The sequence below is a fragment of the Dipteris shenzhenensis genome, chromosome 30 (assembly GCF_047967505.1).
Source record: "Dipteris shenzhenensis isolate YYH24624 ecotype China chromosome 30, Dip_SZ_1.0, whole genome shotgun sequence".
Taxonomy (NCBI): Eukaryota; Viridiplantae; Streptophyta; class Polypodiopsida; order Gleicheniales; family Dipteridaceae; genus Dipteris; species Dipteris shenzhenensis.
Window position 1 is genome coordinate 3,216,109 of NC_141625.1, and position 60,948 is coordinate 3,277,056.

Here is a 60,948-nt window from a genome sequence, read left to right on the forward strand (position 1 = left end):
TCTGACTCCCATGGCACTATCACCTCTTGCTATTTGATTTGGCGCATTAGGGTCTCTTTGTGTGGCTGCATCTCCATCATATAGAGACCCACGTCAACCTTATCATGAAAGTGAATCAATCGAGAGAGTGGCCCAAAACTGTGTTCCTCCTAAAAGAGACAGTGGTACTATCCTCGGGGATCATAGTAAACCTGTCAAGTACGTAGGAAGTGATTCTTTGTCTCCACCTCCGCCAGTGTGCATAACCTACAAATCCGTAGCTTCTAGGTGTGCCTGTGGCTCTCCTTGTTTCATCCCTCAAACAATGCAATGAGACCCGCATCTATCCAATGGAAATCCTCAATGCATGTGAAACTCATCTATCCTCCAAATGCTGGGGTTTGATAGTCACTCCATCCTCTACTCTCAAGAAGTGGTCGTGGTAGAGCTGGATCTTCGTGGGGAACTCCTCGTCTCCCGCCCACGAGTTCATGGCATATAGAGCCAGAGTAGATCCAACTATATGATATGGTTGATCTCATCACACAAGATCAGGGCGATCCGAGCTGTATTGAAAGGGGGGATGACGGTCCATCAGAATACCCTGACTGGCAAACCATCCGGATACGCATGTGTACCAGGACTTGCTAACCCCTCTTTCGGCTAGTCATCTGGATGACTCTAGTGCCAACCTCAGTAGTCTCCACCTGGGCTTGGTTTGGATCTTGAGCTGAGAGTCCTGCCTTTTACATGGTGGATCATGAAATACAATGCCAAAGGTTGGACGATTCTGGTGGTATGGGATGCCAAAGCTATGGGCATAGCCTTGTGGGAGCCCACGTGCTTGGGAGATGGTGTAGTTCGAATGGTGCCAGCTATGTAGTTGATGGTTTTTGTAAGTTGCTGAAGAGTTTCGAGGTTTGAAACAGTGATCTTGGGAACTGTTCGCAGTAGTTTTTTGTGCAAGAAACCCCAAAGGGTTGTTGAACATGCAAAGAGGCGGGGGGGTAGGGGGAAGGGGGGGTTATAATTGATTATGAATTGAATAAGAGCAGGGTTGTAGTGCTGGTTGCTAAGAAAGGAGGTAGAAACCTCCTGTGACACATTTGCAGGCCTTTGGAAGATTGCTTGCTTGTGTCTTGTAAAAACAGGTCGCAATCTTGTAAATTGTTGAAGTGGCCTCCATTTAAGCTGATCGAAGCAGGCGATGAGCTGTAAGAACAGTTGATCGCACGTGAATCTACTGTGAAAACTCGCCCTAATCATGGACAGACCAAGGCTGAGGAGGGTTGCTACAACCTTGCAATAGTTGCTGTGTCTGTTCTGTAGGAAGGAGAGGCAGAAGCTGGCTATTAGGTTTGATTGATTGCGGACAGCCTGGTGATGTGAGGCAGCCTGCTGTAGGGATCTTTTAGGAAATAGCTTTGAGAGGCAAAGGGCTGGGCTAGCAGTAATGAAACCTACACCCCTCCCTTGTTGTCAATCAATGCACCAGGCCTTTCCATTGTTATAGTATTTCCCCTACAAGAAATTTCAAACCTAATGAAACATGCAACGGTTAATAATCCTGTGAATTGCAGCAAGACCACCTTTAAAGAGTGAGTCTGTCTGTAATATGCATCATAGAGAGGGGAGAGAAAGATAAGGGTGAAGAGATAAGCGAGTTGACAACCGGTAGAAAAAAAAATTCTCTGTAAAAATCTGTCCGCTACAGAAAGTTCTTCTCTCAGAAGAAGTCCATCGGCTCACACGGAATCTGAGCCATTCGATCGGGCCAGATGCATAGAAGGAATGTGAGCCATTCGATTGGGCTACATGCACACGGAGGAGACGAGAACAAATTCAGAAACTATAAGAACGTTTGAGGAAGATTAGCTTTCCCAATTGAAGAAGCTGTGAAAACACCAAACCCTCATATGTACCTAGAGGTGAAGGTGGCAATAACAATGCCAATCATAATGCTTAGTCGTCCAAGGATGGATCCAAGTAGAATGAGCAAGGGAGATGCCATCCTTGTGGAAAGACGCCTTGTATGTGTTGGGCTCGTGTAGTGTGTCGTATGTGTTAAGCTCGTGTAGTGTCTACAGCTTGAAAGAAGCCTAGTGCGTATGAGACAAAAGCTAGATGATATGACCATTAAATGCTCATTTATGGCTTGGTTTTGGAGGTTGCTGTAGAGTGCTCCAAGATTTCTAAGATAGGGATATTTGTTGTAAAACCACAAGGATCTCATTACTCATTGTGTTATTTGGAGATGAACACTTGATGGAGATAGACCATACTAGCATGGTCGTTGGCAAGATCCAAGATATCCTTGACTTATGAGGGGGATAGCTGGGTGAACTTGATGGACGTATTAGTATTTCTCTATGATACTGGCATGTTCATGATTGTGAGTTGTGGTGCTATGGATGGCTGGCACTACAAAAATGGTAATTATGGTTGGCTTGTGTGGAGCTAGACATAGACATAGAGACATGGGAGTTGTGAGCTCAGGGGATCAAAGATAGTATGCCTTTGAATGGTTCCAAATATATCTTTTGAAGAATCTAATGGAGCCTTTGCATTAACACATGAGTATTGAGGGTCAGTGAGAGGGGATGGTGAGACTCAGATGTCCCCTACTTATTGGAATATGAGGACAACACCGCACCTATGAGCCCCAAATGAGAATGACAGTGGTTTTGCATCCTTAGGTTTATTGGTTGGAATTTAGAGGGATGGAATAAATCTACCATGTGGGTAGCAAGTTAGATGTCACACGGGCAGCACATATCTATTCTTCTTAACTTGTTTTAGAGTAGCTACATGGGCCTTCTTAACTTGTTTTAGTGTAGCTACATGGGTCACCTAATAAGCAAAATAGGAATGACACATTAAGCCTAGCTATAGGGCTAGCCATGAGGCTTTCACATGGTCCAATGGCTAAATAAGGCCAACAACAAATGGCACTATGAGTAGCCCTTACACAGTGTAGGGGAGTTCTGGCTAGCATATTAATATCGATCAATAGGTTGATGAACTAGTTGGTAATAGGCCTAGTTCAAGTTAAGGAAAGGGGCCATGCATTCTTGGTTTGGTGAGCCTATAAAATGGTAGGGAAGCCAATCCTAAGGACATGTTTAGCCCTATACAAGGGCCCCCCTTCGGTGTGGCATTTTAGCAAGTTAGTCTATACACATTTTTGGGCTCTCCAAGGGCACATGTTAGGGGTATACCTGCAAGATATGGCCATTTGTATGGCTACATATGGGTAGCAAGATAGGATGCCACATGGGCAACATGTAGAGGCTTGTGAAGGAATCTTACCATTAGAGGATGCAGCATAATTTGTGAACAGTGTGAGAGTAGAACTACAGATAGAAAGAGAAGATATTTTGGAAGAAATTATAGGGAAAGATTTGCATGCATTGCTAAGAAAGCCTCCACTAGAAAGACAAAATACAAAGGGCCAACATGCCCTATATAGAGAAAGACCCTTGCTGGCATTAGTACATGGGAATCCATTTTAGACACTTATTTCTTGATACTTTGCTAGCCTCAAAATATTTTTTGCACTGCAACTAGAAAACTGTCGCTAGGGTTTGTGGGCACAAATTTTGTCCTAATAGATGTTAGTATATGCATCAGTATAGGCATCGCATTTGCATCAAGCACTTTTTCTATTACCAATGTAGATAGCAATATCTATACTGACACTAGCACTCAAATACCGACATGTATATTGACATTGGCATTCCCTGATGAAAATATTGAAACTAGTTTGCAATATTACTAAAATCAATTCGACCTCCAAGTTTGATCATTTTAAAGATAAAAAATCCAAGAACTCTTGATGGCAAAATAATCAATTACTAGCATTTACATCAAACATTGCATTTTCAGCCAAGTCCATCATGCCAAATAAGTATATCTCTAGTTGTATTACCAACTCACCTATATCATCAAGGTCTATACTACCCAAGACTTATCCTCTAATTCACCCTCTTCAATATTATTAGTGGTACTTGATCCCCATATTCTTCCCCAATGTCATAATCTCCACTTGTCTATTGAAGCTGTACTTATATATTAATATATAATTCTGGCGAAAGTTTATCGAGCTAATTTTTCTAGTTTCATAATATCGACAGGATATATTACAATTTTACATATTTTCTTTTGAAATTTGAAGGAAAAGTTGTAAATCCTCGTGAAACGTTAAATTTATTCTCGTAAAAGTTTCGAATCGGGGTGAATATTTCAAACCTTTATTTTTATTAGGGCATACAAACTTTTGACTCCAATATAAAAGTTTTGTTTCTTAACAAAACTAAGAGGAAAAAATCATCCATGGTTCCATCAGCATCAATTGGATTCATTGGCATTTTTGTATCACATCCCTATCTTTGAAAGTCGGTTTACTTCAAGGAGCAACCGGAACCACTTACCACCTTCTTTGATAAGAAAGGTTCAGATGAAGGACCACTTGGGTTCATTGTGAAAATGGCATTACTTATACTAATTTATGATGCAGAAATTGTCTATGCTTCTAAGCACTATGGGCAGCTCAGTTATGCTTTTACCCATGGTTTGGGTATTTCAGTGAGTTAGTTACAATTATTTGAAAATAAAGGCATTAGCTTAATTCATTAGTGTGTACCTATTCACACTATTCAAAATATAAGTATGACTTTCATTGGGTCAGGAGTTTGGTGGAGTCTGTGGCAAAAAAACCAATACCATCTTTCCTCATTGTAGAATCGGGACCGTCACAGATAATTCTAAGCCATTTTACATCAAGAATAAAAAGATTTATCTAAATTCAACTTCTAAGATATTTGTATGGTCCCACAAGAATCCACTACAAGGACAAGAGACTAGTATCAGATGTGCTTGCTAAGCTATCTTGTATATGAAGTTAGCCATGAATCTACAATCAAATGTGGCTCTCTTAGGATTCAATGCATTCCACACAAAAATTTATTCCGTATGACCATAATGCACTATACTTTTTACAATGATGATGCATTTTATAGAAATTCTGACTATGATTGACTTAAGCAACTCCAAAAGTAAGAAGCTTACATGCCAATCACATCCTTATGTAATCTCTTGATCTCACTTGGTTACATGCTCTTCATCATCTTCCACTTGATGAAGGGCTTGTTGTAGCCAAGCACGTGACATATCTTTGGGAAGAAGAGCAAGGTCTTATGGATATGGTTGCATCGGCTTGTGCCTTGGTCTAAATCTCGTCCTAATACACTTTTTGATTTGGCCTTTTCGTATCTCTAAATTCACTTTTTCATGTCGTGTCTATTGAGGATACACAAGTTATTTATTTTCTCCCCCATGTCTTCACCCATTTTTCTTTGAATCTCTTTTTATTAAGAAATTTCAACAATGGTATGATTATCATCCTTGTTTTACCAATGGAGTGGCATATCAAAGATCCATGGGGATGCAAGAAACTCAGTGATATATACCAATGATTTTTGCACAAGAAAGCCCTCTGCCTCCCGATGGTCTTTCTTTTTTCCTTAAAAATCCCTTCAAATTTTTCATAAAGTTCGAGGAAAAGCATCTAATGACTATGAATGTGTTTGGTGACCTCCTCTACTATGTGTACAAGTAAGTGCACCTAAGCTGTCATAATTCTTGGGGAAAAGTGCTTCTCAAGCAAGCACACAGCTTTGATGGAGTCCACCCAAGCCTCCTCAATGCTTGATAAAGTGGTATATTTTTTAGGGATCCATATTTCACATGCCCATATAATATTAAATATTTGTTACTCATTCAAAATTAAATTAAATATAAGATGATGTGATAGTAAACGTACCTCACAATGCAACTAATCTCATTTAGAGTGTTGTGCCTCCAGTGGATAACTGCAAATTCAACAACAAGCATGGTACCAACTTGTTTGAAGACCTACATGCATAAAAAGGTCCTTAGGCATGCATAGATCACACCATAAAGCATGTGCACTTAATTCCCATGTCAGATCTAAAAGCATGTACCTAAGCACTCCCCATATTATCCTAGAAATTCATGCATGGTCCACTTCAAAATTTCCCTAATCAAAATGTCATTTGGTATCCTTAAAGCTCTATAAATATCAAAGACATGTATGCCTCTCCATAGGGTCTAGAGATCCTCTATAAATGGTGCCATGTACATGTCCATATTCTTTCCCTTGCACTTCTTTGGCACAAAAAGGGCAAGCATGAGTGTCCCTTGTTTATTGTTAGCCATGGTGGGATGTTGTAATTCAACAAAACTATGTGCCATGTTAACCAGGACATTCAGTGTAATCCAAAAGGTTTCATTCCATCCATCGCAAGCCCAAGATGTAAGTTATGTGGCTCCACTGCAAATTTAAGCCACATGCTATCTATGCACTTCCAAGAAGAACAATCTGGAGAAATCCTCAAAGTATCATCAGTGAAGCAATGTGCAGCATGTCATGTCATCAACTCAACTATGGACTTGCACCTAAACTTATGTTGTATTATTGTGATAATCAAAAAGTGTCTCAAGGCCCTTATTGGGATCTTTTGACCTTGCAAACCCTGCCTATAACGATGTGTCATACACTCTAGACAATTAACAAAACCCTCAAGCTCATTATGAAATAATATAGTCATTAGAACAAGTGTAGATAGTGTTATAATCCATCCCAACACTTGTCTAGGCGAGTGGACCCACACGAGCGGCCACAGTTTAGGTGAGCGGACCCAAGCAAGTGGGTACTATTTAGGCGAGCGGTCACACTCTACATGAACGCTAGCAGCGAAAGGCCTCTACCCAACATGGGGCCGTTACTCTCCATGAAACAAGCTATAGAATCTCCACCTCTTGCCATGTATGTGTGCTCCTTTCTCTCCTAGGTGGACTTGAATGAGCTATGGAGTTTGTGAACCCAATGCCACACAATCAACAAGCTTTTGGAACGTGTCTTTCGGATAGGACATAGTTGCGTAACTATGTTGCCTCCACCCAAGTGATGATCCTTGCCTCCAAATGTACTCTTGATCCACCAAACTACATGAAGTCCAGCAAGAAGGGAGCATAGAGGAAGGAAACTACCTTTAGGCGGAGAGGTCCCCGGTGGTGAGCTCTTTCTTAAAAGAGCTGCGTCCTTGGCTTTTGCTCTCTTAGTGTTGGTCGAGGTGTGAGCCCATGGTTGAACCCCCTCCCCTTTTTTTTGTACTCCCTTGGTCCCCTTTCTTTTTGGCGGCCTGACCAGCCCCACAAAAAAAAAAAGCAAAAAAAAAAAAGCCCAAAAAAAAGAAAGTGCTCTGGGGGATGAGCCATTTTCACTGGGCGCAAATGGCCTTGTCTTCAGCACCCGATCTCTGCCACCGTTGCGCAAAAAACCCATGAAATTTTCCACTCGGAGATGATCCCTCGGTCGATCATCACTATCAGCAACATCTGCTACTCCTCCTGCTATTGTTGCTTGCCATCGCTGTATGCCCCTCCTTCGGGAGGACTCCACGACATGATTCAACGCTCCCCACTCCATAAATCCTGGCGTAGCATGCAAGCTCTTTGTCTGCTCACTGATGTTGTGTGCAAATGCCGTGATCCATCCTCTCAGAAATGAGCTCCGTCATATGCTGTGCCTGGAGAATCCTGAGCATGGAGTGACATGGAATCGATGGGGTGTTTTCAATTCGTGAGCTTGAATTTTTGCACCCACAGGGTTACAGCTGGTGGTGTTGTGCATCCAGAAGGGGAGTGTTGCTCGTTGCGTCACCTGTTGATGATGGAGAGCTTGGTGATGACTCTTATGAGCTGTCGAATTTCTCGAGCGATTGCCACTTCCAACCACGGAATCGTCCCGAGGGGGGTGCATTAAGGTAGAGAAGGAGACAGATATATGCAAGAGGTGTGACACCACATGCTCGTTTGTTGCCAAAATTCCACAGTCGAGATGATTGCATCTACCAATGAGATTTCAAGGCCTTCTCAATTCATGCTTAGTAGTGGGAGGCGAGCTGGGCAGAGGTGATGGAGGGGAGGGGCTTGAGCTTGCGAGCTTCAAGCTCTGTGTGTCAAGAAGAAGATGGTGATGAAGATGAAGATGAAGAAGATGGTCACTATGGAGTTTTCATCAATTGTGTAGTTTTCATCAATTGTGTATAAATGATAACATTGAACCCTATACTTAGAGATCTAATACAAAAAAAGAACTCAGACTACTCTGTTCCACTTGCCTAGGCCCGCTCGCCTAAATTTCTTATTCCCACATGATGCTCTTAGAATCTAAAATCATGTGTACATGTGATGTGCATCTAAAAATTGCATCCATCATGTGTCCATTCTTATCTCAAATATGAGGGAGACTATCCTCATCTTGGACATTAGGAAAGCCATTCTCAAGCTCGACCAAATAGGGTCTATGCCTCTTCAGCACTCCCTAAAGCTTGCCTAAATTTCCTTGGTTGCATAAAAAAGTCCAACCATGGGAGGTGTAGGTGCTCTCTCATCCTCCTAAAATGCTTTCATGCAAATAATGTCAGTGTGCAATATTCATGCAATCATGAACTTAAGCATCATCAACTCACCAATGATGTAGCATGATGAACATCAAGAATTCAAAAATAATCTCACAAAAACTCACCATACTTCCACGTGTGGCACATGACAAGATAATGTTTATGTTGAATTTGTTACTTATAGTGGGTACAAGGATAAGGCAACCTCTAACTAAGCCACACTGAGATTCTTGGAATCAAGCCCTAATCAAGCCTTCATCTAATGATATTCCACTCATCCTATCCATCTGCATGCATCCAAAATCATGCCAAAGATCCAAATCACGACCCAAAAAACTTTAGTGCTCTATTTTCATTGGTATAGGCATTGATATAGCCATTGACACCCACATATAGACACTATATGTTTTTCATGTATTGACACCGTATACTGGATGCCTATACTGATGGCTATACCGATGCTCTGGGACTCAAAAAAAAACCCAAAATTCTTTTCCACCTCATTCCATTTCTCTTCATTTTGGTACTCTTTTTTCTTGTCTTTCCTATAACCTTATTGTGCCCTCCTTCCACCTTTCTCTAGTTATACCAAGCTCTCTCTCCACCAAGTTCCCTCTCCACCAAGCTTCCTCCCCACCAAAGCTTCCACTTCAAGTTTCCTAAAGGTAAGTGATTCTTTCATCCTTTTTTTGTTTTCTAAATGTTTTATTTCATTTTTTGTCTCTTTTCTAATCTCCTAAATATGTTTCCTGCAAGTTTTCGGCATGCATGAAGGAAGAAACAAGATTTTCTTGGAAACATGATGCCCCTCTTGTAAGAAGAAGAATACGTCTTTCTTTCTTGTTTCTCCTTTGCCTTGATTTTGTCCCCTTTGTTTTTTTCTGGTTTCTTTCCCTTCTTTTGCAGTGCTTTTCTCTCCTTCCATGGTTCTTATGAAAAATGGTGTGGCTTTTATTTTGTAGGCATCCATAGGCAACCCTAATCCACCCAGTGCTTGGCAGTCCCCCGAGCTCTAGCTAAGAAACCTCTTTGTTTATTTCATGTAGTCTTATATTGTCCATTTGCAACACCTTTAGCCTTAGCAAATGATATGGGCATAGAATTTTTGTTTTCCCTCTTGTCCTTCTCCATCCCTCTTCCATTTCCCTCTTCTCTTTCCCTCTTTTCTACATACATTCCTCTTTACCTTCCTTCTCTTTTTGTTTCTACATCCATCCCCATTTTCTTCTCTTTCATACATTCCACCCCTCTTTCCCTCTTCTTTTTTCTACACCCATGTCCTCTTTCTACATTCCCTATTCTCTTTTCGACATCCATCCTTCTTTTCCTATCTTCTATTTTCTACATTCCCTCTTCTCTTTCTACATTCCATCTCTCTTTCCCTCTTCCCTTTTATACATTCCTTTTATGTTTTCTACATTCCATCTTGTCTTTTCTACATCCCTCTTCTCTTTCTGGCTTTCAATCCTCTTTTATTCTTCTTTTCACAATCCACCCCTCTTCTTTTTCTAGATTCCATCCCATGTTCTTCTCCTTATTCTTTTTTTGCATTCCATCCTCTTCTCTTATCTTCTCTTTTCTACATTCCCTCTTCTTTTCTTCTTCTCTTTCCCACATCCATCCTCTTCTATTTTCTTCTCTTTCCTACATCCATCCTCTTTTCTCCTCTTTCCCACATTCTCTTCTCTTTCCACATTCCCTCTTCTCTTTCCTACATCCATACCTCTTTTCTCCTCTTTCCCACATTCTCTTCTCTTTCCCTAGTCTCTACACCCATCCCTCTTCTCTCACTTGCACTATGTAGAAGGATGTAGGTCCGACATATTTTCATCCATTCACCATGAGTGCTAGTGTTCACTAGGTCCATACACATGGTTAAGTGCTAACCACCATGGTTAGGCATAGAGGCATAGATTTAGGCACATATTTCAAAAAAAATTTGATTCCAAGCTCCAAGCCATCAACAAGGACCAAGCTCATTGTAAACTTGCCCATCATCTATGTATGATCAGATATATGTTGACCACTACCAAGTACCTCAGCCTAGTACTCTTGCTTTAGAGAATAGACCTAGTCCCTTGCTTAATCCCCAACCTCTACTACCTATGCCTCCTTCTCCCAAACCTATTAATACTACTCCTGGAGCTTAGTCTCTAAAACTCACATTTGTTCCTCTTGATAATCCTCTAGAGAATTCTTCTAACACTGAGCCTCAACAACTTTCACCTCTTCATCCCCCCAAGCTAATTGATGTTTCTACTACACCCAAGACTTAGTTGCTTGCACAAGTGCCTCCCTCCATGTATTCTGTTGTTATCCATCTCCTTCCTTTTTCTTTCAGAACCAGTAGACTTTCTTCAGGTTTCCTTTGTTTCCACAATGCTAGCACTCCAAAATCCATTTGGATTTGGATCTATTTCTTCTTTACTTATCGCAATATATTTCCTCTCTCCCTTTGTCTTTTCCCCTATTCTGAAGAGTCAAAGTATTACCTGATGTTTCAACTATGCTTTTCTGTCACATTTCCCCTGTATTTCCTCACTAAGGAGAACAACAAAACATAATCAAACTTTAAATTATTTAATCTAAAACCAGAGTGATAATAGCCACATGACCAAGCCTTCCCAACTTTTGGACAATGAGCACAAAATTAGAAGATCTCAAACCTCATAATCAAAGTTTACACTTGCAAGCCTTAATTAGCTTGTATGCATACTGAGTTGATTCAAATGATTAGCTAGAAACCAAAATTTTGATATCTTCAAATGAAATAAATGCTTCATATGAAATACCTTGTTGGAAGCTAATGGATTTTCATACAATGTATCGTACATGCTCATCAAGTCCTTTGATATCTTTTGATCAAGAACATTGAAAGCCACTGATGCTGCCAAATGCAGTCATATTTGCCTCTTTATCAAGGACCTCATAGTCTTTAGTTGACATGTTCACAGGCTTCTTTGTTATCATGCCTAATGGAAAGAAAAAGGTCCTTTTGGTATAGATTATCTTCAATCTGCATCTTCCAATTCTGGTGGTTCTTGCCATTGAACTTCTCAATTTTGAACTTGCCTTCTTCTGTCATTTCTTCCACTCAAACTAGGAACCTTGTTCCAAATGATATAAATGGGAATTGCTCAAAGAAACACTCAGATACCAATTTTTAGGAGCAACATGATAATGGAGCAACAATGCAAGAAGCAGAATGCATAAAATACACAATTCAAAAATTGCACAGCATGGAAGAGAAAGAGAGACACCGATATACATAATTCACCCAGTGTGGCCCTATGTCCATAGAGAAATAGCTAGTCCTGGAATTTTATTTCCAAGCCAACGAGAAGATACAAGATACAATCAGTGTATCCACTACCCTCATGTTATGTGAATCACACACTTATTCTATAAATTTCTACCACACAATATATTTTTGCCTTCAGGGGAAATGCCCCCAACCCCTCGCCAAGGGGTGGCTAAATAGCTGTCTCTTGCTCCCCTTGGAAACCCTCAACGATAGTAGTAAGTGGGGCATTTTCCCCCCTACACCTCCCTTCATAGAGTAGGTATGAACACGCATGGGTCCAAAGCACGACAAAAAACTTCTGAAAAAAGATCAAGATCCACATACAATGGTATCATAGATGAAGTGGCTAAAAATCAAGGTAATGTTGTTGTATTCTAATCCATACCATCCACAATAAGGCAAATTTACTTTTCTAGATGCAAAATATCTTGCTCTTTCCAAACTGCATATTTTTATCTTACTCTTTCCAAAGTGCATATTTTTGCCTTGCATGAACAAATCCATGATGATACTGTTGCTTCTTTCTCTTAACCATGCACACTCTCAATTGCTCTTTTTTCTTGGGCAAAAAAGAGTGATTATATTCATATCAAAAGACATTGTACATCATAAAAGTTATCCTAGACAGGATATCCCTGGGTTCCATATTAACTTTAGGCTCAAACAAAATTTAAGAGCACAACAATAGTAGCTCAATATTAGCAACATGTTAAAAACCAAAACAATAATTTAGGTCCTCCTATATAGACATGAAGGGACTTGAAATGAAAAACTCTGTGCATCATCATCAAGCCTCTTACCAACACATTTTAAAGAGCTTTGATGGCCCTCCTTTTCTCTTTCTAGGGGCTGTTGCCCCCGTTTTAACCACTGCTATCCATGAGAGAGAGAGAGAGAGAGAGAGAGAGAGAGAAGGGGAGGGGGGAGGGGGGAGAAGGAGGGAGGGAGAGAGCAAGCGAGGGAGAGAGAGAGAGAGAGAGAGAGAGAGAGAGAGAGAGAGAGAGAGAAGGGGGGGGAGAGGGAGAGGGAGAGAGAGAGAGGGAGAAGAGGGGGGGAGAGGCGAGAGAGAGGAGGGGGGAGAGGAATGAGAAAACATGTGTGCCTCAAGATCTATGAGCGCTCTAAGGTGGATGGAACCTATGTGGAAACATAATGAAGAGAGTGCTCATGACATGTACCTCAAGTCAATTAGGTTCCAAGATAAGGTGGATGGAACCTATGTGGAAACATAATGAAGAGAGTGCTCTCATGACATGTACCTCAAGTCAATTAGGTTCCAAGATAGATTAGCTTGAACTCATAAATAGAATCTTGAGTGTATGTGCATTTCTTCTACTCCTATTGATTGTTGCATGTAGACTTCCTCGTCTCTAGGCAACCATTGAGAAAAGCATTCTTGACATCGATCTGGTACACATTCTATCTACTGAGTGTCGCCAATGATATCAAGAACCGTATGGAATCCATCTTTGCTACTGGAGCATAAGTTTCATCATGATCTAAACTGTACTCCTTTTGCAACTAGTGCTGCTTTGTATCTTTCAATGCTTCCATCTGGATTGTACTTCACTTTGTACACCCATTTGTTTGCTATGGCCTTCTTTCCTGATGGAAGGTCACATAATTCCCTAGTATTATTCTTCTACAAAGCTTCCATTTCTACATTCATACCTGTTTGCCATTCTGGCTTGTCAACTGCATCTTCGAAGTACAATGGCTCTTTTGTAGCCATGATGGTAGTCATAAGAGCATAGTTGGTGGTTTCAAACCTCAATTGCTTTGCCTTTCTAAGCATATGTCAATCTAGCATGTGCATTTCTTTCCCTAGTAAACCATCTATGTTGTTGTGGCTCTTCTTGGGGTGCTTCTAGAAATTCTTGTTCTTCTTCATTAACCTTTTTTATAGATGACTGAGCAATCGGTGTGTCCATCTCCTGTGTATTTGAGGTTTTCCATTCTAATTCCTCATCAAAGATTACATATCTGGAGATAATGACCTTGTGGATGATGGGATCATACAACTTTGTGGCTCTTTTGCACTAGACTATTTATCCACTTGATTTCCATCTAATGAAAATCTAGATAAAAAGTTGGTTGTGGCAGTTTGTTGCTTTAAAACTATACCAATAGAGGTGGTGTTTGAACCGATTGACATGTCCATACCTCTTGTGCCATTTTGCAAAAGGGGCATCTCTTGTGGTAGAGCTAACATGGCATGCAAATCTGTCACGTGATCTTTCTACTTTGTGTATAAATGTTCGGTGCTCGGGGCATCGGGGGCACGATGAGGGACAGGACGATGCGGGTGCTCGGGGGCGCTGGGTGGCAAGACTCAATGGCTTCTGAAGGCAAGTATTTTGACAAAAGAGAATGATTTGATGGGACTAAGCATTGCAACCATAGTATGCTAAGAGACTCAAAGATGGGATGTGTGTTGCTGCAAAACACACATAGACAAGCTTTGAACAACCTAATATGTGGTCATGCTGGAGTTTTCCTTCATGGAGATAGATGCCCATGTCTCCTAGGTGAATTTCACTTATTTGAATATCTATGTTCTGTATGGGAGCCAATGATTTGTCTAAAGGGAGATTCTAAGTGACACCACTTTGGCTTTGTTTGTGGCAAATGCCCACAGTGTAATGTGAAGGAGAAGATTTTTTTCTACCAATTGAATTCATGGAAGATAATCCTATATTATTAAATGGAGGAGATTTGAAATAGTTGTTGTGGAAGGATCAAAAAATAAGAGATAGGTATTGTAGTACAAGACCACTCCACCATAAGAGCTTATCAGCCACATAGTACAATCCCATGCCAAAATATGCACTTCACAATTTCACAACACAATGGCAAGACAAGCAATGTAGGACATGCCTTGCCAATTCTAGCAAGGAATAATTATCTATATGATTGGTTTTGCTAAAAAATTACTCTTTTCAAGAACAAGACAAAGTACAAAGTGCACATTGGTACAACAAGCAACTGACAATTTTGGTGCATATCACTTGTAACCACTTGATGAATTCGATGAGTGATACTAGTCTACTAGTAGGCTCCAAGGTGTTTAAGAAAGTGCAATGCACATACAATTTCTACATTTGGAATGATAGAGAGCATGACACCTATCCATTATGCCTTTTTATTACAACACATCGGTACACTAACCACTGTAAGCATTATGCCTCCTAGAAGATAAGAGCCAGATGATGAAGGGGATGGTGGGTGGTCAAGCTTGGACTTATTGTGATGCAATGATCGTGCAAGTTGGGATAGTAGGTCGAAACACAAGTGTAGCCACAATAGTTCTAGTGACAACTACAACAAGTTCAATGAAGGGAACCCCGCACTTTGTTAGGAGCAATGCAATAGTGGAGCAATAATGCGAGAAGAGGAATGCATAAAATATACAATACGAAAAGTGCATGGAATGGAAGAGAAAGAGAGACATCGATATACATGGTTGACCCAGTGTGGGCTACATCCATGGAGAAATAGCTAGTCCTATGATTTTGTTATCAACAAAAGCAAGAAGATGCGAGATACAAGTAGTACATCCATTGCTCTCCTGCTATGTGAGCCACACCCATATCTTACAATTTTGACCACATAACTCATGCACCACGTTTCATGTATATTGGGCTTCGGGGGAGCTACCCCCAATCCCCCTCCACCAAGGGGGGCCTAACGCATCCTTTGGAACCCTCGAGTGACAGTCCCAAGGGGGCGTTGGCTCCCCTACACCCTTGATGGAATAGGTGTAAACACACCTGGGTCTAAAAATAGCCAAAAAACAATGTCTAAAAAAAAAGATCAGGCTCCACATACAACAATCTCCCACTTGGAGACTGATAAAAGTAACTCCACTGTGATGCCAAAAATTGATATATTTTATTTGGCATTGGTATTGTTTTTCTCTATGTTTGATAAGAGTTTGAGTATCAAGTGATAGCCTAAAGGCTCTCACTTATTTCTATTTTCTAATGGGATTGAGAGGATGAGTGGAATGGATCATTGTAAATACCATGTGTATGAATGATAAATACCTTGGTATGGGGCGAGAATTATTTGTGTATGGGATATTATGGGGTTTTTAGAAAATAGAAAGAGTGAGTCATATAAAGAGGTGGGTCTCATGTCCATGTGTTCCAATAATATAAGAGAGATCACATGCCAAGTGTGTGGAAGGCATGTCAAGAGTGTGGAAGAGTGTGGAGTCAGGAAGGATCCTTCTAGAATTCCTATGTGGAATAAGGAGGATGTGGACATATGGAAAAGAGAGGGTCCCTATGGGCTCCATGTGTGGAGACTCTTGATTTCTCAATATTTTAAGAGTCTTGAGCATCTTTTGATGGGACACATGCAAGAGTAGACAAAAAGGACATGGATGGTGACATACGGGCTTATGTGATTGATGGGGAAAGGAATCTACAGGCAACAATTGTAAATGGGTGAAGGAGGGTGACAAAATCTCTATAAAAGGAGCCCTCCTCTTCCTTGTTCAATATCTCTTCCACCATTGAGCCTCATGCTACTCTAGCTCTAGTCTCCTCAAACCTCTACTCTCTCTCTCTCTCTCTCTCTCTCTCTCTCTCTCTTGTAGATATCCTCTTATGTAGACTCTTGAGTCCATATCTCTCTAGTTTATTCTCTTTCTATGAGTAGTCTTGGAGCTCCCGCTCCCTCTTGTATGTATGAAACCTCTTTTTCTCCCGTTTCCCAAGCCACGAAAAGGACATTCTTTCCTCTCTCCTAGGCGACCTCTATGGGCTTTGGATTATTGATAAATTCTAAGCATGGAGGGGGTATTGTCCCAACTCGGCACCAGTAGGAGTGTGTGGTTTTCATGACTGTTTGACCCCCTGTCAGTGTTTTGCTCATAACTTTTTGCTCGGTGGTCTGATTTTGATGAAAGTTATATCAACTTGAAGTTCTCTTTAAGGTGCATTTCATTGTGTGATTATATCATGTTTCTAATACAAACCCAAAAAGTTATGAGTCTCTATGTTTATGATAGTTTTTACCCCTGTCTTGTAAACTGCCCATATCTTTTTGACCGCTTCTCTGTTTCTTATAAAACTTATATTAGAGCAAATCCAATTTCAAGGAGCATCTCTAAAAGTATTTGAATCTTTGATATCATGTCTTTGATGGAAGTTATAGGCCTCTGTGTCTGATGATAGTTTGCAGAGTGTTTTGAGCTAATTGTAAAGGTATCTATGAAGGAGGTGCAATGTTTCCTCGGAACCTACCCATCCGACCAAATTAGTCCCTTCAAACTCCATGATATATATTAGCTCGTGTAATGTTGAGCTGTAAGATCTTCTTTTAACCACGTATTGCTCTTCTCTTTGGCACAGACCGAATTGCTGAGATTATGGCCTCCACTGATCCTTTCCTTCTCCCTATGCTTGAGTACAACATCACTTGGGATGTTACCATCTTCATTCTCATCTAAGGGAGGAAATTATGGTGTGGTCTCTTAGCGTAAAAGCTTCTTTTTAATGTTCCTTTGTCAGTGATGAAGGTCTCTCTCACTAAGATTGGAAGTAGTAGGAAGTGAAGAGGTGCATGAAGTTTTATTACCCCCAACTTCATGTCACATCTTTTGGTGGAGACACTGGGTACGTTTGGTATTGGATTCATCCCACCTTACTAAATGGTCTCAGGTGTAATGGATTACATGTTGTGCCTAGTATAGGCATGTGCTGTCTGATGTGATGAAGAGGATGCCTGGAAGAACTCTGTTAGAAGAGATTGCAAACCGTTTAAGAGAACTAGAAGATGATAAAGGTGATGCTCAAGCTATTTGCACGATCATCATGATCATATCATTTTATGTTTGCACTCCTGAACATGTTAGTGAATCGGCAACACCGTCAAACATAATGATAGATTGGGGATTGATTCATGCACTGGCAGCTTGGTGTGAAGAAGAGTTGAGTTTGTGGGTGGTTTTTGAGTATAACAGTGGCATGGTGATTCTCAATGCTTTCAACTTCTTTTGGTATGCAAATGATGAAGAATACAATATCTTGAAGCTATTATGTGCACTTCCAATTGTGAGAAGGGTGATTCTTGAATGCATGTATACACAATATTTTCACGGTGCTGGTTGGTCACTTATTTTTGAAGATTTGGTTGAGGATCACATTGTGGAGGGTTTTCAACAAGTGGTTATGCATAATAAGTTGGTCTTGTACACTAAGGCTCTATGGGAGCTTGTTTGGATGTTACTTGGGATATTGTTTGGATATTAGTGTTTCCTTTTGTGTTTCATCATGGTGAAGATTACATTGTTTCGAGGGACCCAAGAGGGAGATCCAAAGTCTCATCTTTGGAATTTTGTTTGAGGATGCCGGATTTCTGGATGGTCCATGGGCAGAGCTTTTGCCTGATTTTCTTGAAGGTGTAGCCTTGAGTTGGCATGAGGCCTTGCCGGACTCTACTAAGGAGGACTGGGACCAAGTTGTGGCTGCAATGAAGCAGAGATTTGGGATAGTGGAATCGCCAAATGCTTTGATGTTGCAATTGGACCGGTTCTTTCAAGGAGAGGGTGAGATGGTCTTTGTGTTGACAATTTGATATGAAACTTAATGGACAAAGTATAAAAGGGCAGCTTTGCAAGTTGTGGCATCTACATCATCGGCCCCTCAAAGTCTTTTAGGGGTGGAGCACTTAAAGATGAGCAAATTTGTGATGGCTTTGGAGCCTTGTCTTCGCTCAAAAGTAATGAGTAAAGATCCAATAGCATACATGGAGGCAGTTCGCACTTATTTACAGATTGAATCCTCTTTTGTGTCTTCAACAACTTCAACTCCTAGGGTGGAGGTAATGGGCACTCCTCAGGTACCAAAGTCCTTTGAGTTACTTTCTGCAACAAAAAAAAAGTCCTTTAACGATCATAATATCTCCCAATTGATGGGAGAGTTTGCTGATTTGAAATTGCATTTGGTTAATGCACGACAACCTAGAGCACCAAAGAGTGAGGATAGGCCTTGAGATAAGAGTGGGGTCACTTGTTATGAAATGAAAAATGTCACTCACCCTGAGTGTCCTATTTTATTTTATTTTATTTTTTAAAGAAAGGAACCTTCTGTTAATGCTTGAAAGATTTCATACAAGACAGCAGCCCCAAAGGTGCTGAGTATGGAAAAAAACCAGAAAAGGCTGAAAGAAAACCGGCCTATTCTAGAGAAACCCAGCTCACTGCCTAGGGGATCTCTGGAATTGGGGCTAACAACCAGGTGGGGGGACTATACAGCCAGTGAATCCCTCGTGGAGTGAAGATGTAGAAAACACCTGCACGACAAGCCTTACAAAAAAAAGCACACCTCTTGATAGTTGCCTTGGAGCCTGGAGTCCCACACTCCCAGGTGGATTGTAGAGTGTAAATGATATCCTGCCATATGGCAACTAGGGTAGCTGCAGGTGGAACCAGGTGCTCACCCATCACAAGACTACAACAGTAGCAAGCCACCCAAATGTTCCAAGCCGTGATGCTAGCTACCACCTCCTAAACACTGTCCTCCTTATGAGAAGGACGAGCTAGACTGTTAGGGGCGATTGCCTCGTGGAGTGCAATCCTCTGGATGCTCTGACCCTATATCCAGTAGGCTTGGGAGATCTCATCAATCTGAAACATGTGTCCTCCCTCTGTCAACCAAGCCACCATCCCCCAAGCATAGTCTCTATGAAGACTTTGCATACATGTAATGATCCTGAGGGCTCCCATCTAGATCCTCGCTGCGCTATGACAGCTCCACAAGTAATGCGGGATAGTCTCCAAGACACCATTGGAGCAACAATGGCACTACCCCTCCACTCTCATTTACTCCCCGATGGGCAAGCCTCCGTGGGCAGCTAGCCAAAAGAAGTAAGAGATATTCCTCAGCCGCAAGCTAGACCACAACCGCATCCAATTTTAGAGTGCACATCCCAAGGCACTCTCTGGGTCACCCAATGTCTCTCCCTCAAAGGGGTCCACCTCGACGAGTCCATCTGAAGCTTCTTTCCAATCCGTGTGGTGTAGGAAAATAAGGGCACTACTCAACTAGGCCACCCTTGAAGGACCAAAACCACTCTCCTAGATCCCACTAGACCTCCCTCAAGAGGTCTACCCTCCCACAGCCAAAGGCACCATCTGGAGGCATCCTACTCTGAGATACTGGGAGGGTCAATGTGCCACTCCTTCCCTAAACGTCCCACCACTCTGATCATCTGCCAATGTATCCCATCAAGACTCCCATCGATCTCGGGGTCGAGTGGCTGAAGTAGGCCTCTAGGTCCTACACGAAAGAAGCCAAGGTGCGTGTTGTCATGGTACATCAACATCCTCAAGGGGACGAAGAGACAGGGTGTAGATCCGAGGAGACTAACTTAGAGGGTGAGGTGGAAGGAGTGGACTTTGGCCTTTGTCTTGGTGGTGCTAATCGAGACAAGTCCGGAGGGAACAAGGTGGTGGTACAAGAAGATCATGTAGAGACACTTCATGTGGAGGATGTGGAGCACACTAAATGACGCCAATGCAATGCAGAGCTTCAAGCTCCAGTACTTGGATATGTTAGATGATTTCCCATATCTCTTTGCAACAAGCTATTCAAGGTTCGCTATTCAAGGTACGACCGTCTCTCTTGTGGAGCCCAAGATTGAGTTGAAGATAGAAAGCAAGCCAGTTGTGCAACGCTTAAGGCGATTGGGGGTGATCCAAGATGAGGCACTAAAGAAAGAGGTAACACAACTACTTGAGGCTAGATTTATCTTTCTTGTTGATGATTTAGTATGGATATCTCCTGTAGTTGTCACACCAAAGAAAAGAAATAAGTGGCGAGTTTATGTGGATAGAGGGATCATTTTCCAAGATGAAATACTAGACTAAGTAGCAGCGCATGAGATGTATTCTGTATGTGATGGGTATTTTGGGTATTTCAAATTCGCATTCGCGAGGAAGATCAAACGAAGACATCATTTGACACACCTTGGGGAGTTTTTGCTTACAAAGTGATGCCTTTTGGGTTGACCAATGCACCAGCTACAATTCAGACATTCATGAGGGCGGCTAGACAAAAGGTTTATCGGCCGATGGGAGGGACCATATCGAGTCAAGAAAAAGTTTACCAATGGAACCTATCAGCTTGAGGATCTTGACAGCATGGTGATATCTAGATGCTCCAATGAGTATCGCCTTAAATTCTTCTATGCTTGACAACCTTGAGGGCCAACAGACCCTCTCTGTTACAAGAGAGGATCTGCGAGGGGGGGGGGGGAGATGTGATGCCAAAAATTGATATATTTTATTTGGCATTGGTATTTTTTTTCTTTATGTTTAATAAGAGTTTGAGTTAGTGATAGCCTAGTGGCTCTAACTTATTTCTATTTTCTAATATATTCTATGGGATTGAGAGGATGCGTGGAACGGATCATTGTAGCTATCGTGTGTATGAATGATAAATACCTTGGTATGGGGTGAGAGTTATTTGTGTATGGGATATTATGGAGTTTTTAGAAAATAGGAAGAGTGAGTCATATAAAGAGGTGGGTCTCATGTCCATGTGTTCCAATAATATAAGAGAGATCACATGCCAAGCGTGTGGAAGGCATGTGGAGGAGTGTGGAAGAGTGTGGAGTCAAGAGGGATCCTTCTAGAATTCCTATGTGGAATAAGGAGGATGTGGACATATGGAAAAGAGAGGGCTCCATGTGGGGAGACTCTTGACTTTCTCAATATTTTAGGAGTCTTGAGCATCTTTTGATGGGATACATGGCAAGAGTAGCCAAAAAGGACATGGATGGTGACATATGGGCTTATGTGATTGTTGGGGAAAGGAATCTACAGGCAACAATTGTAAATGGGTGAAGGAGGGTGACAAAATCTCTATAAAAGGAGCCCTCCTCTTCCTTGTTCAAAATCTCTTCCACCATTGAGCCTCATGTTGCTGTAGCTCTGGCCTCCTCAAGCCTCTTCCCCATGAGCTCTCTCTCTCTCTCTCTCTCTCTCTCTCTCTCTCTCTCTCTCTCTCTTGTAGATATCCTCTTATGTAGACTCTTGAGTCCATATCTCTCTAGTTTATTCTCTTTCTATGAGTAGTCTTGGAGCTCCCACTCCCTCTTGTATGTATGAAACCTCTTTTTCTCCCTTGCGTGTATAGCATATGGAGTTGCATTTGAGGAGAGTCTCACTCTAGTGGAAATGAAGGTCACTTCAGATTACCTCCCTTGAGTCTTCTCTCCTTCCATTGTTCTTTTCTTCCTTTCAAAGTCTTCAAAGTGCTTCTTACTCGGCCGCTCATTGTGCACACATGGTCCACCCGTTTCTCAAGCCACGAGAAGGTCATTCTTTCCTCTCTCCTAGGCAACGTCTATGGGCTTTTGATTGTTGATAAAGTCTAAGCATGGAGGGAGTATTCTCCCAAGTCGGCACCAGTAGAAGGAGTGTGCGGTTTTCATTGACTGTTTGACCCCCTGTTAGTGATTTTCTCATAACGTTTTGCTCAATGGTCCGATTTTAACGAAAGTTATATCAGCGCGAAGCTCTCTTGAAGAACATTGCATTGTGTGATTATACCTTGTGTCTAATACAAAAGTTATAAGTGTTTGTGTCAGATAGTTTGTGTTTATGATAGTTTTAACCCCCGTCTAGTAAACTGCCCATATCTTTCTAACCGCTTCTCTGTTTCTTACGAAACTTATATCAGAGTGAAGCCAATTTCAAGACGCATCTCTGAATGTGTTTAAATATTTAATATCATATCTCTGTTCAAAGTTATAGGCCTCTGTGTCAGATGATAGTTTGCAGAGTGTTTTGAGCTAATTGTAAAGGTATCTATGAAGGAGGTGCAATGTTTCCCCGGAACCTACCCATCTGACCTAATCAACCCCTTCAAACTCCTTGATATATATCAGTTCATGTCATGTTGAGCCGCAAGATCTTCTTTCAACAATGTATCGCTCTTATCTTTGGCACAGATCGGCTTGCTAAGATTATGGCCTCCCACTGATGCTTTCCTTCTCCCTATGCTTGAGTACAACATCACTTGGGATGTTACCATCTTCATTCTCTGTGTCAGATGACAGCTTGCAAAGTGTTTTGAGCTAATTGTAAAGGTATCTATGAAGGAGGTGCAATGTTCCCCCGGAACCTACACATCCGACCCAATCAACCCTTCAAACTCCTCGATATGTATCAGTTCATGTCATGTTGAGCCACAAGATCTTCTTTCAACAACGTATCGCTCTTCTCTTTGGCGCAGACCGACTTGTTGAGATTATGGCCTCCGTTGATCCTTTCCTTCTCCCTTTGCTTGAGTACAACATCACTTGGGATGTTACCATCTTCATTCTCATCTAAGGGAGGAAAGTATGGTGTGGTCTCTTGGCATAAAGGCTTCTTTTTAATGTTCCTTTTCTAGTGATAAAGGTCCCTGTCACTAATATTGGAAGTAGTAGGAAGTGAAGAGGTGCGTGAAGTTTTATTATCCTTAACTTCATGTCACACCACCCTTACTACACTCACTAAAATTATTTGGACTTCGATATCTCTCATGTTGTTCCTCATTCTTGAAGAACAATTGAAATTGAGCAAGAGCTCAACTTCTCCCTAGTTACCACCTTAGTCAACATGTCTACAAGATTTTGGCTAGTGTGTATCCTTTTAGCTTCAACTATCCATCCTCCAAAATAGATAGGATGAAATGTGACCTAAGCCATATATGTTTCATTCTTGAATGGAAGGTTGGATTCTTCGAAAGATGAATATCACTCTGGCTATCATTCTAGAAGTTGGAATTTTCTTTCTTCTTTCCAAGTTCCTCTATAAAATCCTTGTAGATAAATGTTGGAACCTTTAAAACATAATGCATGAGCAGTCATGCCTCTCAAATATCTAGGAATCCACTTTACAGCCATCCTATGGTCTTTACCTGGATTGTTCATAAATCTACTCACAACTCCCACTACATGTGCAAAATCTATCCTAAGTGCTTTTTTTAAAAGGACCTGCTACCAGTTTTTAGCTGACATACTCGCAGGCTTCTTTTCTATCCCACCTAATGGCAAGAAAAGTTCCTTCTGGTAACTCACTCTGCATCTTCCAATGCTAGTAGTTCTTGCCATTAAACTTCTCAATTTTTAACTTGCCTTCTTTTGTCATTTCTCCCACTTGAACCAGGAATCTCCTTCCAAATGAGTCAATGGATGTTGCTCAAACAAATGCTCTGATTCCATTTATTAGGAGCACTCCAATAATGGAGCAACAATGCAAGAAGTGGAATGCGTGAAATAAACGATACACAGAGCGCACGAAATGGAAGATAAAGAGAGACACCAATATACATGGTTCACCCAGTGTGGGCTACATCCACTAAGAAATAGCAAGTCATGTGATTTTCTTATCACACAACAAGTGAGAAGACACAAGATATAAGCAGTATATCCACTGTTCTCCGGCTATGTGAGCCACACCCTTATCTTACAGTTTTGACCACATAACTCATGCAAATAGCCTCCCAGTAGCCTATCTACCATGTGTCACAAGGTATACCTTACAAGCCACTGATGACGTGGTTGATAAGAGGGCCACGTGTCACAACTATGACTAGGCCTTGGGATGGTTGGGTGATTGGCCATGTGTCACCATAGCAAGCCTCCCTTGCCGAAATCTTAGAGATACCGCCGAAATATCTTGGAGATTCTGTTGACAGACATCTTTTCGTTGTAGCTAGAGCTCATCGGTGGAGCTTGCCTTCGTTGCATGTTGGAGTTCTTCAGGTGAAGAAGGCTTTGCCATCAGCTGTCTATGGAGTGGTGGAGGCTCTGGTGTATGTAGAGGCTAGATGGGTGTATGAGCACTGTTTGGAGGTTTGAGTAGCGGACGAAGGGTAGCACGTGCGCTGGAGGCGATGCAAATCGTGGAGCTGGAGTTGATGGAGAATCCCTGGGCTTATGAGTCGGCTGAGAGGCCGCTTGTTTGAGGTAGTTCGTTGAAGGAGGCTTTTGCATGGAGGCGTTGAAGGAGCTGGGAGGGACGTTGAATCCCACGCTGTCTATCACTTTGGAGCTATGTTGGAGAGGCACCTTTGGAAGTACCTCATCGTTGTGTAGAGCTGATTCGGGTTGTGTGTGTTTAGGCCGCTTCGCCTTGGTTGGTTGGCTGGAGCTAGAGACTCAGTTATGGAGGCATGTCTCTGACTCAAAGACATCCAAGTTGGCTAAATGTTTGAAGCTTGATGAAGGAGCTTTCGGTACTAAGGAAGGCTAATGGACAAGGTGCTACTTGTTCATGCGTGGGCTGGGCTACTGGAGATAAGGCTCATCGATAGTCAATCGTTGTAGGTTGGTTTCCTCAACCTCTACGCTCCAAACAACAGAGGGGACCGTGTTCTTTTTTGGAAAGAGTTGCTCTTGTGGGGTGACATTGCAGATTTGTGGATTATTGGAGGTGACTTCAACACGGTTGAGGCACCATCCGATAAGCAAGGGGGCAGAGAAGGTGGTATTCATTCCCTCGAGAGAGCAGCTTGGGATGCCTTCTTGTTCAGGTTCAGTGGCAGAGATGTTTGGTCAGATGATGCATTTCATATTCAGTCTCAATCACTTTTGTTTTCGTGGTCGAACCGTAGGGTGCAAATGCCTATCCATGCTCGGATTGACAGATTCTATGTGGATGACTGGGCTCTTGATAGAATGGGGGACAATTTGCATTGCACTTGGTGTTTCCACCTCCGACCATTTTCCGGTAGTTTTTTCTATCTCAGAGCCCCATTTGAGAGGACGGTCTCACATTATCAGGATCCCTGATGCCTTATACACAGATGAGACTCTCACAGAGGCAATCTTGGAGATCTGGGTTTCTCACTTGCAGAGGGGGTGGCCGATCCTTCACATGCGTTCACAGCACTTGCCAGTATCAGCGACTTTTATCACTCTTCGCCAGTGCTCGGCGAGGTGAGGTACTCAGGCGGGAGATTGGTATCCGCCAGCAATTGGCAACCTTGCAGAGGGAGGAGTAGAGACGACCATCAGATGCTTGGATACAGGAGTGCCTTGTTGCAGCAAGGGCTCACTTGTAGACATTGCTTGATTAGAGAGCAGAGTATGCCTTTCATGCACGGGAGTCCTTTTGGATACAGATGGGAGGGAGAGTCAATAAACACTTTTTCTCTACACTTGGTCCCAGACATAGTAGAGAGGCTGTCAGGCAACTTATTGACTCTAACGACATTTTGCAGTCTCATCCGGATACCATCATGCACTTAGCGACAGATTTTTATGCCTCCCTTCTTTCTGCAGATCCTGACACACAGGCCAAAGATGTGGCTAGAGATGTAGTTTAGCAGAGTTTACCTGTGTTGGTCACACTAGAGATGATATGCTCACTTGATGCACGCTTTACCAACATAGAGTTTAGGACTGCTCTCTCCGCCCTTCATAAGGGCAAGTGCCCTAGTTCCGATGGTCTTACTCCATCTTTTTTTACAGCCTTTTGGGATATGATAGGTGATCATATTACTTCAGCCCTACAGGGCATTTGGGACTCGGGTGAGATGCTTGACTCACTGACCAAGAGACTCATACACCTTATCCTGAAAGGTGGCAACGGGAATTTTGTATCCCATTGGAGACCCATCACTCTTTTGGGCACTCTATACAAAATTCTTGCCAAGGCGATCAGCATCCGCCGATTGCAGCCCCTTCTTCCAGACCTCATCCATGATACTCGGACAGGTTTTGTGCATGGCAGGAGCATATTTGATAATATCTTTTCCTTTTGGGAAGCCACAAAGTGGGTTATGCAAAGCAGGCAAAGGTTGGCAATTCTACTCTTGGACTTTGAGAAAGCCTATGACACACTAGATTGGGGTTTTCTTGAGGGCACTCTTCCCCTTTACAAATCAGCCCACAGCCAGGTTTGATCAGAGGGGTAAGGGGTGACAGGATTCAGATTTCCAGGTCAGTTCATCAGGGATGCCCTTTAGCCCCCTTCCTCTTTCTTTTTGTGGCAGAAGCTATGAGTATCTTCCTTAGATCTCTGGCTGATCTTTATGGGCTGAGATTGCCCTTGAGACAGGAGTAGGAGCTTGTTGACTGTGAGTTGGCTGATGACACTGCTATTTTTATTGAGGCCTCTTCGCAGTCACTTGATTCTTTCCAGACAGCCTTGGATATCTTTTGCTCAGCTATAGGGGCACGCATTAACTGGCATAAATCCTTTGGCTTTTGGATCAGTGATGAGGACACTCCAGGCTGGGGAGTTGACATTGGCTTTTCCTGGATTCAAAGGGGTGTTCCTGTCAAATATTTGCGATGGCAGGTAGGATTGGGCATCTCTCCAGCACAACAATTTGCCCCAGTACTGGAGAGTATAAGGAAAAAGCTAATTTTTTGGACCTTGCATCTAGAGTTGTGGTAGTGAACCAGGTTCTTTTGGCTACCGCCTGGTTTGTGTGTTCTTGCTGGTGCCGGTCTAGGGATTGCATCACTCAGCTCATTAGACCAATCAGGAATTTTTTATGGAGTGGACTTGATGGCACGGTAGATGTTGCAGTGACGGTGGTCTAGGAGACCATTATTCTCCCTACATGTGAAGGGGGCCTTAATATCATTGACCCAGACTTGCAGTGCAGGGCATCTAGTGGTGAGGAGACTCATGCCTGGGCAGGAACCTTGGAAGGATTTCTTTTTTGGACGCATTCACGCTTGCACACCTACCTTGGGAGATGATTGGGTGGACAACCCTCGCTGGATTTTTACTTCCGCCCCTCTCAGATCTCATGCCTCTCCTCTCATGACTGCCATCCTGAAAGCTTGGGGGAGCTTCAGGAACACTCTTCGGAGGGTTCGGCCCTCTACCCTTGAAGAGATTGATAGGCAGCTGATCATTTGGAACGATAGTATACTTGATTGACATGGTAGACCACTGGGCACTTCCCATTACATGCAGTGGTCTAGATGGGAGAGAGGCCCCGCTTACACAGCAGGCACTTAGAAGGCATTTATCAGGCTACCGGAGGATCAGAGACTACAGTCAGTGAGTCACCTCAGAGGGGTAGCACGCAGGATTCAGTAGATAGATACAGCCATCCTGGTGGAATGGACAGTTGAGATGCCTATTACTTCCACCACTTGGATGGGAGCTTTTTTTAGGACAACAGTTCCTCTACAGGTGATCGCTCTTCGAGGTCTCGAGGAAGATGCATTGGTCTTTGATGTTGGGGATGGAGGTATACTCTCTAGATCCACGGATGATATCCTTCTAGAGGTTGCCTTTTAGCCTATCAGGATTGTTGGTTTGGTGGACCATGGAGCCGGCTTGCAATGGTACTTAGACCCTGACCCTCTGCTCTTGGCCCTGGGATCTTGGAGATTGTGGTTATATTACCTATCAGGTGCTTGTAGTGGGACCCAGGAGAGTGGGAGTGGATAGGTCATGGGCATCAAGAGAGGGGGATTCCCTTCTTTCGCTTCACGGTTGGTAATGCCAAGAGATTTCAGCTGAGCAGTAGGGGTTGGATTCCCTCTAGAGCCCCCCATTGGGACAGCTTCTTCATCACCGCAGATCTACGTAGGAATTTCTGGAGGAGGCTCTGGAAATCCCTCAGGAATAGAAAGATCACTCTTTTGTTTTGGCTTTCTATTCATGGAGGGATTGCAGTGAACCAGTGGAGAACATGATTTGGGGTTGATCCCATTTGCCCTCACTGTCATTCTGCAGAGGAGTCAGTGCGACATTGCCTTTGGGACTGCAGTCAGGGCGAGGACTGTTTGGAAAGGGGTTGCTCGGATACTCAGCATTTTTCATACTTCCCCTTTCTTCATGACTTGGGGCTCGGTCACATGGCTATCCCTTACTGGGCCCCAGGTGTTTTAAGAGGGTGAGCCTTCTTCTTGGGCACTCTGGCTCCGCCGGCAGGTGATAGAGCCCTACTCCCTTCAGGATTTACCACTTACTCCCTTCAGGGCTTCTCATGCTTCAGTGGACCCCTCTTGGGAGATTTTGGCTAGCATTTCCTCTTGGCACATTTGGAGAGCCAGATGTACAGAGGCCTTGGATGGCACCCAGATACACCCATCACAGGTGTTCACGGGTATTTGGACTGACACGGTTCACACTTTGATAGCCATATGGGCTAGCATGCAGGGCCCTTCACGGGCAGCCTCTTCTAGGAGGACTATATTTCTTCGAGATTGGAGGGGTTCTCCCTTTTTCTTGGAGGTTTCTACCAGATTGAGATAGCACTATCAGCCCCAATCCTTTCTTTTTGGCTCTTGAGCTTTTCATGCATTGCATGGTGTATCCCGTATGGAGCTTGCTCTAACGATTTTCTTTAATACTTAATAGAAGTCTCTTTTTGAAAAAAAAAATTTTAAATGTAAATATTTCATACCCTACAGTAGCTTTGAACTTATGATGAAGAATTACTCTTGTACGTTATTAAAAGACAAACATGTTACTAACACAGCTCGACTCTTGACATTTGCCCATATTTTGTTTAAATGTATTGAGCACTCAATCAAATCATCATTTCCGAGAAAAGAGATACTAAATTTAAAACGTTTCTAAAACATAAAACTTAACTTGCTATATATTCAGGTTCAATAGAACAATTACTAAAACTAGTAGACAATACACACTTTATTCAATTCAAATTCACTAAATGACTAGACGTCCTTCAAATTGGCATGTATTGTGTAAATAGGAAGATGGAATTTTTGTACAAGCACTCGATAAATATGATTAAAGTTTGAAGAAATTTGTTTAGATGCAAACACCCATTGCCATATTCATATGATAATAACCAAAGGCTGGCCAACCCTGTTGGTAATGCTACCAAGCGCATATACTTCTTTATTTGCACGGCTTCACTAGAGTGTAATGACTAAATCTTCCCTTAATCTATCTTTAGAGTGGAATATCATTTAAGGTGGGGGGTGTACTTTTCAAAAAGTTAGCCCCAAAGAACAAGGATGATTTATGCCTTCCTATTTCATGAGCTATTGTGTGCAATTGTGGAGCATGTGAGTAAAAAGGTACTATGGTGCAAGTGAGCAAAGGGAGCAATTGCTTACAAGAGAGTAGAAGCACATTGCAAAATGGTGCATACAGTAACAATAGGCAAGCTTAATAATATAGATGGGCGATGAATGAAGATGAATCCAAGGTACAATGCTCACATAAAAGGTGATAGCTCTAGCCTCTTCCCTTATCATCTGCTCTCCCCACCCTCTAAAATGACACCCACAAGGTTGACTATAAAGTTTATCATCCATATCACCATAAAAATGATCACACCCCCCACTCACACACCTATGAGGAACTATGAGGAAAAACTACATGTGGCCTTTACACTGACAGGCAGTAGCAGCCGAGGAGCTTCCCGGGGGAATCAAACGTGGGCAGCCAGCTCCAGACCACCTAAGGTGCTGCTAGTACATAGACTTAAGCAACCACACACAATCATACCAAGGTCTTCCTATAGTGACTTCTGAGTTGCCGTTCTTTCCTTACATTTGGTGGTGAGAAGGTGGTGGTGCAGCAGCAACAGCACTTCTCATGAAGATGGCACAGCGAATGAGAGTCCTGATCTTTAACCATCCATCTTGTCGTTGCTTCTCACTCACAAATGAAGGCAGTGCAAGACATTGATCAATGTCCCAATCACTTTCTCTTGTCACTGCCTCTACCTCTCCCCGTATGAATCCCTCCATCTCTCCTAGAGCGTGTCCCTCCATGAGGTCAATTGCACCACCATCAAGTATCATGGGAAAATCTGCATCGCCCACTTGGTAGGATGGAATAGGCTCTTCATAATTGACAGCCATGCTGGAAGATCCAAGCTCAAAAAGAGGTCCCAGGTTTGTGTCGAGATCCTTTGGTGGTTTGCTACCTGCATAAAACGATGAAAATTTTTGAAGGTGTTTTTACATGCCACTTGCCATGATTTCAATCCTGGAAAAAGCATACCTGCTATGATTGCAGGAACTTCACAGCTTGGCTCTGGAACCACATCAGTATTTGTAAAAGGCTCTTCTGTAATGTACACGTCTGTGTCCCAGTGCTTGTAAGCACAGTTGATGAGGGCATCCACTCGAACCTGCACAGCCGAGTATTGAAACTCACTAACATTCTTGCACCCTCACAAGGGTCGCCAAACAATCCTTTACAAAGATAAACTAGATCAAAGTAAAAATAGCATAACACCCACCATCTCAACTCCCTTTACTGATTCAATGCGCACAAATTTCTTCAATGCAATCAGACCAACAGTTTCATATCCTTCGTTGAAGAGTACAGCCTCATATGGATGATGGTTCACATAGTAAATATAGAATCTGCTACCGAGAACACAATTTTTGGCATGCTCTGTAGTATTTTTATACTTTTCAGCTGGCATCCTCAACACCTGGGATAATACAGGTCCGGTAAAATAGGAAACAAGAAGTACACAGTTCTGGTCAAATGGGGAATAACAAATACTGTGCTGCGTTAACTCATCAATATGACTTGCAAAAGAAAAAAATCTTGCTAAACTCACATTTTTCAAATTTTGTGGATTCATCCGGTAGCATTTCAGAAAATCTCTAACAGTAAGGATTCCCTCATGGTTGAGCCTCTTATGGTATTCTCCATCCTTGCCAATGTTCTTCAAGCGCCACACCTCATCCTCAAGGTCTGGTGTATCGTGCTTCCTGTATCCTTTAGATATCACAGGAAATGACCTTTGCAATGAGCTTTATAAGCACACAGGTTCAATTGAATGTTTAACAGTCTCTTCCTTTTCATGGATGGGACTTGGGCCACCACCTTGTCTTTTCCTTTTTGTGGATGTGACTTGGGCCACCACCTTGTCTCTTTATCAGGTTTAGCCATCATTTTGTTCTTTTGTATTTACCCAAATGGAAATCAATGTTGATGAGTACATTTTCAGACATTAACATCTACTCATATTTCCAGTGGAACAGAAGGAGATTCATTTAATAGTTGCACCCACATTCATATCGTTAGAATGTCTGTGCTATTACACCACCTGAAATTTAAGAGAAGTAAGATACCTGATCCCCTGTTATCTTTTACTTGGAATGGACGTGTTTTGGCCTCACGAATACGAATTCCTTCACAGTATCCAGCTGCTACTCTAACTCCAAGCCTGAACGTTTTTGATCTGGTCCAACTTGAATTGTCCGTAAAACGTAGATCACCCAGTGTACCTAATCCTTCTCTCAAAATGATATTTCGATCTCCACTAAGAAGAGGTCCTTTTCCATCCCGCTCCTTCACCACAAAGGATTCAAACACCTCTGCACTCCAGTCCTCCTCATCTGGAGTGTTGAAGTCTCCCATCAAAGGAACAACATCCAACTTAACTTTAGATTCCGGGCCCGTGGTAACAGGCTGCCCACAATTAATATCCAGCAACCTCACACCAATGGTACTATGATTTTCACCCTCCAATTTGCTTTGTGTAAACAACCATTGGGTAGGCTTAGTTATGAACTGCAGAAGCAGGGTTCTTGCAGGAGGTTCTGTTATTTGATTGTTTTGGCGTGGTCTGTGACATGAATGCCAAGGGAAATAATAAGCATTGCAACAGCAACATACATGAATAGTCTGTGCATGCTTGTGCAACATGTGTACCATCTGAGAACAAGATTGAACAGGTGATATACATGCATTTTGAAAAAAATAAAAGAAAAGAAAAGAACAGGTCGATATACATGTGAGCTGAGAAGAAAAGAAACATCTTGCAAAGATATAGCATGCAAACAATCAAATCAAGCTGGAGCTGCAGGCCTGGATCAGTAGGGACCATCATGGCCCATGACAACCATGGGAGTGGACGTTGCAAAGAATTTCCCAATCAGCTTTGTTAGAGTGTTTTTTCTTGCATTTGCAAATTTTCAGCCAGATCTGTTAGGACTTATGGAACCATTTTAGAGCAAAAGATCAGCAATGGGTGGAAGAACATGTATACAGAAACTTTCTCTTCTCCCAGTTCCACAAGTGCAACTTTCTGCATTTGTTTTGAAAGCTGTGTAGGGCCTTCAAGCCTCCCATAACTCTTTTCTCCACCGATGTTCCATTTATAATTGTTTTAAAACTCTAGTGAAAGAAAAAGCTCACGGTGTCCCAATGGTCATGTTATTTGTATTTGGGATGTTTAACTGCATTCTTGAGATCTCATAATTCTTCTAATTCATCAATGAATGGACCAAAGAGAGTTGGTGAGAGCGGGAATCCCTGTGTGACCCCTTCTATTCAGCACCTTTGCACTATGGAAAAGGATAGAGAAACTGAAAGTACCTCAAGCCACATTCAGGTTGTATGAAAAGGCATTACCTGAACTGGCCAAGGCCCCTAGTAGATGGATCAAACTCAAGAACAAGTTAATCACAAGAGGTGGTACAGTATAATGCCTTGTTCTTACCCTTATCTCCTCTGTTGCAGCTCGTATTGTAACAATGTGGTCAAGTGTGGAGTGAAAACCAGCAAACGTTCCTCATGGAAAAGTTGGGAATTAAGATACAAACCCCTTACCCTATCATTCTTGCAAAGGCAAGGAGGAAACCATTGGAAGAAGAAGCACTATGTCAGTACAATCATACCTTAATCCAGTGGCTAAGCTGAATAGACTCCCGCATAGCGTATGGATGCAACAAAAGACAATGGCTAGTTCAAGATGGAATTACATGGCTGGAATTTTGGGGGATAAATGTGATAGATCTTCTTGGCAAAGAGGAATAATTTAGAGTATTGCTAACAAAAAAAATGTAGGATAAGCTATCGCATGAACCAGGAGAGCAAATGGAAATTTACAGGAAAGAGATCAATCCCATGCTGGAAAATGGGAGACAAGATTGATTACCTTATCTTGGTCTTCTAGCTAGCCAAACAAGTACTAGTCACATAGACAATTACAAGCCATTCTTGGAGATAAAAGCTCTATGTGGTTTCCAAAATAAATGCAAGAAGGCACATCTGTGGAATTGGTGAAGGCACATGGTAGGAGGACGGAATGGAAAAGAAATGGAAGAACTAGAAAGCAATGAGAGGACATGGAAAGTACAAAGCAATGATAACCAAAATACTCACATGATAGAACAGCTTGATGTACAACACTATATAGTATGACACTTGACACATCCCCGCACTCCTGAAACCTCTGATCTACAAAACAAACACACACCACGTGAGAACAGAGCAGGCTGCTCACCACCCAACCGTGACATCTACGGGATGTGATCAGGAGATGTCCCCTCCGAGCCACGAGTTGAGCTACTGGCACGAACTCCCAATCAGATCCAAACCAGCCTGGTGTCCCATACCACCAGGTGGCGCTGTGAAGCCTGGGATCTGCCACTAGGCCTTGGGCTACGCAAAGATGCAGGCGCGCGTCCGCGACTCAATCCAAACCTGGCACCTGGGAACGAAACTTGCTCCCAACTGCACACTGAGAACTGAACCCCCTGGGCCCCTTTTATAGACTCGGGCCCCGAGCGCCAAAAATAGCGAAGACCTATAAATAGTCCGTACCCTTGCCACTCAACCCGAGAATCAAGCTTGCCTAGCTCTAAGCCTCCCCAGGCTACCTGAGCTAGTCCTGTGTACCCAGTACACGTCAGATACTAATCCGTGCACATGACATACTCCCCCTCCTCTAAGAACTCACTCCTGAGTTCGCTATAAAACCCGGAAATATTCTCTGGAGGTTTTGTAATGTCTCCCATGTTGCATCCTCCTCAACACGATCCTTCCACTTGATCTTGTATTCCGTGATAGTTCTATTTCGAATCTGTCTTTCACGAAATTCAAGAATACACTCAGGTTTGTGTGGAATAAAAGTCAAATCTGTAACTTCTATTATCTCGTGAGGAGAAACAAGTTGATCATCTGCACCCAATACTTCTTTCAGTCTACTGACATGAAAGACTGGATGTACTTTAACATCAGGAGGCAATTCTAGTCGATATGTAACTGGTCCAATTCTTTTAATGACCTTGAATGGGCCACAGTATCTGGGGGATAATTTCGGAACCAAACCAGTACTTAGGCTCTTGGATTCCTTCGGAATTCGCAAATATACCATCGTTCCTTCGGAGAACTCTCTAGGTGAACGATGTCTATTAGCATAAAATATGTCCCGATCTTGGGCACTTCTAATAGACTCCTTGGCAAACTGCAACATTTCTTGCATATCTAGCAAGAAGTTCTTAGCAGCATCATTTTGAATTCCTTTTAATCCAACCATTACTGGTGACTTAGGTTGAAACCCGTACATAAGCATAAAAGGACTGTAACCAGTACTAGAATGCTTTGCACTGTTGTAAGCAAATTCAATCATAGGTAGATAATCCTCCCATGAAGACTGTCTCTTAGATACATATGCCCGAAGCATGTCTTCAACCAACTGGTTGACCTTCTCTGTACTGCCATCGGATTGTGCATGATCCGAGGAACTCATACTTAGAGTAGTTTCTAACTTTTCAAATACAAGTGTCCAAAAGTTACTTGTAAACTTTGAATCCCTGTCACTGACTATGTCAGATGGCAAACCATACAGCTTAAACAAGTGGTCCACAAACTCGTGAGCCAGCTGAACAGCTGAAATAGTTGTTCTAGTAGGTAAGAACCTAGCCATTTTTGTCAAACGGTCGACTATGACCCAAATAGAGTCATGACCCCTGCGCGTTCGAGGCAAACTAGTAATAAAATCCATGGAAATACTTTCCCATTTATTACCTGGAATCTGTAAAGGCTGTGATAAGCCCGCGCTTCTAAGGCGTTCTGCCTTAGTAACCTGACAAATCCAGCAGCCTACTACATAGTTCTCAATAAATGCACGCATCTTAGGCCAATAAAAGGTATGCTTCACAAGAGACAGAGTCCTATGTATACCCGGATGTCCCGCACTAGGAGCATCATGACACTCCCAGAGTATCTTGGATTTAAGGTCCAGAACATCCGGCACACAAATCTTTTCATTGCGGAACAGCAAGCTGTTCCTAATCATCCACTGACCTCCCGCCGCCTGTACCGTAGGTGGCACAATCCCTGAGTCGTGGTCAACAATGGAGCTCCCATCCTGGACTCTCTACCAATAAGAACTGAAATAACTATCAGTTGCGTATAGCCCTCTCAAGGATTGAAATAGGCCTGAGGATATTTCTGTAAATGACAAAGCATTTGCAAACTTAACTCGACTTAAGGCATCCGCCACACTATTCAACGAACCCTTACGATAACGTATTTCAAAATCAAAATCTTGCATTAATTCTGCCCATCTAGCTTTCCTTCCCCTCAATTCTGATCCATCACACACATACTTAATTGACTGATGATTAGTCAATACAAGGAACTTTGAACCATACAAGTAGTGTCTCCAAACCTTAAGAGCATACACTACAGCATAAAGTTCCTTCTTGAGTGTGGGCCAACGATATTGAGTGTCGTCTAGCTTCTTACTCTCAAAAGCTACAGGTCTGCCCTCTTGGAATAGTGCTGCCCCAATTGCATAATCACTCGCATCGGCCTCTAAAACATAAGGCCGGGTAGGATCGGATAGTGCAAGAACGGGTGCTTCCTTGATAGAAAACTTCAAGGTTTCAAAAGCCTTGTTCATTGCATCATTCCAAGAGATTGGCTGCGTAGACCTGCGTCCACGACCTTTCAATATGTTTGTCAAGGGTGCCGTGATATGTGAATAATCACGCACAGACTTCAGAAGAAATACCGTGAATCCTAGGAAAGAACGAAGTTGTTTCACAGTTTGAGGGATAGGCCATTCTAAAACCTTCTGGATACGATCCAGATCAATGCTAATACCTTCATAAGAAATCTTGTGTCCTAAGTAAATGATCTCCTTCATAAAGAAGTCACATTTACTCATCTTGGCATAGAGCTTATGCTGTCTTAGAATAACTAAGACAATCCAGAGGTGTCCTATGTGATCCTCAAGGGTTCTGCTATATACCAAGATGTCATCTAAGAACACGACAACAAATTTGCCCAGAAAATCCCTGAACAAATCGTTCATCATCTGCTGAAATGTGGCAGGAGCATTGGTCAAACCAAAAGGTAATACGAGGAATTCATAATGACCATACCTAGTTCAGAATGCGGTCCTATCTATGTGTTTAGCATAGATACGGATTTAGTGATAACCCGTACGCAAATCAATCTTAGTGAAATACTTCGCTCCGGCCAAACGGTCTATCAGATCATCGGAACGAGGTAGAGGGTATCGGTTCTTAATTGTGACTTTATTTAATCGTTTATAATCTATACACATTCTCCAGGAAGAATCTTTCTTCTTTCTTAGGAGGACAGGTGCACCCCAAGGTGATTTACTTGGGCGGATATAGCCCATATTCAGGTAATCCTGTAGCTGTGTAGCTAACTCATCCTCCTCTACCTGGCTCATCCTATAAGGTGGTACACTGATAGGTTGAGCCCCTGGGACTAAGTCTATGCGATGATCTACTACCCGTTCTGGAGGTAAACCTTCCGGCAGTTAAGCAGGGAATACATCCTTAAAACTATCTAACAAAATTCTCAATTCACGGTGTTCAAACACACTTAATTCATTCTTGTTAATTACAGAAACAACAAATGAAGAAAGCGGAATCAAAACACACTGATAGACATCATAATGAGAATTGTTTAATATATTCCGAAGCTGCATCGCAGATACAATAGGTCCCTGAGAAGAGGGAATTTTATCACACTAAATACAAAATTGGGTGTCCTTGTCTACAAAAGAAAGTGTATGCTCCGTCCATCCAATCTGAATATTGTGGGTTTTAAACCACTCTATTCCGATCAACAAGTCTACATGCTCCAAGTGCATAACATAACACGTGAGAACCCCTGTGTAGGCTTGAATCCGGATAGGAAGCGCTTCAACCTTGCGATCCCAAAACTGCTTCCCAGCTGGAAGCTGCACCTCATAGGTGTGATCGCTAGGTACTGTGGACAGCCCCATCTTCTGCACAAATTTGTAATTAACAAAGTTGTGAGAGCTGCCCGGATCAAAGAGAATGTGAACCTGTTGGTCCATAACTTCTCCATAAACTCGGAAAAGATCATGGGAACCAAACAACGAAGTATTGAAAGTGCAATTACAAGAAAGTGGGCAGGTAATGACATTTACAAAAATACCTGTCATCGAGACTTTGGACACTCATTCTTGGTGTAGCCCCGCGATCCTCGCAATAGAAGCAACGTCCTTCTTTCTTGAGCCTCAAAGTACGAAGGAAACGGGCTTTACCATTCTTTGCTGGAGTCAAGTTTTTCTTGGAGGCGTTGTCCGTAGACTTCGTCTCCCCAGTACCAGTCGTAGGCTGAAAGAACTTGCGTTTGTTCTTTCCACTCGTGTCGGAAACTATAGTTGCTTTGGCACCGGCCATGGTATCATCATAAATGCGCGCATAATTCATGGCCTCCTGCAACGTTATGCCTTTGTTGTTCTTTATTTGCAACTTGTATGAATCTGGCAAACCATCAACGAAGAAACCTAACAAGGTCACTGGATCCATCTTTGTGGCCCTGGTCTGCCGATCCTGAAATCTTTGAAGATAAACTTCAAAGGACAAGTTTAACGAGGGCTTTAAGCTTGCCAACGATATCATAATCATCCTCCTTCTTCAGGAACTCCTTCCTGAAGATCCCTTCGAAATCTGTCCATGTATCGGGCTTAGGCTGGAGTTCTTTCCACCATAGCAACGCTTTACCTGACATGAAACCCACTGCAAGCTGGATTTTCTTCTCATCTGGGTATGGGTGGAACTGAAAGTGTACCTGCCACTTGTGTGACCAAGTGTCCACTACCTCCTTCATTCGAGACTTTTGATCTCCCGGAAAAGGGTCTGGAGTTATATTCGGGCCTAGCACTGAAGCCATGGCATCCACATGCGTGAGTGCCTGCACCGTGCTAGCCAGAAGAGTGAGAGTCGCCTGAATCCCGTGGAGTTGCTGTGTCAACCCCGTTTGATTTGCATTAACCTGCTCGAATTTTCCATCCAGAGCAGTGGTAAATTCACTGAAGGCCTTTTTTGTAATCAGGTCATCATAAAGACCTTGATCCTCCTCTCCCACAGGAGTGTAATCCAAATCCTGCTCTCCCATGGTGAACTCGGGATTTGCAAAATCAGACATAACTGAAATCTGATTTGAATATAAACTGAGAGAAATAACTGACTAAATCGAAGCGAAAAGGAGAATGGAGCAGAGGAAAACCGTCCCAAGAGATGCTGACGGAAGAAGATGCTGAAAACTGGCGAACCGGAAGCACAAGAATCCCGGAATCTGGCTGAACCCGCTATCGGATGCAGCGTACGGATTGCTGACGTGGCTGTACGGCTGCTGACGCGGTCCGTATGGCGGCTGACGTAAGCCGTACGACTGCTGACGCAGGCCGTACAGCGGCTGACGTAGGCTGTACGACGGCTGGCGACGCAGGTACGGATGGCTGACGTAGGGTTGGCGCAGGTGTACGGCTAGCTAACGTAGGGCTGGTGCAGGCTGTCACGCAACACGATGGCGCAGCGAGGCTGTTTGCAAGGCTATGGCTGGGATGGTACCCTGCCCATCTATATAGGGAGCAGGGCAGCCTAATTAGGAAGCCCTGCTTCCAAAATAGGCCCACCCTCCCAACTTTGGAGGGTGGTGCTTTTTCGAAAAAAGCAACACACCTCTCAGGGTGGCCGCACCCTGCTCGCTGCACCTTGCGCCTCTCCCTGCCCTAGCCGAATTTTTGTACCAGCCCTAGCGTTTAAACTCCGCCTTCCCCGCACCCCCTCAGTTACTACGCCTCTCTTTCCTTCTTCTCTGCTCTCTCCCTGCTTCCTACATCCTTCTCTCTCAGCCCCCTTCAGGAATTTCGAAACTCTCCCTCCTTTCTTCTACCTTTTCCCTACCAACTGTCCACCCTTGATAACCCAGGAACCACGCAGAATTTGTAGCTACAAATTTCGAATTTTAGGGCATACATGGAGGAAAAATTTGTCAAAAATTCTCGCATCAGAAGTTCCTACCTCAGGAGCTGGCTCTGATACCAACTGACACATCCCCGCACTCCTGAAACCTCTGATCTACAAAACAAACACACACCACGTGAGAACAGAGCAAGCTGCTCACCACCCAACCGTGACATCTATGGGATGTGATCCCGAATCAAGAGATGTCCCCTCCGAGCCACAAGCTGAGCTACTGGCACGAACTCCCAATCAGATCCAAACCAGCCTGGTGTCCCATACCACCAGGTGGCGCTGTGAAGCCTGGGATCTACCACTGGGCCTTGGGCTATGCTAAGATGCAGGCGCGCGTCCGCGACTCAATCCAGGAACAGACCTGGCACCTGGGAACGAAACTTGCTCCCAACTGCACACTGAGAACTGAACCCCCTGGGCCCCTTTTATAGACTCGGGCCCCGAGCGCCAAAAATAGCGAAGACCTATAAATAGTCCGTACCCTTGCCACTCAACCCGAGAATCAAGCTTGCCTAGCTCTAAGCCTCCCCAGGCTACCTGAGCTAGTCCTGTGTACCCAATACACGTCAGATACTAATCCGTGCACATGACAACACTAGACTCTAGAAAGCCAAAGTGTATATGGGATAACTCCCAATATGACACGTGGCATGTCTAAGGGACTCACCAACACCCCCCCCCATGAAGGAATGTGAGGGAATACTGGAATGGAACCCAAAATAGGACATGACAATGGAGTCTACTACTCTGTGCACCCCAAGTAGCTCAGAGGCTCAGATGAAGCATGGCTACCTGACCAACACATCGGTCTAGAGAATGCACCAACATCTTGGAACTCGGCCAAGCCAGATAAAGAGACCCATCAAAGCCAATAGAAAGGCTCCCACAATGCATCACCCCTGGTTTCATATAACAGGACATGGTAGGAAGCCACACACCACTTGTAAAGGAAATAAAACATCATTTGAGGAGGACGATCTAAGACTGAGAACCTTTATTGACTCAATGACTCACGAAGATTATTACATCAATTTTTTGGGAGACTACCTAGGGCAGAGTACCCAAGTACATCAAGCTCATGTAAAACTTAAAATGCAAAGCCACGATCATCAGGCTCATAGATCTCTGGATGGAAAGAGAGATCTTGAATGTGAGCCGTGAGAACATATGTCAATGATGGCCGGTCTTCATCTGCTTCCTTTGCTTCACTATGGACGGCCGCAACCAAATTGGCATGGTCTTTGATTTGTTGCTTGTTAAGTTTCTTGAAGCAATGATCCTCGGTGTGACCAAGCTTCCCACAGTATATGCACTTGAGAGGTTTGAATTTACTTTTACCCTTTGAAAAAAATGCAGTAGAGTCAGGAGTATCGGTATACCCTTCATGGTCAAGTAGCATGGCCACCATTCCATGGAAGGACATCTTTGCTACCCGTAGTGCTGGAATGATCTCCTGGTACTTTGGAATGTCTCCAATGCTTGAGAGGAAGACATCAACTTGATCATCTTCTCCTTATGTGTCTACAGCATAGAGGCTTTACGTTTGAGTCCAATAGTAAATGTTTATCTATATCTAGCTTCACAAACTCTTCATCTTCCTCGAGATTTGTGCTATGATTGCAAGGCAATAATCCTCCCTTATTTGAAACATTGTTTGAAAATCTGTAATCAAAACATGTTCATTCTCATGAACGTACAGGGGCCTTCAAAGCAACAAGTTGTGTGATGAGGGACTCCATGTGATTCAGATGTTATTGCTTCATGCTTCATGGTGATCCTAAAGAGCTCTTGGCAAAGAAATACCTTGGAATTGATGAGTAGGTTGCAGTGTCACAAGAAACGTTTCTAGGTTTTGACAGGCATTTCGCCTAGAAACGTGGTAGAAAATGTGTTTTTTCATAAACTATATATATTGAATAGATATTTACCTCCAAATTCCCTCTCTTTCAAAAGAGCTCTCAAATACACTATTACAGCCTACAGGTGACAGGTGGCAGCCTACGTTTTTTCCAAGACAGGTGGCTAACAGCCTACGTGTTTTCCATGACACCACGTTTCGGGCATTTTGCCAGAACATTTTGACTAGTGTTTCGGTGCCCCGAAATGCATTTTTTGGTTGCACTGGTTGGTTGCCAAAAAAGTGCTCTAACTTGCTCCACAACTCATGGGCAGTGAGCTCAAAATCAAGGTGATGAATGACAGTGTCAGCAAGAGCCAAACCAATAAAAGAGACTGTCTTGTCATTTTGAGCTTGCCATCAGAGAAGCTTCTCTTCATCATCATCAGGCTTCCTTGATTTCCCATTCACAATCAGCCATAGATTATCTCTCATAAGTAGAAGCCGCATTTTGGCTTGCCATGTTGCAAAGTTCTTCCCGGAGAACTTCTCAATGGTAACACTTCATTTGGAAGACTCCATAGCTGGAAAAAAAGTACCATTGCAAGACCAGCAAGCTGAAGAGTTCAACTCGTAGTGGAATACCTCGGGCCTTGGAGTAGCAACTTCAGCTGTCAGGGAGCAGCAGGTTGGGGCAGAGAATGGCGACGGAATTTGAGGTAGATGGCAGGCAGAGAAAAGGTAGCAGGCAAAGAAGGGTTCCAGCAATGCAAAGATATTGATGATACATGAGAGTGACTCCATATCAAATGGGGCTGCAGCAACATCTTGAGAACTGGAATATAGCTTCTTCAAAAGATACATCACTTATAATAGCAACAGGCAGCAGGAATTCCATCACGAACTCAATTTCGTCAAAACTTGAAGAAGCCATAACTTGTGACTGAAAACTCGGATTAAATCAATGTAAAAGGCAAAAATATAGAGTTGAAAGTTCTCTACAAATTTGATGAAGAATTCAAGTCGAAATTATGCCTCCAGAGTTGAATATGAATGTCGCACCACTCTCAGGTCTTATAAACAGCACCAACATATCACGAGCAAGAATCAGCTTTCTAAGAGATCTTCAAGCAGTCAATGGTGATGAGCAGCCCATGAACCTCTCAGACAACTCCTCCAAGTCTGCATCTCGATCTTCATGATGAGGCTTGAGTGGAGGAGAAGAGAAGAGGCAGCTTTCCAAGGAGGAGGAGGGAGAGTAACTTCATTGGCCTTTCTCACCTCAACCTCTTCGAAGCGGAATGAGAGACGGGGCTAGGAGCATGGCTCTGATACCACAAGAAGGCACAGGGTAGGGAGAATGGAATGGAAACGAAATGGAAGAACTAGAAAGCAATGAAAGGAAATGAAAAGTACAAAGCAATGATAACCAAAATACTCACATGATAGAAAAGCTTGATGTAGACGACTCTTCTGTGACACTAGACAAGTACAATATTGTATAGTGTGACACTAGACTCTAGAAAGTCAAAGTGTATATGGGATAACTCCCAATATGACACGTATCATGTCTAGGACTCACTAGACTATACAAACACACCTAGAACACCCACTTTGACTTCATGTTCCAACAATTGGGAAATGAGAAAATTTATGTACACCATGCTTCTGCAGACAGTAATCCTATATGTATGGCCAGCTTGGGCACCTTGGCCCTCTAGTATATACTAGGAAAGAATAGAAACTTTACATAAATGTTTCCTAATAGGGGAGTTAGGGGTTAAGACACAGACACCCTACCCCATCCTACTGGCTAGAACAGGTATGATACCTTTAGAAGGAGAAGCATTATGTCAATTCATGGCTTACCTCGACAACGATGAGAAAATGGATGCCAGGAGGATACCACAAAAGGCGATGGAAGATACACAAGTCATGGGTTGGCATAGAGAGCGAATGCAGTGGATGAAATCATGGGTTATAACAGCTGTTGATATAACAGAAGATGCATGTGAAATAGGGAGATAGTGACACTAAAAATGCTACAGAAACTATGGAAAACCCGGGGACAAAAATGCAGTTCTACAAACAGGAAATTAACTCAACGGACAGCTATGGAATGCAGAAATACCTAGGGGAAGACATATCAATAATTAAAAGGCATCTAATCTACAAAAGAAAAAAAAGTTCACATGATCTCGAGGTAGAGGGGGGTAGGTGGGCAAGACCCAAGATCCCCAGAGAGGAGAGCACATGTAAAATCTACCCCACAATGGAGGTAGAAAATGAGCAGCATGTACTCCTAAGATGTAGAGCCTATGCATACATTAGAGAAGGTTATGGGGGCAGCAGAGATAATTAGAAAATCTGCTGGGGCAGCCAGCCAACAAGCTAGAAAGCTACTTGAAAGAGATTTCGGTACACCGCAATAAGGTACTAGAACTAGCACATAAGCTATCTTGACAATTACTCACTTCAAGTCTGTAATATTTTCTCTAACTGGATGTAAGGAATCACTATTAGTTGATAAGGATCACTGGTCCCATAGATCCTAAAGGGTCTCACATGGACTTTGATACAATCATATGATCTCATATCACATCTGTGTGTGTGTGTGTGTGTGTGTACTTTTCTACTTTTTTCTTTTTACATCGTTCCTTGTAGCAATCGCTCTTCGATTGTTTGCAAACCCACTGCATAGATCAAGATGTATATTTGTCCTACATGGACATTTTTGCTTGATGTACTATTTCCGCTTACGAGTTTTTTCTGGCTAGCTATCTTGTAATATAAAGCACTCAGTTTTCACACAAAAAAAGTGTGTGTGTGTGTGTGTGCAGTGTGTGTGAGGAGTGATGGTGAGCTCCTCTGCTCCCCCACTTTGCCTTGTTGCTGGCCTCCCGCCGTCTGCCTCTGCTCTTTCCCCTTCCGTACCTCTCTTGTTCCCTTCCGTACAGCCACAGCTGCATGTCCCCTCCCCGCTGCATTCCATACAGGCTCTGGTGCATTCTGTACAGCCTCTGCAACAGCCCGTACAGTCTCTTCCGTAGTCCATACAACCTCAGTCCCTCCTGTTCCTTTCCGTGCAGCCTCAGCTTCTGCTGTCTGTCCCCTCCCCACTGCAACCCGTACAGCCTCTCCTGCAGTCCATACATCCTCCGTCCATTCCATTTTCCATACAGCCCTCTTCCTCTTCTTCTCCCATCCCTCTGCTGTCTGTACACAGCCCGTTGCAGCCCGTGTCCACCTCCAGCCCCTCTGTATCTACCCCATCTGCCTTTGCTACAGCCTCTCCAGCCCCTCTCATCTTTTCTTCCCCTGTTCCTTCTCTTTCTGAGAGATCTCCTTCTCTTGCCCTTGACTATGTTTGCAAGAAGAAAAGAGGCTCTCTGTCTTCGTTGATTTCTAAAGGGGTGAAGGCAACCAAGTTTGATTCTTCAGCCTCCCCCACTTCCTCAATTCAGAAAGATCTGCTACACAACAAAGTTTGTATTCCAAGTTCTGCAAAGGACTACATCTCGGATGACCAAACAACAGAGTCACAACATCGAGCCATTGAGTACATATACAGCACCTCAAAGGATAAGAGGAAACAAGCATCACCACCAGCATCCATCACAAGCCTATGATCATCACAATGAAATCTCCACAAGAAGCTGATCAGATACCCCTCCACAATCATGCTGCAATCAGAGACAAGGTCGCAGCCATAGGTTGAGGTAATCTTCCAAGCTCTCCATGCAAGACATACAACATTCCACATGGAAAATGTATCCACCAGCCCCCTTGACCTAATCCTAGAACAACCCTATTTAAGTTTGCCTCCAACACCCCCCTCAAACTGAGAATGGGTGTTTTCAAAACCAATTGTGTACTGCCAACAAATTACAAAGTCTAAAGCAAAGAGCTTCGCATACAAGTCGACAAAAGACTAAGACAACTACCAAATAACTCTTAGTAAGAGTTTTCAAAAGGCATACTGCCCTGAGAAAATCACAACTAAAGAAATGAGTAGACAAATGACTTCATCGTGATATTAAAAAATGTTTGAAAGGGACCAACAGAGGGTATGCACAGCAAAAGACTGATAGAATAGCCTAGGAGCTCACATAGTGTGTGTGTGGTAGTGGAATCACAAACTTCTTAAACTTATGTGCATCAAATAGATGTGCAGACTAGTAAATAGACAATGATCCAGCTGAAGGAACATGGTCGAGAGAGGGAGAGAGAGAGGGTAGGCTAGGGAGAGAGGAAGTGATACTCAAAAGGAGACATAATGAAATGGAAATGAAATGACGAGCAATGAACAAAAATGAGAGTACTCACATGTAGACCAAAGAGCTTGTAGCTTGATACTTGATTGATTTGACAGTAGACAAGTACAACACTTATATAAGAGCACACACACACATATGAACACCTATGCATATGGGATAGCTGCCAATATGACACGTGGCATCTGTAGGACTCACTAGACTATAAAACACCCCCTAGACACCTAGTACACTCATTTTTGACTCACTTTGGCTTCATATTCCAACACCCCCCCATGGCTATGACCTCCTGTCGGAGCTGCATGATATCCTGTCTGAGTCCCTGAATAAGACTCGCTTGCTCCCGAATGGCCCTAGCCTATTCTTGTATGATGCGGCTCTGCTGCTCCTGGTTGAAGCGGACTTGCTCCCGTGCAAAGCGAGTCAGCTCCATCTCACGCTCACGGAAACTATGTATCTCCGTGAGCAAGGTCTCACGGGCCTTTGGTGTATCAGCCCACCCATGTCCATGCTGAAACTGTGGTGACTATGGCATGAAAGAGTGGGACTGATCCAGAAACTGGACGGTGACTGAGTGAGGAACAGAGATGACAGTGGAATGGATGAGGCAGTCCCAAAGGGGTCTGGGAGGGTGGGCTGACTGAGAGGGAGAGGGGAGAGTGAAGCGTAATGCGGCAAAGTTTATGACACCTCCGAAGTAGGGGTCATAAGCTGTGCGAGAGTTGTAACAGGAGAAGAGGGGAAGGGAACAACAACCGGCGCCATGGGCATGAGTATGTCACTGATCATAGATGTAGAGGGAGCTAAGACTGGAACTAGAGCTGGGCCTGAAGCGGGGGCTGAAGTCGAAGTAGAGATAGAGATAGAGGGAGCTGAGGCTGTGGAGCTGAAAACGAAACTGACACTGTAGCGGGAGTTGAGGTTGAGGTAGAGATAGAGGCTGAAGAAGCTGAGGCGGGTCCTACCTTTGCCTTGCTGTCTACCCCGAGTCCACTTCGGTTGTAAGGTGTGTTCACATCCTTCACCCCAAGGGGGAGGGAAGGAGGGGAGGGGGAGGGAAGGATGGAGGTGGTGAGGCAGAGGCTGAGAAAGGGGCAGAGGGAGGGAGGGAGGGGCAGAAGGTAGGGGCGGGGGAGGGAAAGGGAGACGGGGTAGGGGGAGCAAGGGGTAGTAGGAGTAGGGGGTTAGGAAGGAGGGGCAACGGGGGGGTAGGGAGAGGGCAGCGGGGGTAGGGAGGGAGGGGCGGGTAGGGGGAGCAGGGGGTAAGGAGGGAGGGGCAACGAGGGGGTAGGGAAAGCAGCAGGGGTAGGGAGGGAGAGGTAGGGGGGGTAGGGAGGGAGAGGTAGCGGGGGGTAGGAAGCAAGGGAGGGAGGGAGGGGAGCGAGAGAGGCAGCGGGGGGGAGGGCAGCGGGAGAGGGAGGGAAGGGAGCAGGAGAGGCAGCGGGTGAGGGGGCAGCAGCCCTGGAGGAGGGGCTGGCAGGGAGAGGAGGAGGGAGGGGAAGGGAAGGGCTAGGAGGGAGGGGAGAGGGGTGCAGGACGGAGGGCAACAAGAAGCAGTAGGACAGGGAGCTCAGCAGCTCAAAAGGATTGTATCTAGTTTCCAACTTCTCAAAAACAAGTGTCCATAAGTTACTTGTAAACTTAGAGTCCCTGTCACTGACTATGTCAGAAGGCAAACCATATAGCTTAAACAATTGGTCCACAAACTCGTGAGCCAACTGAACAGTTGATATGGTGGATCTAGTAGGTAAGAATCTAGCCATCTTTTTCAGACGATCATCTATGACCCAAATGGAGTCATGACCGTGTGTTCTAGGCAAACCGGTAATGAAATCCATAGAAATACTTTCCCATTTATTACCCGGGATTGGCAATGGCTGTAACAAACCCGCGCTTCTAAGGCATTCTGTCTTAGTAACTTGACAAACCCGGCAACCTACCACATAGTTTTAGGTATGTTTCACAAGAGACACAGTCTGATGTATACCTAGATGTTCAGCAATAGGAGCATCATGACACTCCCAGAGAATCTTGGATCGAAGATCCAAAACATCTAGCACACATATCTTTCCATTCCGAAACAGCAAGCCATTCCTAATTATCCATTGACCTCTCGTCGCCTGTACCGTAGGTGGCACATGTTAGGAAATGGAGTCAATTTGAGTGACTTTTAGTGTGTTCTAGAGTAGTACTATACTACTTTATATCCTAGAGTGCCATGTGTCACTATGGGACTTATCCCATATACATTTGACACTTAGAGTGTGTGTGCCTATCCTATAAAGGCATTGTACTTTCATTGTCATTTTCATCAAGCCTCATGCCTTTCTTGATCATGTAAGTACTTTGCTTAGTTGTATATTTCTTTCTCGCATTATTTCATTTCCATTATGCTTTCCTAGTCTTGCCTTTCCTTTCCATTCCATTCCATGTCTTGCATCTTCATATGGTATCAGAGCTAGATTATCTTCCAAGAGGTTGAGGTAAGAGATCGAGGACATTGAAGCCTCTCTCCCTCATTCCCCTTGGAGGAATGGCTTCTCCAATTCCATCTAGAGCTCTTTTCTCCACGCCATGATCTGCCACCTCCCTTCTCCTTCCTTCAGCTACATCTTTCTGTGACCTACGGACGATGTGACACTTCTATCCGGATCTAGAAGCAAAATCACAGCTTTGTGTCTTCAGCAATGTTGTAGTTTACCTTAAGTACTATAAATTTCGTTTTTACATCATTGAAATCTGAGTTTTCTGTGAAAAGTAACAGCTCTTGCAAGAAGTGATGAAATTTGTTTCTGCGTGCGAATTTTGTTCTGGAGCTCAATGATTTGACAGCCCAAGCATGATGCAACTAGTTTAATGTGGAGCTATCCATCCTCTTCATCGTTGACCTCTGCTCCAGCCCGCCATTTGCTCCTTCTGCCTGACATTCTCTTGGAGCTGCTGCCCGCAAGTTGGTACCCGTATTCTGCCCGCCATTTCTTTCTCTCCTACATCTCCATTGTGCCCGTCATTTTTTTTTCCTTTTGCCCGCTATTTCTGCCATTTCTCTCTCAGCCCTCCATTTCTCCCTCAGCCCCCCATTTCTCCCTCAGCTCACTTGTGCCCTTCATTCTATCCATCACTCTTCTCTCTCTCCTAGCTACCAGCTTTATGGGTTCGCTTTCCACCAACTCTCTCCTTGTGGACAAATTCAAGGGAGACGGATTTCCCACATGGCAAACAAAAGTGCAACTCCTTCTCATGAAGGAGAATGTTTGGGATGCCATCGAAGATGATGAAGCACTTGAGGCATCAACGGAGCTTCAAACACGAAAGATTTGGAAGCAACACAATTCAAGGACCATCGCAATCATCGGGCTTTGCCTAGATGATTCATTGATTCATCACATCGACTTCAAGTCCAAGGCAAAGGAGATTTGGGCACGCCTTGAGAATATATTTGGTAACAAGATCACCAACTCCAAGGTATTTCTGAAAATGCAATTTTATAAGCTGAAAATGGAAGAGTCTGATACTTTGAGTTCGCATATAGCACAAATTCAATCTTTAGTTTAACAACTCTCCAATTTGAAGTGTTGCCCGGATGATGAGGACAAAATGGTTGTCCTAATGACAAGTATGGAAGGGATTTCTCGCTTTGAGAATGCCCTTGAAGTACTTCGCATTGCATCGACTACATTCGAAGATATGGTGTCTCTTTTGCTTGAAAAGGATCGCCGCAACAAAGAATCTCCATCCTATTCAGCGGATACTACACAGGCACTTGCCTCCACCAGCAAATGGAGACCTAGGCCATCGACTCCACTAGCATGAGGAAAGACATTCAAGCCATTCAAGTGCACTTACTACAACAAGCTCGGTCATACGGAGGGTGTTACCAGAAGCTTGCTCAACAACAATCGAAGGATCATGCTAGTTGGGTGGCACCCGCCACTAGTGATGATGCATACGAAGATGACCCGCCGACACAAGATCATGCTCTTACAATCTGTCTCCCGCATCTAGAGGATGATGGAGATCATGATTTTGCTTTCTAAAGCATAATATATTTGGATACTTTGCCCTGGGGGTGTTTCCCAAAAATAAATGCGATAAATCATGTATGTTGAGTCAATAAAGGTCCTTTGCCTTGGATAGTCCTCCTAAAATGATGTATTTCTTTTATATTTTTGCTGTGTGGCTCCATGTTCATCATTAGTCTTTGGAGCCAGGTGGGGATGTACTGTGGGAGCCATGTGTTTTTGGCTTTGATAGGTCTATTTGTTAGTACATTGGTCTCCTAGACCTCTGAGTTGATCATGCATCCATGCATGATGCGCCTCTGAGCCATGCTAGATGAGATTTCTATCTTATGCTCACTAGCCTTTGAGCCATACTCACTTGCTTCTGAGATTGTGTGAGAGCCATATCTAGTTCTAGACCGGCATGCACAGTTTTGATGACCATCATTGTCATGTTCTGTTCTTGGTTCCATTCCAGTAGTCCCTTACCTTTCCTCCATGGGGGGGTGTTAGGAAATGGAGTCAATTTGAGTGACTTTTAGTGTATTCTAGAGTAGTACTATACTACTTTATATCCTAGAGTGCCATGTGTCACTATGGGACTTATCCCATATACATTTGACACTTAGAGTGTGTGTGCCTATCCTATAAAGGCATTGTACTTTCATTGTCATGTTTATCAAGCCTCATGCCTTTCTTGATCATGTTAGTACTTTGCTTAGTTGTATATTTCTTTCTCGCATTATTTCATTTCCATTATGCTTTCCTAGTCTTGCTTTTCCTTTCCATTCCATTCCATGTCTTGCATCTTCAGCACAATCCCTGAGTCCTAGTCAACCATAGAGCTCCCATCCTAGACTTTCTGCCAATAAGAACTGAAATGACTATCAGTTGCGCAAAGCCCCTCAAGGATTGAAATAGGTTCAAGGATATTTCCATAAATGACATAGCATTTACAAACTTGATTCAACTTAAGGCATCCACCACACTATTCATTGAACCCTTTCGATAACGTATTTCAAAATCAAAATCTTGCATTAACTCTGCCCATCTAGCCTTTCTACCCCTTAATTCAGACCCATCATACACATACTTGATTGACTGATGATCTGTCAATATAAGAAACTTTGAACCATACAAGTAGTGTCTCCAAACCTTTAGAGCATACACAACTGCATATAGTTGTTTTTCTAGTGTGGGCCAATGATATTGAGTGTCGTCTAGCTTTTTACTCTCAAAAGCTACAGGTCTTCCCTCTTGGAACAAAGCTGCCCCAATCGCAAAATCACTCGCATCGGCCTCTAAAACATAAGGCCGGGTAGGATCGGGTAATGCAAGAACAGGAGCTTCCTTCATAGTTAGCTTCAAGGTTTCAAAAGCCTTGTTCAATGCATCATTCCAAGAGATCTGCTGGGTAGATTTACATCCGCAACCTTTCAATATGTTGGTCAAGGGTGTCGTGATGTTCGAATAATCACGCACAGACTTCCGTAGAAAAACCGTAAATCCTAGGAAAGAACGAAGTTGTTTCACTGTTTGAGGGATGGGCCATTCCAAAATCTTTTGGATACGATCAAGATCAATGTTGATACCTTCAGAAGAAATCTTGTGTCCTAAGTAAATGATCTCCTTCATAAAGAAGTCACATTTACTCATCTTGGTATAGAGCCTATGTTGTCCTAAAATAACTAAGACAATCCTGAGGTGTCCAATGTGATCCTCGAGTGTTCGGCTATATACCAAGATGTCATCTAAGAACACGACCACAAATTTGCCTAAAAAATCTCGGAACAAATTGTTCATCATTTGCTGGAAGGTAGCAGGAGCATTGGTCAAACCAAAAGGTAATATGACAAACTCATAGTGGCCATACCTAGTTCGGAAAGTGGTTCTATCTATGTGTTTAGCATAGATACAGATTTGGTGATAACCCGTACGCAAATCTATCTTAGTAAAGTACGCCAAATGATCTTTCAAATCATCAAAATGAGGAAGCGGGTAGCGATTCTTAATTGTCACTTTATTTGATCGTTTATAATCTAGACACATTCTCCACGAACCATCTTTCTTCTTTCTTAAGAGGATAGGTGCACTCCATGGAAATTTACTTGGTCGAATATAGCCCATATCCAGATAATCTTGTAGCTGTGAAGCTAACTCATCCTCCTCAAGTTGGCTCATCCTATAAGATGGAATACTAATAGGCTGAGCCCAGGTACTAAATCTATGCGATGATCTACTGCCCGTTCTGGAGGTAAATCTTCCGGTAGTTGAATAGGGAGTACATCCATGAACTCATCTAACAACGTTCCCAATTCACGGTGTTCAAACACACTTAAATCATTTTTGTTATTAATAGAGACAACAAATGAAGAAAGCGGAATTAAAACACACTGATACACATCATAATGAGAAGTGTTTACTATATTCCAAAGCTACATCACAGATACAATAGGTCCTTGAGAAGAGGGAATATTATCACATTGAATACAAAATTGGGTGTCCTTGTCCAAAAAAGAGAGTGTATGCTCTTTCCATCCAATCCAAATATCGTGGGTTTTAAAGCTCACATTCCCTATGCAGCCAGCCGTACATGGGATATCTTGGGTCTGCCCAGCTCTACGCTTTGTCTAACCGCTCCTTTCGCACCTCTCCACCTGGACCTCACTACTCCCTCCTAACTACACCTCTCTCTCTCTCTCTCTCATAGTCCTTCTCCTCTAGCAACGAATTCACCCTTCTCTCTCTCTCTCCTTCCTTTATTCCCAATCTAGGCAACCACAACCCTTAAACGATGAACCAACCAGCACTTGCAGGGCATGAACATGAATTTCGAATTTGAGGCATACTTGGAGAAAATCACGTCCAAATTTACTCGTAAAAGAGATCCCTACCTCAGGAGTTGGCTCTGATACCAACTGACACGCTCTCCTGGATCCTCTGATCTGCAAGCAAACACAAGAACACACCAAACGTGAGGAATCTGAGCAAGCTGCTCATCACCCAACCATGACATCTACGGGATGTGATCCCGAATCAAGAGATGTCCTCTCCGAGCCACGAGCTGAGCTACTGGCATGAACTCCCAACCAGATCCTAACCAGCCTGGTGTCCCATACTACTAGGTGGCGCCAACAAGAGGCGTGGGATCTGCTGCTAGGCCTTGGGCTATTCTAAGATGTAGGCGCGCGTCTGCAACTCAATCCAAGATCAGACCTAACAGTTGGGAACAAGACTTGCTCCCATCGGCTCTCTGTGAATTGAACCTCTAGGCCCCTTATATAGACTCGCGGGCCCAATGCACCAAAAATAGTGAAGACCTCTAACTGGTTCGTACCCTTGCCAGTCAACCCGAGAATCAAGCCTGCCTAGCCCTAAGCCTCCCAGGCTACTTGAGCTAGTCTTGTGTACCCCAGAACACGTCAGATACCAATCCATTCACACGACACAAACCCAGTGGGAAAAATAAATGAATCCACAAGATCACACCCAAATCTAGACCCTACTTAATATGTGCACTCAAGCATGTAACAATTCATGCACAGGAGAGCAAACAAAACTTCAATAGATATGTCCATAGATAGATCAAAAGATCAATACAAAAGGTGACTCACAACCTACATCACATGGACAGTGGGACACTGCTCCACTGGTGCTAGATCTGAGGCCACAAGTGTTGCAATAATCCTGCTCTGTCCTTCTGATGCATGCTTCTCAAACAATGTCTTCAGTGGCTTAGGAAGGAGCTGCTAGATGCCTTCTCAGCTCCCTTTATGCACTCAATGTTCTGGTCATGCTGGTGGCTATGATGCACCCTGCAACTACCAAAATATGCCCCTGTAAGTGCTTGGGAGTGCAATGCTGAAGAGCTGACTGCAGTGCTGATTGTGTGTAGCACCCCCAGGGGAGCCTTTATACAAGGCACAAATCCATTCAAAAATGGCCGACTTGAACAGACTGGCTGAGGCCAGTGTGTGGTAGTCTGAGAACTGCCCTACTGAGAGCGGACCAGATCTGGCCTGGTAGGGGTCTATAAAACCCCCATGTGTTAGGCCTCTTCCTGCCCCTATGCAGGCCTGAATACATCACCATGTTCCCCTCCTCAAGGTGCATGAGCTGCCTGCTGTCACACCTATAACATATCACATGTATGGCCCAGACGATGGCCTATACAATGCTGTCTCAAACGGTCTAGATCTGCCCCCAAAGGTGGACCTAGACAAATATCAGAAAGGAATCTTATATGCTACTTACATGGCAGCCCCTCACCATTCCCCCTTCATTCTTACACCCCGTTCTCTCCTCATTGGGGGATTCCATGTTGGGAGTTCTCAGTTCACCCATATTCTCCAACAAATTTTCTTTTACAAGCTATTTATATTGGTTCTCCACAGAGCTTCCAAAGGGAATTTCGAAAATGTATAAGTAATTTTTGTTAATTGCTTAAGGTTGAGTATAAGAAGTTTCCAACAGTAGCCTGGATTGAAAGTTTTAAAATGCAAGTATCTATAGATTGAGAACTTTGAATCAGATATATAAGCGTGCAAGGACTTCATGATGATTGGAAAGATCTCTTTCAGTCATCACGTGCACTTAGATGGCATTCAATCAAATGCGGTATCCATCGACAGTTATTCTGTGCATTGTGAAACTCAAACTTGCTGTTTTCTAAATATTCGGGGATGATTAAATCACGGTTCAAACGTAAGACTTGTTAAAAATTAGAAGGGACCAAGTGCTGAGCATGTGGTGCTATGTGCTCTTTGTAACATACTGGTAAAACCCCCTTATTTCCCTTTTTATACCGAGAATATTCTAAGGGTACATGCAACATCTGATGGTGGTAGGCATGTCTACTACAGAAGGCACGTGTTGCTGATGTGGTGTGAAAGCAAACTGCTATAGCTGAAAAAAGAATAATGCGGGATAGTTCGGTTAAAGGACGTAAAATGTCCTTGAAGTTTGGTCTGTTTTTACTGAATTGTTTCTGCCATCATGCGGTGTGAAAGCAAACTGCTATAGCTGACAAAAGGGTGATTAGGATAGTTTGGTAAAAGGACACAAAAAGAGCTTGAACACTGTTAGACCTGCTTTTACGGAATTATTTGCCATCATGTGAGAATTGTAAGAATTCACACAAATCTTAAGCACAAATTGAGGTTTTTTCTGAGGCAAATTGACTTCAGGTGACAAATGTATGTGCTCCATCTTTCTATAAAATTGTATTTTCTGAAATACATAAACTTTAGCATGACAAGGTGCTTCCTCGTGTGGGAAGTTCAAGCAAAGGGACAGCTCAATGATGCACTGTCCCTGTGATTCTAAATTAAGGGCATTATGATTTTTCCCACAGAGAAATAATCATCCCATAAGCTTTCGATAGCATAGATTGCCCCTCAAGGACAACATTTCTATGACATGTAATTTCAAAAAAACCCCAGAAAAATGGCATGTCCATGTTCTGTTTCATTACAATAATAGTGCTAAGGCACAAGGATACGATGGCAAGAATAACTAGTGAAAGAGACTTCGAAACCTGGCTCAGGCTATTACCTCTGGCTCTACATACAAGGCAAAGTCATTGGATAGGCATTTTGCGAAAGATTGGTGCCCACACCAGTAATTACACTTGTACCCCAGTGTCTCACCCCAGAGAAAGAGGACCATGCTTGAAAGAGGTTGTGTGGACCATTTTGGACGATCTACAGGTACCTACACAGGCTCATGCAAGGTCCTCTTTGGGGCCCACCTGAGTGGTGACCATGCAGGGTCCATCTTGCTTCCTCTTGGCACGCAAAATGTCAACCAAGGCCCACACTTGGGTTCAAAAGCCAGCCAGGCTGATGAGATTAGCCAAGGTGAGATGACCAAGGGTTTATCAGACCCGACCATGATGATACAGTGGTCAGCTGCCAGTCAGGCAGCACAGGACGCCCACTACTGGTCTGCAGAATAACTATTTAGACCCTTGGACAGCCCACAGTGTTGGGGCCTATCATACTAAGGGAGCAACCCTTGCTAGTCTATCGGACCAAAATGTGCAACTCTGGAACAGTACCTTGGCAATGAGATTGGAGCAATCACCTATTTACCCTCTGTCTCTAGGCAGCACTTAACTGGAGCTGTTTGCGACAGTTTCGAGTCCACCAACAGACTCTGCTTGGAAGCATGCCTTTAGGAGGTGATCTAGTCTTGTGGCAAAAAGTGCACTTTCACATTAGAGTACATGGATCTTGTGGCCCCTTACATGGTATTAGCACCACATTATCACAGGGAAGGTGCCCCTTCATCAAGTTAAGGGCAACATCAATTCATCTTAGATGTGCAAGCGGATGTGAATAGGATTCTCTCATAAAACGTGAATCCGTGGAGGAAGCTCTCTTTTGCTTGATTGAGGTATCTACATCAATTTACTCATCATTGCAATTGCATGTCCTAGTTATCTTGTGGGTTTGGGAGAGTGCGCTGGAAACAGAGCAGCATTCAGCTGTACTTCAACACATGGTTAGGTGTCTGCTGTCCATGGAGGAAGGGCTTATATTCCCTTCCTCTCCATTCCTTGATTTGCAAACTTTCTTGCCACCTTAATCGCTCACGGCTTCCAGGTTATTCCTATTTACATACTGTTAGACAGGCGCACTAATGAGCTGTCTAACTTAATGCAATTCTTATCAAAGGTCAAATGGCAATCCAAGATAAAGCAGCTCTGTTACTACAATATATAATCTCCTCCTCGTTGACAAGTGGCACTTTACATATATCACTTAAAGCAAGTGACAAGCCCTACAAAAATCTACGACGTGGACTTCTAATATATATGAGGCTGCATTTATCACTCTTTTGGAGTGCCTTAGTTGATCATGCTGAATTGGAAAATGACTAGAGTTGATTGGAAGGTGGGATATTTTTAAGATTTCCTACAATTGTCCTGGTTAGAAGTTGTAGGTCTAGTTGATGTCGTAAGCTTGTTAGAAGTTCTAGTTCTTGTCTGAAAAGAACAAGAGGGGTGTAATTGGCAAAACGAAGCCTGACTCGGAAGAACAAGAGATTAATGGCTACAAAGCCCCCAATGAGCTTCAAATTATCAGCAACAGAGTCTAATCGAAGAGCAATTCTATCTTTCTAGTTAGAACATGAATTAGTTCCATCACGCCAGATTATCCAGTGCATGTTGCAGAAAAAACTGTAAATAGCTTAGAAGCACCGTGCAGCAGGTAATATTCTTGCGATCGCGAGGTCCGTCTCCTCTCTCACCTGTAAAGACTCAACAAGCATATTTCCGTTGGCGTCTATTTTGGCAGCAAAACGCAAGCAGTTCAAACTACAGGCAAATTGGAAGAATATGTGAAATCCTGACAAAATTCTGTGAAATCATTACAGCGATCGAGGGCGAAGGTGTAGAAGAAAAAGGAACCCACCACTCTTCGAATCATAGGCTCCAAATTGGGAAGGAGATCCTGGAGTAAGGACTCTCGAAGCTGGCCGACTACATCCCTGTAATGGAGGAAGAATTTCATCCTATTTTCGCATGAGAATTGCAACTTCAAGCAAACGGGGAAATACTTGTAATTATATGCGTAGCTGCGAGTGATGAAACGGTAGTGAGAATGGAGCAAGATGCTTCGTCCGCCTGGGGGCAAAGAAATGGAGCGGACCTGGAAAAGACGTGACGATGCCGGCGACGGGCTCCATCTGCGGTTTCGAGCGTTAGCTGTTCGGAAGAAAGCATGGTACCGCGTAGGTTGTTATCGTGGGACGGACATTGTGCCAAGGATCACAGTTCTGAGAGGAAGAAGACACCGATTGGGAGGACGGAAATGCGGGACGCATTGACAGAAAGGATGACGGAAATAGACGGAGAAGGGTGATAACTCGTAGCTCGTTGACCTGGTTGACCTGCATGGCTCGCAGTCAAGATTCCAGAATCTTGACGAGATCTTGCAAAAACTCTTTTGAGTACCATTCCACTTCAAAGGGGAGGCCTTATTCTAAGGTTTTTGGCCTCCCCTCTTGGAAGGGGTGGTCTTATTCATCCCATTCCTCGCCCCAAGAAACTAAGCCTCAATTTGGTATCCGTGGGCTTAACGCACTGGGCTGATGTTGGCGACGTGTGCAGTAGCATGCCGGTGTGTTTCCACATGAACTGGGGGAGTCATTGTTGGAATCAAGGATAGGTTGTTTTCATTGGACAATTCCAATTGCTACCTCCCCCTTTTAAATTTGGAGGCCCTTCGTCTATACGTAGGCACTACGACTGTTGCTTCATGGTATTGCTTCTACTTCGTTCAGGTGAATGTTGACATCCCGTCCCTCGCAATAGCAGTGTTTGAGGGCTACCTTGATTTGATGGATATTGGGTCTAGCAATTTTGAGAGAGGTGGATACCAATTCCTAGCTTCTTTTACTCCGATTCAGCTTTTACTGCTTTCTACCTTCCTTTCAATAGGCTCAAGTGCTACATGGCTAATGATGCAACATTTCCATGCCTATCCATTTTCCTTTGCTTGAAGGTAAGGGAAATGGAAGGTCAGAAGATGTAGGAAGTCTCTCATACCGTCGTGGTTCGATCAAGCCCATCCATGGGTAGCGAAGGTTTTTTGACCCTCATGGCTCATACCATTCCAAGTATTGAGCCAAGGCACCAATAGCCCTTCTTTTGGTTCTGAGAAAGGTTAGTAGGCTCAATGGCAAACCGTTCTAGCCTTGGTATGAGAAGCGCATATTTGGCTCCACATATGCTGCGTGTCTTGGAGCTGAGAGTAAAGATACTCAAAGCATCTGAGAGTGGCTATAATGTGCGCTTCCTTTACTTAGGTTGAGCTACCTAGCTTGATGTAATCTAGGTGTACTACTAGTTACACTGGCATGGCAACTTCTTGGGCTTGCATGTGATTTTATATCCCCGAGGTATTTTCTAATTATTTTTAGTGCAGTTGATTACAAGTAGCATGTCATTAAATAGCACGGCTCATTGAAGCTGTTCATCACAAGCATCTTCTCCTCCCCATCGCTTGCCTCAAAACTCTCCTCACCAAAGACTCACATCAATGCATGGCAAGTGAAAACAAAAAAAAGACTCTTAAAACATTGAGAAAGTCAAGAGTCTCCCCACATGGAGTCCATAGGGATCCTCTCTTTTCCAAATGTCCACATCCTAAGTATTCCACATAGGAATTCTAGAAGGATTCCTCTTGACTCCACACTCTTCCACACTCCCCCACATGCCTCCACACGCTTGGCATGTGATCTCTCTTACATGATTAGAACACATGGCCATGAGATCCACTCTTTATAAGACTCACTCTTCCTATTTTCTAAAATCCCCCCATTATATCCCATACACAAATAACTCTCACCCCATACCAAGGTATTTGTCATTCATACACATGGTATTTACAATGAGCCATTCCATTCATCCTCTTAATCCCATACAATATCTTAGGAAATAGAAATAAGTGAGAGCCACTAGGCTATCAAATATAGAGAAAAGCAATACCAATGCCAAATAAAAGAGATCAATGGCGTAACAACATCAATGAACCTTTGATTCCAATGTGCAAGCTCAGCCATGGCATGTTTAAGGCTGACCATCTTCAACACATTCAAGAAGTATAACCAGATAAATTGTTCTAGAGATAGTGTGGTATGCATCACGCCCCTATTCCATGGCACTTCTTTGGCAAAACCTTGTGGTCTCAAGCATACACAAGCCTATATGGATGGCACCAATGAAACTTTGATTCCAATGTGCAAGATTAGCTATGGCATCCTTAAGGTTGACCATCTTCAACATATTCAAGAAGGATAGAGAGATAAATTGTTCTAGAGATAGTATGGCATGCATCACACCCCTAATTCAAGTTGACAAATGCATCATTATTCCATGGAACTTCTTTGGAAAAATCTTGTGTAGTCTCAAGCACACATAAACCGAATGGAAATGGATCCTTAGAGTGATGTGTTAAGAATCTACCATCTTTCATCTCCATATCTACCCTTAGAGTGATGTGTTAAGAGTGATATGTAACATGTCCAGTTGTAACATGCTTAGACTTAAATAGGAAAATTTCACCAATCTTGGATCATTTGAACATTGTCATCATCCAACCCCAACAGACACCTTAAATACATGGTGGTTGGTTGATGCCCTTCAAGTTTTTCATCTTTAAATTATTGCAAAATCTTGATCCCCCTTATACATATATCACCATCATGCATGACCATATGCATGTCCTTGGTGGCAAAGTTGGGCCCATAGATGCACTTGCAATTGACATGAAATTTTTGAAAACCAAAAAACATATTAGATTATGAACATCAAAAAGGCAATTTTATTGTAATGAAGCAATAGTACATATACATGTAGTATCTAAGTTCATCTCCATTCTCTCTAGAGGGCTTATGGAGAATGGTAGTAGTGTCATTTCTATCATATAGCTATGTCAAATGGCACTAGTTCCATTCTTTAAAGAGTATAGAGTAAGAATAGCACTCGTGCCATTCTGTCCTTGGGGAGAATGGTCATGGTATCATCCCTTGCAAAAGAATGGGACTAGTGCCATTCTCCATATGAAGTGAGAAAGCATACTCTGAATAGAACATGGAAATAAATGAGACTTTGTGTAATGATAAAAAGATAGAATTGAATACTCATATCCCACTTTTGACGATGTTTATGTCCTTTTTACAAGGCCCTGTACTGGCTTCTTTGGTCTTCTAAAGACAATTTAAGTGCTCTTAGATGTTGCACGATGTCAATTTATGGTTGACTCTTCAAAAGAGTTTGTGCCTCCATGTTATACATTAATTAAATCTTGCACCTTGCATCTTTTAGAGAATTGACCACTATGTGTTCCTTTCACCTTGTGTAAAAAATCTTTTAATAATCAAATGCATCTCCCACTGCTTGACTCACAAAAATGAATCTCCCACTGTTTAACTCACTAAAATATTTGCCACATATATTAAATGCCAATTCATCTCCCACTGCTTGACTCACAAAAATATTTGCCACACATATTGAATGATATTTAGAAAGAATCCAATACGTGTATTGTTGTAACTTGGCAGGATTTATCTTGTATTTGTA

The 60,948-nt window shown here is 43.2% G+C and overlaps 1 protein-coding gene across 1 annotated transcript; it reads right to left on the reverse strand.

The window, feature by feature from the left end:
- Positions 1-29,850: 29,850 nt before the first annotated feature.
- LOC147881613 (calmodulin-binding protein 60 D-like) lies at positions 29,851-57,782 on the reverse strand. The gene is made up of 8 exons (XM_087402125.1): positions 57,515-57,782; positions 57,278-57,353; positions 57,064-57,113; positions 31,816-32,312; positions 31,299-31,459; positions 30,969-31,166; positions 30,728-30,857; positions 29,851-30,650 (listed from the first exon to the last, which is right to left on the reverse strand). The coding sequence occupies exons 1-8, from the start codon at positions 57,586-57,588 to the stop codon at positions 30,268-30,270; spliced, it is 1,569 nt and encodes a 522-aa protein (XP_087258251.1). The 5' UTR covers positions 57,589-57,782; the 3' UTR covers positions 29,851-30,267.
- Positions 57,783-60,948: the final 3,166 nt, after the last annotated feature.

Excerpts from the sequence above, each read along its gene's own strand:
- LOC147881613 (XM_087402125.1), bottom strand. The coding sequence starts at position 57,588 with ATGCTTTCTTCCGAACAGCTAACGCTCGAAACCGCAGATGGAGCCCGT. Across the intron at positions 57,114-57,277 it reads AGCCTATGATTCGAAGAGTG|GTGAGAGAGGAGACGGACCT; the intron begins GTGGGTTCCTTT and ends GAGTCTTTACAG. Across the intron at positions 30,651-30,727 it reads AGTTCCTGCAATCATAGCAG|GTAGCAAACCACCAAAGGAT; the intron begins GTATGCTTTTTC and ends CGTTTTATGCAG.